Source organism: Podarcis filfolensis, assembly GCF_964270895.1.
Source record: "Podarcis filfolensis genome assembly, chromosome: 2".
Classification (NCBI taxonomy): domain Eukaryota; kingdom Metazoa; phylum Chordata; class Lepidosauria; order Squamata; family Lacertidae; genus Podarcis; species Podarcis filfolensis.
Window position 1 is genome coordinate 87,097,556 of NC_139605.1, and position 63,985 is coordinate 87,161,540.

General features: G+C 43.4%; 2 protein-coding genes across 4 annotated transcripts; both read right to left on the minus strand.

Moving 5' to 3' along the window:
• Window positions 1-31,683: 31,683 nt before the first annotated feature.
• On the minus strand, window positions 31,684-38,530 carry LOC310755324 (urotensin-2 receptor-like). Of its 3 annotated transcripts, none has more exons than XM_083597947.1 (2): window positions 38,305-38,530; window positions 31,684-33,733 (listed from the first exon to the last, which is right to left on the minus strand). In XM_083597947.1, the coding sequence occupies exon 2, from the start codon at window positions 33,563-33,565 to the stop codon at window positions 32,456-32,458; it is 1,110 nt and encodes a 369-aa protein (XP_083454073.1). In that variant the 5' UTR covers window positions 33,566-33,733; window positions 38,305-38,530; the 3' UTR covers window positions 31,684-32,455. The 3 variants fall into 3 exon arrangements, with proteins under 3 accessions (XP_083454073.1, XP_083454072.1, XP_083454074.1); XM_083597946.1 differs by having other exon boundaries at window positions 38,120-38,530; XM_083597948.1 differs by lacking the exon at window positions 38,305-38,530 and adding an exon at window positions 37,934-38,089.
• A 5,895-nt stretch (window positions 38,531-44,425) lies between these two features.
• Window positions 44,426-60,717, minus strand: LOC310755313 (sulfhydryl oxidase 1-like). Its single transcript, XM_083597915.1, has 13 exons — window positions 60,215-60,717; window positions 58,545-58,645; window positions 57,210-57,258; window positions 56,114-56,219; window positions 55,544-55,625; window positions 54,497-54,642; window positions 53,445-53,579; window positions 52,515-52,644; window positions 49,836-49,958; window positions 48,409-48,553; window positions 47,390-47,545; window positions 45,077-45,986; window positions 44,426-44,906 (listed from the first exon to the last, which is right to left on the minus strand). Exons 1-12 carry the CDS (start codon window positions 60,477-60,479, stop codon window positions 45,829-45,831), a joined length of 1,596 nt encoding a protein of 531 aa, XP_083454041.1. The 5' UTR covers window positions 60,480-60,717; the 3' UTR covers window positions 44,426-44,906; window positions 45,077-45,828.
• Window positions 60,718-63,985: the final 3,268 nt, after the last annotated feature.

Consider the following 63,985-nt stretch of genomic DNA (forward strand, 5'->3'; position numbering starts at 1 on the left):
AGGAGAAAATGCAGGCAAATTCCTGGTGGGCACTCTCGCTGCAGCCCCAAATATTCCTATTCCATGCAGTCTGGTGAAACTAGGAGGCCAGTCCAGTTCTTGCGACTTAGTAGCTCCTAGATTAGCTGGTGGGCAACTTGTCACTGAGGGAGGCTACCAGGTTCTTCCACTGTCTTGCCAAACTGCTTTGGCTTGTCCACTGCTCAAGGTATTTACATACCCTTCAGCCGAGCACTTGACACAGCAGAAGATTAAGTTAGCTGGGTTTTTAAAAATTTCTCTGTCTCTTCCAACTTGGAGTTACCCAAGATACATAGCGCATGCTCTTTGTTGGGTTTTTTTTTTTGTCTTTTTTTTTTACAGAGTGCAAATAAAAATGAAAAGGTATAGAAAGATTTTACAGCATTTCCTGCCCCGGTGTCATGTCCTTCCCTGGAGTTGTGCGAGTTGCTTTTATTCGTTCATTGAACCTGCACTCTGTGATGCACAACCAAGCACGTTTCCCCCCAGACCTTGCGTGGCGATCCATTCGTATAAAATATCTCAATGGTCTCCATGGGAACTGTGAGCTGTGCAATGAGAGATGCTCACTGAACAAATACAGAGCACATCTGCCTGGGATCAAGAATGAGAGCTGCCTCCACAATGAACTGTGAAGCACAGCAGGTCAGCAATGAGTATGAATCTTCTTTAGGAGTCAGAGCTGTACAACAGACTTCATACAAAAGTTTCACTCTTTTCTCTCCAGTGGTATTTGTACCAGGTTAGAATGTGACCCTCATTACCCCTCCTTTCTGAAAAGAGACAAATTAGTAAAACTCATTTTATCAAAGTGTCCATAAATTTTCATAATTTCAGGCTGCTTCTTCTGCCATCTCTGTCTGCTTTGGTCTACTAGAGGAGGGCAGAATGTTCCAGATTTTTCTGGCTTTAACACAAAGAATCATATACTTCAGTCAAAGGATTCTGAGGATTCTCCACTCCCCTGCATTTTATTTTTTAGTTAGAAGTAATGAAGAATAGGAAAGTGGCTAACACATACTGATTTATAACTTTTGTTGGCCAGTCTTTTCTCCAGCTGACTTCTGTTGACCTGAGCTGGACTCTAGGACTTCAGAAGTTCTCACTTCACCCCACAATCCTTCATCCAAACCAGTTTTACTGTCCTCTTTTCAATACAAGGAAATCGAAGTATGAGGGCTTTCTAGAAATGTAAATCATCTACATGCCAGGGGCAGACTTTGGTCTTTCAAATTTCAGCATTGCCCTGTGCAAGGCCAAAATTTGGCTTCTCTCCCGCCTCTCGCCTTCCGTTCTGCTCAATTCACTACATAGTTGTGACACCCTGCAGCACCCCCTAGGCTCAGCGCCAGTGTGGCAGAACACTGCCCTAAACCTGCCACTGTACATGCTTCTATAAAATAAATGCAATTTAAAGCTCAGTCCTTTGGAGTGCTGTTTGGGCTAGAACTCCCATAGCAAAACTCCTTTTTCCCTAGGCATCCTCTTGATAGGGGTCATCATTTAAGAGAAAGCAATCAGATTTATTCATTCCAGGGACATTTCTTTGGATCTAAAGCAGAGGTGGGTAACCCCCAGCCTGATCTAGCTGTCTTGGCAATTTTTTCCTGGTCTCCCAAGACCAGGAACTCAGTTCCAGCACCTCTCATTATAAGAGAACAAGGGTGATGTTCATGGTGAGTTCCGGCACCTCATTTTCTAGAAAAACAGCACTGGGAGTTTCTATGATTATCTCCTGAGCCTACCTCTCATGCTATCACTGGCATGAATAATTCAGGGTTCAATTAACCCTGACAAAAATTGTTCAGCAGTTGAACAAAGTTATTTTCGTATTTGGCTGCTTACAGGCCTGATTTTAATTTGACAAATAAGCTAGGCTGATTTGCAGAAAGAAAAGCACACCATGAACTTTACTATTCGGCAAGGGAAGGATTCACCAACTAGGAAGCTTTTACCTATTGATACAAAACTGCTACCCCCTGATGGTTCTTCAACCGAGGTGAAAGAGAGACCATCAAAGAAACATCCGCTCTAGAACTAGAATGAATATTTAGGCAAGCAATGCACTGATGATGAATATAGCTTACAGAGTTTAATCCCGCACCATCCTTGTAGCAGTTCATTGTCAAATAGATATGCACAGAGTGGTGTTATACTTTATATAAATGCTCTTATTTGAAAAGTGACTTGCCCAATTCAACAAAAGGCAGCTTTTCTAGCCAATAGAGCACCAACACAGAATCTGCAGAAGACATTTCTCAAATAATAGAAGAGGTGCGCTTCTCAGGGGTTTGCAGCTATGGATTTCTAATCCTGCTAATTTGTTTGTACTTCCAGTGAGAAGTGGGGAGAAGATGTAACTCAATATTTTAGTTACATAAAAATCTGCCGGTGATCACAGATGTGACAATTCACTGAGATCATGTGTTAGCCATAACTTGGAGCGCCACATTTCACCTGTCCATAAATCAGACTTGATCTTCTTGAAGTCAAATAGGCATACAAGGGCAGTCATGCTGAAATACATTAATTTTTCTCCCTAGTCCAATACTTGACATTTGCCAAGCATACAGAAAGCATGGGAATTATATGCCTCATTCCAGGCAACTTACTAATATTTTCATTTTCCCACAGTTACAGAAACAATAACTGCTTGGCTGTTTTCATACTGCATACAAGCCATTATAGCCTGGATGGATGGAGACCCAAAAAGCCCAGAGACCAGTATGCTTCCCATGTGGTGGTGCTCTCAAAAACATGCTGCAGCAGAGCTTCAATTTTCTGGAATTCTGATCTGTAATGCCCTTAGGTGGTGTACACACTACAACTGCAAAGTACATTCTAAACTCATTCTGTCTTTCAAATAATTCTGGGCACTCAGCTTACCCCTCATTGATTTACCCCTCCCGGCAACGTTTAACAAACTACTGTGCCCAGAATCCTTCAAGTAAAAGAATGCGCTTCAAATGTGCTTTAATGTTATAGTACATGCGTAGCCCGAGTTTAAGATCTGATTGAATGAAAGTGATGATGATGGCTGGTTGCACCAGAGGGTTGGCTGTGGAACGGCACCAAGGATTTCTATTAGAATGATGAGGGGAGGAAGAAAGAGGGAGTACATTCAAATAAACTGCATCTCCTTTGGGGAGAAACCAGGGGTATCAAATATTTGCTGTACAGTATTACTTTTTGTTATCTGCTGCCTAAATGCAATCCCCTCCGTAACTGCTTTATAGGGATACAGCCACGGGTTGGAATTCAACATTTGTGCTATTATAACGGTTTGATCGGCACAAGTATTAATCCCTGCCAGGTGGAATAATCACCAGTCTTCTCTCCCTGAGTGCAGGTAGATTTCATAGCCGGGTGTGCCCTAAAAGCTCATCCATCAACACCTAAAGCCTTCACATGGATGAGCTTTAAGAAACTGTTCATGCCAACCTTTACGCTTGTTTGTTTTTTAAGTGAGGAGCAAACAAAATCCCACTGCACCCATCAACCTTAAGCAGGAGCCTCAAACAACAGCGTGATCTAGCTCTCTTTCACCCATCTAGACTTGATGGGTGGTCACAAAGCCTCTGTGTGGCACTGTCAATCAGAGGTGGCTTCTTCATCTACAAAGCTGTCATCCTCCAGTGTCTTTGCAATCCTCCAGTGCCAATTACAAACCTCCAAGGTAGAAATATCCTGCCCTGTTTTATCCATTAGAACTGTTCTCCAGTGAATTACAAAGTGCAGCTCAGCTGAAAGCAATTATTATCCTATATGTAACCTGAGTGGACCATAATTACACTTGTCACTTAAGAGGCAGTATATAAATTGCTCCTTAACTGCTACTCTTCAGGTTAATAATTACCTAGTTACTCCCCCCCCCTTTGCTCATGCAGGTGCACATTTGCACACACCTTATGTTAGTGGCCTTTCTCTTTCTGATAGAAAAGTTTCGATTTGCCCTCTTTTAGTCCGTGATTACACGTCCTTTAAAATGGTCACAAAAATAATCACAAGGTGCTTTACCAAACTAGATCAGTAGCATCAAAGAAGTTGGCACCAAGGGTGCCACTATAAATTTCAGTGATGGTGAGCAAACAGATTTCAGGGGAGACAACAAGATCCAGGGCTGCTACCAGGCCGCAGAAGTTGCTATAAAGCCCAGGAGCACAGACCAGTAAAATGATGGCAATTCTAGCAAGGTGTTGTTGTTAGATGCACTCATGATGCAATGCATGTGTCTGTGGTACATGAAGGAGTCCCTAAGCTTCCAAATATCCTCACATGGACATTGGCAGATGAAGAACTTCTCTCCAGCTAATATTTCTCTCTACCCGATTCATTAATTCCGCCTAAAAACTAACCTTTGTCAGTTTGGGGCAGTCAACATGAAAAAAGAAGAAAATGAAACTCTCCCGTATCTTCCCTGTCTAGGCAAACCATTTTAGCAGAGATTCTTATGATCAACTTGAGATGGAAGGGGTATGTGGAGAACTGGGGTGCCTGAATTGTTCTAAGTCAAAATGGCAGGAAATTGGTGGTCTCTTTGTCTAGAAGCTGAGGGGGAGGCAAGTGCCACACACTGCTAAGAAGATTAGAGTGCCTGTAAGGAATTCCATAGCAGGTGCCTGGGTGCACTTTTATTTCCTTTGTGTCCCCTTACCTTTCAATTAAACACTTTATGTGAATTTGGCTTGAAGAGGTGATTGCATTACTTGGAAAGTACATTTTAAAAAGGAGTTGGTTAAAATTTATCCCTTCCAAAAATGAATTACGGTAGCTCCAGTTAAAAGTCTGTGCTTTAAGAAAGTTACGGTAACTAGTTCTGCTCAAGGTCATCAAAATGACATTTTGAAAGTTACGGTAACTAGTTCTGCTCAAGGTCATCAAAATGACATTTTTTTCTAGTTCATAGAAAGGTTTATTCTCAGTAATTTCTCCCCAGCATTCAGAATGTTATTAGCTGCTGTATGGGATCCAAAAGTAAATCAGGACCACACACAAGTAATTAAGAATGTCAACAAGTGAGTCTTACCCTGTTTAAATTTTGTCTGCCTCACAGCTGTTAGAGGCATCATTCCCTTTGTTCCAGTACTTGTATTTCTTACTGCAAGCTGCTCCTGTTGGGGAAAAATATGTGTCTTTTCAGCAGGGAAGATACAGGAAATGCCTCACATTTCTTCCTTCTGATTGCTTGGCAACAGTGATTAAGTGACTATGCGACCTTAGCATCGGCAGCACCTGCATATCTGCCTAATAAGCCTTAGAATGTTGCCTCTACTGTTTGCTTTATAACTTTCTTTTTATATGTCCAGCTGACTTACTTTTTAAAGAAAAGAAAGTTAAGCATTCAGGCTCCCTGCTGGGGTGACATGTGTGTGACTATGAAGACGAACTACTAATTGTTCAAAGGTCTATCCCAAAATGAGCTTAATTTACACTTAGTTCCCCTGGCAATTATGGGAACTACTTTCAGGTGCTATTTGGAAATTTTGTGAACTAATTCAATGAACTTTGTTCAAGCACACTAGTTCATTTCGACTACCGGATGATTGGTTAGGGATGAGGAACCAAGATAAGCTATTAACTTTTTAGGGTGTTGCGTTCTTTACAGGAGCAATGCTCCTTTTCTGATTCTCCTCAAACACACCAAGAGACTTGGGAGAAGGGCACCACAGGTACTGCTGTGGTCCCTGAGCAGAGTTTGCTTGCACTTTGAGCACCTGAAGGACAAACAAAATCCATGATCAGATCTGCAGATGAGCAGGAAAGCTGAGTAAATGTTGCTGTTTTCCTGATCTAAATGTCCCCCATAGCTTAGATGTGCTCCACGGATGGGTTATCTGATAGCTATATGGGGTGGGATTCAACTAATGAGTCCCAATAGCAGAGGTCAGTGCAAGATCTTCTGCTAGCACAGTGGGGCTTTGCCCCTCTCCCTTGCTTCCTTGAATTTGGCTTGGGGTCAGAAGAACTTCTAGAACAGTGCATGGGGAAGGAGAGAGGATTGTTCTGACTGGTAAGCTTTAAAAAATGCACTGACAGAACAATTCCCATGGTCTTATGTTGAATCCCTCCCATGGTGTCTTTATGCTTGCTCTTGAAATTATATCGCTTATAGTGTATTTACAGCTGTAGTTGTATTTACTGTTATAAATGTGTTTATATACATACAGTGCAGATGATGAGTTAATAAACAGCAGCTGACCAAGTTCAGTAGCTCCTGGAATGAGTGCCTCTAGCCCAGAGATTTCTTTTACGCTTTTGTATTGACAAGCCAACCAGCTGGTATGATTATCAGTCTGTGCCTCAGAATTCAGATGAGAACCAGATGTGGTAAAAGACAGCATGTTCTTATGTGAGAAATAAATGCAAAGTTTTGTGGATAGTACATAATATGGAGGGATGTGCTACTGTTCACCTCCTACGACAGGCCAGAGGGCCACCTGAGCTCAGTAAAGTGAACAATGGGAGCAGGGGTAGTTGTTTTGTTTTGCATCTCTGTCTCTTGTTTATTTTCAAAAATAGGCACACCCCTTGGCAATGAGACTATGCAGTAATCCTGTTTTTAAATTCTAAGCAAGCCATTTTCGTGCTGGCTTATGTCATCACAGGTGGACAAAGTGTTCTCATCAACAAGGCAAGGTTTTGTGTTGTAGCCAACCTCTGCCTTTACCTTTGCACAATCATGTTCAAGATACGGATGCCAGCATTCTGTGTTTTCCACAGAGATGGGCTTTTCTTTGTCCTGAAAAGGTGGCTTAGGAAGTTGAATCACAGGTGTATAATAACATACGCATGCACGACACTCATGGTGGGTACCAGCACCCTCAAGACAGGGCTGACATTTTGTACACCCAATCTGGCATTAGGGAAGTCTGAAAACGAAGGCCTCCCTGCTTCAAATGAGGCCTGCCTCACAACAGCAGCCAACACTTCAAAGCAAGCCAAAAGACAGATGGCAGAACATTGCACTGCTGTGGGAATTCTGTTTCACCCTTTCCTACACTTGAATTGGCTTGAAATTGGGGACACAGGGATGTTTCAAGTGGCAGCCAGGAATGTAACCATGTGTAGGGAATGCAAACTGAATTTGCTACTCTGCAACTGTTGGCCTGCACACATATGTTTTACATACTGTTACCTAACCATGCATGGGATGTGACAGTATTTAAAGCATGTCGAATGTGGGTGATTCTTGAAATGGAAAAGTGCTAGAGTCCACACCTGCATGAAAATCTTCTCAAATGCATATAAATTATCCTTTGTTTACTTCCCAGAGAGAGATTCTGAATAGGCTCATAAGCACAAACTTCGCATAGTCTTAACACTAAAATATGTCACCAGAGACCAATATTATGAGAAGAGAGAGAAATCTACATTTTTATGATTAACATGATGTTGACAATTTCATGAACCAAAGAAGCATAATCCACATTTTTTTTAAAAAATAGTGTTAGGAGTTTGGGGGTGCCAGACTCCTCTAAATTACCAGATCCAGTAAGTGCTAGAATTTAACCAAGCCTCTTGAACCTCTGGATCCAGCAAGGGTTCAAATATAAGCCAGGACAGTTTCCTGATAAGGTAATCATCTGGGAGATAAGCCATTTAGAAAACAAAGAAAATGTAATTGGCCATTTAAGAAAGCCAAGAAGCGTGGACTCTGTGTCATATGGCAGCTGGGTGGGGCCCCTTCTCCAGCTCAGAGATAGAAGACAAAGTTTGAATTAGAATATTTGGTGTTGGCTGTGAAATGACCTAAATTAAAAAGGTTGCAGGCTGGTGGTGGCAAACTGGATAGAGAGTCAGAGCATGATGGTGGATTTCTGTTTGCATTCAAGGTTGCAGCTATGGGAGAAGCAAGACCCTCATGGGGTGCCAATACTATGAAACCCTCCATCATAGGCTCAGGTTGTATATATGAATAAATAAATCAAATATCATAAAGATACCACAGTCTCTGCTATGCCTCTTTTCCAACAGGAAACATGAACCCTGGGCGAGTACCTGGAATCTTGCAGCACTCAGAGATTGAGGTGGCACACAAGAATAGTATGCTCTAATTCAAACAAAAATGTAGTGTTCAGGAAGTTCAACACACACTTCCACAGCTTAATGAGGAGCAACTCACACAGATGTTGTCATGGACTCAGGTGGAAGATACTACCAAAGGGACAATCGGCTAATACTGAAGCTCATCTATTGCAATGGCTCAAGTCTCTGAGGTGAGGATACACAAGCAATTTGCCCCTTTCCTCCTGGGTACCACAGACAGAAATTGAGGAACTATTTCATGTACAAAAGGGAGCATATTTGCCAGTCATCTTTTTCCTGTTTGTTTGTTTGTTTTAAATCCTAGAAACAGAAGCTTTGAGAACCAGATCAGGACACTGATGGAACATCACTGTTGTCTGCAGTGTTAATTGATGGAAAACCTACATATTTGTAAAGGTTTTGCAGCAAGAGATAACACCACAGACAGCATTTCCCATCTTCCCTGCCATCTTTCTACCCCATTAACATAGTAAATAAAAAAAGCATCTACACACTGACAGAATTTCAATAGAATATGCCTCTTCTAATCAAGTCTTAATGGAAGTGCTGAAATTTCCATGTCAGTAGCACTAACTACCAAGCCGGTTCTATATTTTCCTTCCTCCCTGATTCATCCCATCTCTTATTAGCTCAGGAATGAGGGTTAAAAGGCAAGAGATGCTTGTCTCAGCAATTAAAATAATTATATCCGTTTCTGCTTTGAACTAATTTTGATGAATTTATTTAGAGAAGAACAAATTGGGAGATTAAGGACCATGAGCACCGGTGGGGGGAGGTTTGGGAAAGAGGAGAGGGAGGGTGCATGTGACAGTTTTAATGATCCTATTAAGAAGCCATTCATTCCAACGTCCAAACCGATAGCCCAGCAACCTCATTAAGTTCTCTGGGAAAGGCAGATGTGAACGAAGATACACTAAGAAGAAATTATAATGCGCCAATGGAAGCAACACACTCAGATCTAATGTTTGTATAGATCTATTCGTGCGAATGCAAAAGCCTATTTCAATTAACGCTTTGAAGAGCAATGCAGAGGCTACTAGCTAGAGACATTTATACCACACAGAGTGTGCTCTGTGTGGGTGTTCCATAGCAGTACTGGAAGCATGATGAGATGCTTGCGGTAAGTTCAACGTGTGTTGTTAAGTGACACCGGTTTTTCACAGTCCCATCTGCACCACGATAAGTGGTAGTTTCTTGGGGGTTTTTTGTTTTAAAAATAATTTAGTAGAAAAGATCCGTCTCCATTTATATTCAAAGAAGACAAGAGTCCCAATAGTGGGATGTTTAAAATGCAGTCAAACTAATAATTCATGTTTTGCTGATATGCACGTGATAGGAGATGAAGCTCAGAGTTTCCCTGTAAACTTGCTGGAGAGAACTCTGTGAGAGACACTCCCACTGTCCCTGACAGGAAAAGGGTGCAGCCATATATTCTCCTCCCTACCTAGGAACACCTTCTTCCTCTTTCCATCTCTTTCCGTTCTGCCAGCAATGTGAGAACATCTAAGTCTGAACTCCACGCTCAGACTACATTTTAAACTAGAATTAAGCAGGTCTTCGTAAATGAATTACCATTTTAAGCCTGCCTGAACAAAGCTGCTGTATTTGTTACTCTTCAACAAGTATTCTGAGTGAGTCAATGTTATTTTTGCCTTTTGCAGGACTGTTTGTGTGTGATTGGGTTTTCCTGGTATTTCCCCCTTTTCTCCACCTTAAAATAACAATCTGCCTTAAAACATCCTGGAATACTTAAACCTAAAGGCTAAAGCTAATCTAAGCTTTCTTTTAAGCTGCAAAGGGATGCACTCTGCTGAACTCACAAACATGAGCAAGGAAGGATAATATCTAATAAATATATCCAGTGCTTTTTTCATGGGGGTACGCAGGGGTACACATACCTCTAAACTAAGGTTACCAGATTTTTTTCAATGAATCCAGGGACACTTTAAATACATACATGCATACATACATACTACACTTTCGGGATGTTGATGCTGCAGTGATGGCGGTGGCAGAAGGGCGGCCGCCACCTTGACCTCAACTGCCACGTTTCCCCTTCCTCCGAGGCTTCTATCTCCCTTCTCCATGAGCCTGGGCAGCCCCTGAGTTGTTGGTTCTTCGGTGGTGGTGGTGGGGAAGTGGTGCATGGTGGATCAGGCATGGAAGGTGGAGAAGGAGGGCCAAGTGGAGGCGAGGCTTGGGCAGCACAATGCCTCCCTTCCCATTGGAGCAGCTCCAATCCCATTCCTACTTGCGTGCAAGCAGGGGCGGGGCGGGGATCTCTCAGGTGTGAAGGGAGGCTTCACACTGCCTATCAGAGCTTGCGTGCAAGCAGGAGGGGACAGGGATCTCTCAGGCAATGGGAAGCCTCCCTTCCCAGCTGAGGGATCCCCGCCCCGCTCCTGCTTGCACACAAGTAGGAGTTGGGAGGCTGCTCTGATAGGTGGCATGAAGCCTCCCTTCACAGCTTAGTTGCTGGGGTCAGGGAAGGTGGAGGCAGCCTGGAAGCTGCATCTTAGAGCCCCTGCACCACCATCATATGGGGACGAGCAGCTCTTGAAGCCAGCCAGAGCCAACTGCTCCGGGCTGCTGAGACTACCACTGATGCATTTCCTGGTGACATTAGATGAAATCTGGGGATGGAATTTGTCCAGGGACTTAGTCACAAATCGGGGAATAGTTCCCGGGAAAAGGGGACGTCTGGTAACCCTACCTTAAACAATTTGTGAATCTAAGTTTGGCCTCATTGAGGGGCAATATTTCAATATGAGTAGGAAAATGAGAGTACCCCTAAACATTTTTTTTAGAAAAAAACAACACTTCTCCTAGCATCTATTCACATCCCAACACTAACAGTCCATCTACTCTAGCATCCTGTTTTCCATGGTGGCCAACCAGATTATTTCCAGGAAGCAGCACATAGAGGCACAACTTTCTGCAGCAAGTGGAGATCAGTGGCACGCTGTTTATCTGAAGGATATTCTGTTTAGCTATTGTGGCTAATGGGTATTGAGCCTCTACCAATTGGTCTAACACCTTTTTAAAGCAATCTAATTTAGCAACCATCAACACATCTTGTGGTCATTTATTGTGCTGTGAAGCAGTTAGAAAATGCTGTATCTTCTGGCTGCAGAATGGGCTTTTTAATGAATGTGAAAGGTGAAAAGTAGAAAATAGAAGAAATTCTATTGTTTTTCTACACAATATTTAATCAGTAAGCAGAATCTGAAGCAGCCAAACACTCTCGGAATGGGGATGATATACAGAGGCAATAAAATATTGAGACGTGGCTAGAAACCTTATGCTTTGTAATGAGACACATGGTGCATGAATAAGGCCATGACTATGTATCTTCGAGGATGGGTGGGATCTGTGGATATTAGCCTCCAGTTCAATATCAGATCATTTGTTTGGCCATTGTACAGAGATAGTACTGTATTATCACATCATATAAAAGCTAGGACATTAAAGCAGCAAAACAAGGGCTACACTTTACAGAATGACTTGATAGTTCCAAAGTAGAGATGAGTGAATATGTCGATTTTGATTTACCGTATATTATTATTATTAATTAGATTTGTACAACGCCCTTCATCTGAAGATACCAGAGCCATTCACAATATAAAAAATGCAAAATGAGAATACAAAATACATAATAAAACAAGAACAAACCAATAACCTTCCTCCCATAAGCCGTATTTAAACACATTAAAAAAGCCGTAGAATGTTAATCAGTCAAACACCTGGTTGAAGAGAAATGTTTTCGCCTGGCACTTTAAGATATATAATGAAGACGCCAGGCAAGCCTACCTGGGGAGAGCATTCCACAAACCTCATTTCTCCCTGTTTCTAATATTTCCATTAAAATTCCGTTTTCTACCTTTCCACATCCAGTTTGCAATATTTATCAAAAAGTTCTCATGGAAATCCATCAGCTTCTAAGACCAGATGAGACATGAAGGATGAAGAATGGAGGAAACACAAAGGGCAACTAGAATATGTGAGGTAATGTATGTATAATAGTCCCTCACAGTTGAAGTGATGTGGGTATCAGGCTCTACCTGTAACTAGTTATCTCTTTTTAGGTGATTGCTAGCTAGGTAGACCTCAGTATTTTTTTAATCTATCGTTAGGAAGCTTGGATTAATTTTGCACCCTTTATACTTAGAGCTTCATACCCAGCATTGCTCAGGTATTCTAAGAAGGCCCCACCCTCAAATCAGTGCAGTTTTGAAAGATCTGGTCCACCATATTGATTCAAAAGGGCACCAACTGTGGATAAATATAGACAAAGCTTGCTCATTGACATCAGGAACCAACATGCAAAATTTGGTTATAAAATCTTAAGAGGTGCCCAAATGCACAGTGAAAAAATAAACTATGTAGTAGATAATATTGAAATTAATTTTCCTTCTAGTCAAGTCAGGAGACTTGTACAATCTTTCTAACTTTTTACGTTCTGCTCTAAATAAGTAGGTTTGTGACACGTGCATGGATACAAAAAAAAAACCAAAATCTATTTAGAGGCCAGAGGTGTCTGGAAAACAAACTTTATTGAATCCCTGATGGGAAAACTGTAGAATAAATGAGTCACTAACATTGACTCACCATCTGTAAAGATAATTTAGTTGGTGTATGTCATTTGATGGCAAAGCTATTATTCAGTTGCATTCTCCAGGATACAGTTTCAGCACATATTATTGGCGTATTCGATTTCTGCTGGCTTTCCATGGTGCCTTGAATATTATTCATTGGGTGGCTGTTAGCAAATTGGTAATGTCTCCTTAGAAAATGTAAAAGTAATAATAATAATAATAAAAATCCTGTTCTTTCCTTTCATCAACGGTGCATCTTTGAATGCATAATTAAGATACTGAGGGATGGATTCAAATTACCCATTGTTACATCGGTAAATAGGCAAACCTTCCTCTTTAGGGCTTGACATGTTGAAATGTTCTTCTTGACATGAACACACTCAGTGACCATGGAATGCTGAGCAACTTGGTGTGGGAGGTTGTAAAACTATGTTTGTATGGAATATCCTAGAAGAAGACATGGCTGGCTGAAGCACACATTACTGAAACGTTGAGGGCCAGATTTAACCACCTAGTTCTGTTAGCACAGTAGCGGACCTTGGCATCTTAACTTTCAGTGGTGCCCTGTACAACACCAAAATCCAGCACTTCCCTGCCTCTCTTCTTCCATTGGAGTAATAGTGGCATTGCCCCAGAAGCTCCATGCCTGGTGCAACCACACTGATCGTGTTCCCTTTAGAGCCACCTCTGGTTAGCAGAAGCCAATGCAAAGCCCCCTTTTAGCTCAATAGGACCTTCCACTCTCTCCTCCCCCAGCATGCCTGCCCTGAAACTCCTTTGGATAGTCAGGAGAACCCCCAGAACAGTGTGTGGGGGGAGGAGAATGGAGATCATTTTGTCAGTCAAGCCAAACTGCTTGCTCTGATGGAACGAGCTCCTTAGCACTACACTGAATTTCACCCTCGGTTGCATGCCTCGGTTGCAACTGTCATAATATTGTCGTTATGAAGCTCACTTGTTTTTCAACAAAGTTAAGGATAATTTATTTAATGAGGTTCCACATTAAAGGCTAAACCACCTGGTAAAGTGAGTAAGAATGCCTTCAGGGCAGAGGGGGTTGTGAAACAAGGAGATTTACAAAAATCAGTTGTTGTTTTAGGCCAGTAATTTCTTGCAATGCGACTGTTTTCAGGTAGAGAAGCCACCTTGTATCCCACCTTTCTTTCAGTGTGAATCCCTAGATGGCTTACAATATATAAATATGCAAACAGAGTATCCGATTGGTAAAATTTGGTGGTGGGGCTCGTCAAACAAATACCTGGTGAAATACAAAGAAGTCTGTACTTGTATCTTAAAACTACTTACTGTGGGGACCAATTGTAGTTAATCAGAGAGGGAGTTTCAGAGGTGTGGGGGCAGGGTTTGAGGCTATGGAAATTCCCCGTCCCATGGCGGTGTGATCCATCAAGACATTCACAAGAGCATCTGTTAAATGGCATGCAAAATTGGTTTTGTAAATCAGCTCTCTTTCCTGGACTATGCTGATATTTTACAGCTCTAATCTATGATTTCCAGACCTTGAAGCAAACAAAATTGCCAGCAACAGAAACAAAGCCAATAGCTGCTTGAAGAGAAATGCTACAGACTATCACAGACAACCTGGCCAATGCTTAAAGTTGTAAGCTTCAGGAACTGCTTGCTGGTTTTTCCCTCTGGGGGTCTCTGCTGCAAATTGGAAGACTTTCAACCATGGATGTTGGTGGTAACAACTTAGCTACTTGTTCTGCTGGAGTTAATTATTATTTAGCTCGTATTTCGGCACGGTGTATTTAAGCTGATTTTTACTGTTTAAATGCTGCTAAATTTCTCTTTAACTTTTTCAACAAAAGGGGGCTGTAGGCTGAGTGGTATGGTATCTTGCACGTTAACTTGGAGTATCCCATGGGCATTTGAAGGGCAGAAATGGGAAAACAAGGAAGAGGAACCTGGTGGTTTAGCAAGATGAAAGCTGATGGCTTTGGATGTTGCCATCCTAAATGAATACTCTATTCATTTTTGCAAACAGTTCCTGATACTCTTGGGAAAAAGGGATAGGAGTTGTGGATCTCAATCATTTGTAAAACTTAAGGTGCACAAATTGCTAGAATATTGTAATATGTATGCTGCCTTCCATTCTGAAACATAACAAGCCCATGGCCAGTGACTAACTTTCCTTGGTAAGCATTGGTAGACAAAGAGGCCTGAGGACCAGAGCTTATCAGTATAAGAACTCCATTCTACCTCCCAGGATGGCTTAGCTGTGGTACGGGATCTGATATGTGCATGACTGCACACATGCGCATTGCGTTGAACTTGGAAGCGACCCAGAAACATCACAAAAATGTTACAAAAAGGGGTGGAATGTGGCGGGGGCCGGGTGGAACAGGGTGTTTGCATGCTTTTTCAATGGTGTTTCAAATATACATGATTTCAGTTAAATGCACAGTGTCTTGGAACATAACCCCTGCACAAATTGTGAGTTGCCGGTGGTGGAATTTTAAAATGTCACAACCATAATTAGACTTGACTTTGTATCTCATGTTGAGTTGGGATGAACTAACCAGTCACAAGTTCCAGCATTTAAAAAATGTAGAATGCAGAGATAAAAAGGAGATGGATTGCGACAGATGCCTGGAACAATCCAGAATTCCTGAGAACAAAGAGAACAGGGGAGTAGAAGGTTTGGCCGGCTGCCTGCTTCTCAGGGTAAATTATACACAGACACCAAGTTCTTTCCAGTGCTTACAGACCATGACATAAACCTTTTGGAGTTTGGATGTATGCTCTTTCTTGCTTTCTTTTTGCCATCTGCTTTCTCACTTCAGTCTTCAGAATTCAAAGGCTGCTCCTCTTTCTGTGGTTGATTTGGGGAAATAAGCTGTACCAAACAACCCACTGGAGACTCTGAGTCAGGAAAAATACATGAGTGAGTGTTATGATTTTTTTTAAAAAGCCATCAATGTGCTGCTAATTGCACTGCTTGGCTAATGTACATTCCTGTTGTATCACTCCTGAGATTACAGTATTATTATTTTGACATAGTGGTAACTCTACATATAATGGAGGGTTTTATCCAATGAAGCTGTTCCATTTGCACAAGGATTTCTGTTTGCTCAAAGGAAATTCCCATCTGTCTCCGCTCCCCACAAAATCTGCTCTATGTTAGGAGAACCCCTAGAACAAATTTTAGGAGTTGGGAGGGGAGGAGTGAGAGGGGAAGTTCCATTGCACAAGCAGAAGGCCTTGCATGGACAGAAAGACATTGTTGGATACAACCCAGAATATGTGAAGATCTTCATGAGATGAAGAAGTTATCCCTCACTTCCCAGAATGCATATGCAAGAAGACCAGCAGACAGGGGCAATTGTTATGGCGAATGTGCTCATTTTTTTCTTGGTTTCCTTAAATGAGCTTTAAGCTCTTATTCTGAAAAATTCAGGTTCATCACACTATTGAAGGCTGGGTACTGTATTGGTCTGGGTAGTTGGCTTCGCTCCCCACCTAGTGGAAGAAGCTCCTTTGGTTAAAAGGATGCCTTGCCTGTTTCACCACTTGTTGACTTCTAGGGAACAGAAGTTGTTGTTGTTTTGCATTCCTTTGACAAGTCTAGGTTCTTTCACTGCAGAGTCAAAGGAATCAGTTTTCACCGTCTTTGTGTTTCTGTTGACCTTTTCTTTTAGCTCTCATGATCATATCAAACAACACTCTGCAATTCAGGTGTTGAGGTTTGGGCTGGGATGTTTTTTGATACAATAGTCTGATACTGGGAGATGACTTCTCGAGGTTTAAAAGGGAGTCCTGCAGATTTAAAAGAGACTCTGTCAGCAAGCAATCCTTAATTTCTTCTGCAAAAGCACCATCCCGTCTAAGACACCTAAAGCCAGCAATTGCTAAACCTGTCACATGAGAAAAATTCTGGAATAACTTTTGCCAGCTGGTGATCACTGAACTCATGCAGAAGTAGAAAAGCAGAAGCACATCAAAGTTAATAAATGTATCTTCCACCTGGCAAGAGAATACAAGTATAATCCAGAGACAGGAATGTAAATAAAATGCCCACAGTACTCCTATGAGCATTAGCCATTGTTTATTTGAAATAATTCTATTCCCTCTCCCTTTTCTTGTGCAGTTCAATGTGGATACAAACAGGAATGAAAACAACAAAGGGTGACAAAATATAGGGACAATAAAATATAAGGACAATGAAGCATAAGAATATAAAGGGCAATTTACTGGTTTTAAGTTTCAATTAAAGACTATGCTCCTATTATGATCCAGCCAGACCCTTCTCCTTCCATATGCAAAAGTCTTGCCATTTTGTTAGCATTTCCGCCAATACTGTCATTAATTTCCCTACTGACAATGGAGCCAACACATCAGGTCTCCAAAAGCTCAATTACAGAACACAAACCATTCCAGATGATTATGGTATGCCAGTTTGAATTCTTGACAGAATATAAATATTTATTAATATCAGCAAGAATACCATTTTTAAAATCACCATAAGTGGTTTCTAGCCCAATCTCTTAAGAAGTACTAACCTTTCTGTTGGCCAAAAGGGTGAGCTCACCTGCAGATCTCCACTTAAAAACTGGCCAACTTATCTACCTTACTTTAGATATTTTTTGTCATCTTCACAATTTGTAGTCCAGATTTCTGGGAGGCGGGTATCGTATTTCTTATGGAATGCTGAAAAATTCTCCTCAGGGTAGCAAGTATTTCAGCCAGTAATGTTCCAAGAAGGAATTTCCAAGTGGCTTCTAACCCATTATTTACTGTTCTGAGGTGGAGCTAAAAATGATACACTTGGTTGTCCAAGAAGAATGGTACTCATTTCTCCCCTTATTAAATTTAAATGTGTATCCTCTTTAAACGACTCTTTGCCAGACCCAAAATCACTTGACACAAAACCTTATGGAGAACCTTACTCATCAATGATAATTGATTTGGTGATGGTAATGTCTCCAGACTTCTTCTTTATAATCTACAGTTTAGTATTTGAACACCAAGGAGTCAGAGCTGGATCTTTTTTGATTGTTTGTTTCCAGACAAGTACCGTATTTTTCGCCCTATAAGACGCACTTTTTCCCCTCCAAAAATGAAGGGGAAATGTGTGTGCGTCCTATGGGGCGAATGCAGGCTTTCGCTGAAGCCTGGAGAGCGAGAGGGGTCGGTGTGCACCGACCCCTCTCGCTCTCCAGGCTTCAGGAGAGCCGCAGCGCCAGCCCCACAAGGTCGGGGGACAGCGGGGAGGCGGAACGCCGCCATCCCGCTGTCTCCCGATGTGGTTTGGAGGCTGACGGCGGTGAGACGCGTGCTTCTCCCCGCCGCCAGACCCACAAGCTCCGGGGACAGTGGGGAGGCGCAGCGCGTCTTCCCGCTGTCCGCGGACCTGGTCTGCAGGCGGGCTGCGGGGAGAAGAGCGCTTCTCCCCGCTGCCTGCCCCGCAAGCTCCGGGGACAGCTGGGAGGCGCAGCGCGTCTTCCCGCTGTCCCTGGACCTTGTCTGCAGGCGGGCGGTGGGGAGAAGAGCGCTTCTCCCCACTGCCTGCCCCACAAGCTCCGGGGACAGCCGGCCCCACAAGCGCCTGGGGGGGGAAATAATTTTTTTTTTCTTTATTTCCCCCCCAAAAAACTTGGTGCGTCCTATGGGCCGGTGCGTCCTATGGGGCGAAAAATACGGTATCTGTTTATCTTTCTCACATGCCTCTAAATTAACTTCTAGGTAGGTTATTTCATAGTAAAGTAGGGAAGTCATCTCTCTATCAGGAGATTATGCTCACTAGGTTACATTTTTTCATAAAATATGTGCAATTTCAAAACTTGTGAAGTGAAGGAACTACTTTCCTTTTGAAAATCTTGATAATGAATTCATGCAACAGAAACTATTACAATGAGATGGAAATCCTAAAGACTGATAATTTAAAGAAATGTGGTTTTTCTGAGAATAAATTGTTATTGAGGGTTTGTTTTTTAAAAGCTTATACAGAGGCAAGCCAACAGTCAAGGGCCAAATATATCCCTGTATTATTTCTCTCCAATAGACTGCAGGACCTCTTAAGAATGAAAGTGCCATGGTGTAATGTTTTGTTTTTATCATAGTTATCTTTTATGCAAGTGCCAAATCACTCTTTATTTGTAGGAACTTCTATACCGCTTGACATATAAGACACCAGAGCAGTAGACTTTTTAAGACGTGTAAGTGTATGCAAAATAAAATATAGAAAAATAGTGAAGCATCTTCAGTAGTATGGACAACATGGCTGGGTCACACTGCAGGGAAGGCCTAGGTGAATAAGATAGCATTAACCAATTTTTGTGTCTGAGTCTTGATGGCAACTACCCTCATGTTCAACAGTTGTCTCCTCCACAGACAAGATGGTCAATGTGATTCTCTGCTGCACTGGCAGGTGGTTAATTATCTGTAGGACAGTCTAGGAGAAGATCCAACTGGTGTAAAATAAGAGCAAATCCACAAGTAGATTTTGAAGGTGGGCAGTGAAGAGTTAACTGAATCTTCAGATCCTGGAGGCTAGGGATCTGGTCAAGAAAACATTGTTTCAAATGAGAGCTGGTTTAATTAACTCTTTTAATGAGCAACCAATTATTTAACTTCACCTTTACCTGAACAGCCTGAATATCAAGGTACTGTAAGATCACATTGTGAAAGAAGAGTTTCTAAAGAACTGCAAATAATGGCTTTATTTGATAGCAGTGTAGCTGCTTCTCTACAGAGGATTCAATTCCTCCTCCTTCTTCCACTGAATTTCTATCTTTAGCCAGGAACAGCTCATTCCAAGCATCTAGCAGTTTTACTAGTTATATACCTTCATTAGATGGTAAAATATAAAAACGGGTCACAAGATCAATTTCCTCTAAATGCCAAGTTCTCTTCCAGAAAATGGCACACTTGTTTCCTTTGTATTTTCAAGAATGCTAAATCAGTACCACAATAATTTAGCACGGATATATTCCTATGAAAGCATCCGTGGGCCTTGGCAGTTATCTCAGAGAGGCTCAGGAGTTTCTTCCTGATTCCAGGGCATTTTTTTCCTAGGTCAGGACAACACGAAAATCTGTTCTAAAAGTTCTCTTTTCTCCTAGGTCATTCTGACAAATCCCAAGAATTGTTGCATAATGGATGAAATTGAAGATAATTTTGAGATAATCGTTTTCAGTGTTTTTCCCCTTCGTGAAGCTACTGTAGAAATGTATCCAGAGGCAATGTGTTGACAACATTTACCTTCCCCCATTTCTTGAGACTGATTCTTTGTTTTTAGTCTGGGCATATGCTCCTGCAAGTTGCTGGCAGGTCCGGAGGGGTGGTGGTGATCGCTCTGCTTGCCTGTGATGACCTTTCTTCTCCTCTTCCAGCTGATTCCTCCTGTTTAACTTTTCTGACCTTTTTACCTGCCGAGCCTCAAGCTATTCGTCATCCAGCCACACAAGTAAAAGGTTGCACCACACAGCCTTTGACTGCCTTGCAAAAGCAGCAGTTGCCTACAATATCTCTGCTTCCTGCAGAGGGTTTCCAAATGTTTTCCTGGGGCAGTGCATAATCTGGGAAGGAGTGCCAAGAATTTGAGATGCCAATGAGGGAACACATAGATGTAGGGGAGCACATTTGCGCTCAGTGAAATTTCTTTGGGCTGGAGGCCGTTGCATTTGTCAGCTGTTCACTTTTCTGGTTGTCCAAGTACAGTGGTACCTCAGGTTAAGTACTTAATTTGTTCTGGAGGTCCGTTCTTAACCTGAAACTGTTCTTAACCTGAGGTACCACTTTAGCTAATGGGGCCTCCTGCTGCTGCCACGCCGCTGGAGCACAATTTCTGTTCTCATCCTGAAGCAAAGTTCTTAACCTGAAGCACTATTTCTGGGTTAGCGGAGTCTGTAGCCTGAAGCATCTGTAACCTGAGGTACCACTGCATCTGCAAAGATTTAATTGTGGGAGTGAGCAAAAGACATCAATTTCAGCACTCTTTTTGGAGGTGTGTGTGTGTGTGGGGGGGATTCACAATACCCACCATTATATAAACTAGTTGTATCTGCATCTTAAACTGCATGTATCTCTCCTTCCCAGTCCTGCAAAAAAGAAAAAAAAAAAGAAAAGAAAAAAAGGGGGGCAGGAATTAGCTGAAGCCCACACCAGGCCATATCCAAGGGTGCGTGTGCTGCATTGAAGCAGCAAGTAGGACTATGTATCTACTAACTCTATCTGCGCAACAAAACCATTGAACAGCTAGTTGTTGTTGTTGTTTAGTCGTTTAGTCGTGTCTGACTCTTCGTGACCCCATGGACCAGAGCACGCCAGGCACTTCTGTCTTCCACTGCCTCCCGCAGTTTAGTCAGACTCATGTTTGTAGCTTCGAAGACACTATCCAACCATCTCGTCCTCTGTCGTCCCCTTCTCCTTGTGCCCTCCATCTTTCCCAACATCAGGGTCTTTTCCAGGGAGTCTTCTCTTCTCATGAGGTGGCCAAAGTATTGGAGCCTCAGCTTCACGATCTGTCCTTCCAGTGAGCACTCAGGGCTGATTTCCTTAAGAATGGATAGGTTTGATCTTCTTGCAGTCCATGGGACTCTCAAGAGTCTCCTCCAGCACCATAATTCAAAAGCATCCATTCTTCGGCTATCAGCCTTCTTTATGGTCCAGCTCTCACTTCCATACATCACTACTGGGAAAACCATAGCTTTTACTATACGGACCTTTGTCGGCAAGGTGATGTCTCTACTTTTTAAGATGCTGTCTAGAGTGAACAGCTAGAGTGCCTGGCAAATGGCAAATGCTAGAGCCTGCGGTGAAGTGGTTCCTTTCCCCAAGCTGCTTTCTCATATGCACTAAACTTGTTAAGGGGGTTGGGAGCTGTGCTTGCTAACCCCACCCCCAATATCTATGAGATTAGCATTTGGAAAGGGGAGCATATCCAGCTGTATATGTTGGCTCCCCATTGGGGGCAGGCCATCTGACATGATGTCACAAGCAAAGCCATAATAATGTATGGTCCTGCACTCCCCATATTTACCGTATGTGTAGAGGCAGATTGTGGAAAGGATTGTAGAAGCAATTTATATGTCAATAATTTGGGGGGAAAGTTACTAGGGTACAAATGCTTAACTGTATTAAGGCACTTAGTAAGCTGAGCAGAAGGATTCACTGTTTGTTCAGCTGAGGGTGCTTCAGGAAGATTCGCTCCTCACAAGATTCATTGCTGGAATAACAGGAATGCATTCAGAAAGTCCAAGAATGAATGACATGAATATGCATAACTATTTGTTAAAACAGGCCCCATATCAATAAATCAAATGGTTTCTAAAGGCCACAGCTTTCCATGTTCTTGACTGGGCATTGTAGGGCATTACTGGGGATGAGGGAAGTGTATCAGCTGTGCAGCCTAGACCACCTGACTTAGACCAACCTGGAAAGCTCAGTTGGTTAGAGCATGGTGCTGATGATAATGCCAAGGTTGCAGGTTTGATCCCCGAATGGGACAGCTACATATTCCTGCACTGCAGGGGATTGGACTAGATGATCCTCAGGGTCCCTTCCAACTCTACAGTTCTATGATTCTCTCTCTGCCCCATCATTTCATGTAGGAGAAGAAGCCATAACACTTTCTGCTTTACTAAAAAGGGAGAAAGACACACAAATATGTTACCAAACCATTCAGAGACACAAATTAATCAGTCTTCCAGATATAGTTGCAGAAAGAACTTTATTCTTACAAATACGTTTCTAAGAAAAAGTTTGGCTAAGTGCCTCTAGCTGTGAAAGAGATGGGATTAATGAGCACGACTTGGCTTCCCCATGCATCTCTAACGTTCCAACTCCACATACAACCCTGTTATCTGGTAATTAGTTAATGGGAGCTTATGCTAAATGTCTTTGCCCGTGCAGACAGACCTTCCCACCCACCATCAGATGAATTTTATGTACTTTCTCCCCCAATAAGAAATGCACAGAAGACAATAAGAGCAATAAACTCTTTCTTTGCCATCTCCAATTCACTTTGGTCACATCCACACCATACATTTCAAGGACATGGCTACCCTCAAGGAATCCTGGGAACTGTAGTATACTTCTCACAGAGCTACAGTTCCCAAGATTCTTTGAGAGAAGTTATGTGCTTTAAGTGGATTGTTTGGTTGTGGCCTTTGTTTCTACATTGTCTGGTGTGGGCAGCTCTTAATTTTTCAGCTGAGGCTGCCTATACACCATACCACCCCCTGGGCACTGTAGTTTACCGTGTGACATCATGTACATGGTGCAGTGAGATGCCACACCACAGGAGGCCTGACAGGGCTTCCTGCAGCTGTGGGAAGGCCCAGCAAGGCCCACCACTGCAGCAGGTAGATCCATTGGTGCCCATCGTAGCCATGGAAAGGCCCGATGGGGCCTGTCGCAGCCATGGGAAGGCCCAGCAGGTGCCACTACAGGCTTGCAATATTGGGGTCCCAGTCCCCTCCTTGAAAATTTGGGGGTCTCAGCCTCCCACCCCACAGGTGGGTGCCTCTGGTGTGAGCCTGAGTTGGCAGGTGTCATTTGTGTTTCACTTATGTCATACAGAACATAGGGAAGGACTTAGGCTGCAGTTTACACACCACTTCACACCTGAGTACTTGGATCAAATCTGATGTAATCCCTTGATGTCAAGGGACTACTGCACTGAATTTTGCATTACAAATTTTCTTGGAAGTAAATCCATTTTAAATCACTGGGGCTTAATGCCAGGTAAATTTGTTTAGGATTGGTGCATAAATCTCAAATCCAAGCATTCTAGACTGTGGGTAGTGTACGTACTATATAAAAAACCATATTGGAGCAATGCTTGCTGGATGCACAGATGGAAGCGGCAAGAAGAATGGGCAACTGTATTCAGCTGGGCTTTGTACTTGAGTGCCAGTCTCCTCTCACTCTCACAGACAGGTCTTTCAACCTTGCTCTTGCTGGAGGCGTAAGCCAAAGGGCACAAGGCTCTCAGTTGGAGGCAACCCAGGGAAAGATGATCGTCCTTTGCATTCCGGATAAGAGGTGGATGACGAGGATCATCTGAAGTGCTAAGGAGGAGTGTAGAACCATTGGTGTGTTGCAAGGACTGAACTCATGGTCATGGTGATATTGATGCTTGTTTTGTGTCTTCTGCCCTATCTGTGTGTTTTGTGGTCCCCCTACTGGTGTTGTTTATTTGACATGAGGTAGGGCTGCTCCATACTACATGTGGTATGATCCTGTGTACACAATAGTTGAGCTCTACCCATCAGCAAGTGCATACTCTTTCACACGAAAACTTGTACCTATGTAGAGACAGCTTGTGCCTGCGTTCAGTGTAGTTTGTGAATAAGCCTACTGGCAGTCCTATATTGGTAATGTGACTCCATGATAATGGGATTTACTTCTGGGGTTCAACTACTTTCTCCTGCTTTCCATCTTTTAAAAGTTCAGCTATCTTCATCAGCTAATGGCAATGATGGCAACGTCCCAGAACAATCTAATGAGCACCTCACTGCATCTACTCCCAAAGCGGCAGAAAGTGGAAGAACCTGCGTTTACAAAAATGGTTTGGAGTCTATCAAAGAGCAAAAAGCATTTGGCCATCGTAATTCGGCTTCCCAAAATCTTCACTCTCCCTATAATGGATTTCTATGGTCACTGCTTCCTTGTAAATTAAAAACAGAGAACGATGTTTCAAATGCAGTCTTGCAGAAACGTTGCAGTGCCCAGCTCAGCAAGTGCAGTGAATAAAGTCCTTTTAAATGCCTTCCAAATTCAGAGATAAATGGGTTGAGCAAGTAGAACTGAGAAGCTTTCAGATCAGCTCCAGATCAGAAATTCAGGCTATTATATATAGTAAACATAAATGTGAGAGACAAGACTTACTTAATTCAGAGTCAATCTGCCAGCTTCAGCCTGGGCTGTAGCTAGCCTCACTGTATGATAGTTTGGCTACCAGAGCTATAGGAAGGAAGTACAGTAGTTGTTTTAATAATATGGTTTCACTGTTGATTTTGTTGGTTTATAAAATAGTGAATGAGATGCAGCACACATGGACTTTGGGCCTAGAAAAGCACATTTCACACAGTTGTTTCTGAGAATGACTATTGCTTTTCAGTTGTTCAGTGTAGGCTCTGCTTTCTCTGACCCTTAGTGAGACGGACACTGCTCTTACATTAAGTGGGGCTTCTCTCAAAAGCTGCAGAGGAGACACAGAATGCACAACGATCTACCTAGAATCAGCTTAAGGTTTCAGGACTGGAAACTGTCTTGGTCTGGTGCAGTCAGAAACATTGTTTTGCATTATCCTATGTACATAAACATGGAATGTTGCAACATCTATTCTAGAGTTGTCAGCTGAAACCACAAAAACCATATATGCAGGAAGAAAGAACTTGCCAAGAATTAATCACATCTCGCGAAGTCCTGTTCTGTGTTCTCTGCTTCACTTCAGAAAAAGGAAGTAGCTGTCAAGTAACTTAGCCTGTGTGTATTTTTCTTTCACTGAAAAGAGCACGCTTATAAATATCCCTTCGGCACCTGAGAGTGATGCCAAAGATAATTGCATGCTCCTTTGCGCCTGACGCATGCAAGTGGAGTGTGCACCTCATCCATCTCTTATCATCACAGCAACACAAGAGGCTGTTCCATATTCACAGAGTGATGAACATAATAAAACTTTTCAGGCCTTTGAGGCATTTTCTAGCGTGCCACGGAGATGATGGAAAGGGACCAGGGATTACCTTAATATAATAACGTTCTTCAGCAAATGCCATCACTATAATGACCTTTGTGGTATCTCCTGGTCTGTGCTAGCCAGCGAAGTGTTACTTTCCTGAGTGAGGTCCATATGCAATCCACATGAGCTGAAAAAAATCTTAGTTTTTAGCCCAAAACCCTTGCTGACTCTTGGACATTATTTCCTAGTCATTTCCTGTGTGCAAATGCAAACCCTTAAAAATGACCCCCAAAATTGTGTGTGTGCATGTGCACACATTCACACAAATGCACACATGCAGCTCCTATTCATTTCAGTGGAGTTCCCTGTTGGAGTCTGACTCGCATTTATGGCAGAGATCAGGGTGGTTGGGATTCCATTTGGATGTTCTGCTGTGGGTACCAAAATTACCCGAGCAAACCTTGTTTATGAAATGACCCCCTGTCGCTTGCAGATGGATGCTGGTAGAACCAGTTTCCAGGATGTTGCAGTGGTTATTGTAGCTGAAGGTAGGGATGGTGTCAGTGGGGCCCACAATGATGCATGCAAAGTCGGACTGGGTGAATGGCTATTTCAGCATTCTATCATTACAAAGCATGTAAATTCTATTCCTGATCATATGGTGACAGTCCGTCCCATCAGTAGAAAATTTGGCATGGGAAAATTACTTTTCCGCTGGAGAAGCAACGGTTTCTCTGGAGACTTCTCATTTTGCTGTTGTGTTATTTTAAGATGCCAAAGAGCTCCAATGGGAAATGCCAGCAAATTGATCTCTGCTCCGTTTTGTTATTTGTTAATTTTAGTTCCGGGCAGGCTGTGTCCCTGATCCAAGCACTGGAGCATTAATCTAGCCTTATTAAGGTTTATTGTTGAACAAAGTGGGCTGAACACAGCTACCCTGCTTCATGTTTAGTAAGGGCCAAAATAGATGTATGCTTAAAAGATAGGCAGTTATAGATCTTATTTCTCTTTAATTCAGGGGTGGGGAACCTCAGGCCAAGGGCCAAATGCAGGCCTCTTTATCTGACCCTTGGGATCCTGCTCAGACCACACCTACTTTCTTCAGGCCACACCTCTCGTTGGCTTTGCATTGTAGCCTCTGTTAAGTGCTTTTTCCTGGCTGGAACTCTAGCTTCTCTGGACAGACAATAGAGAGGGGTGTGTGGAATGGCAGTCCCTTCCAAATCTATACAGTAGCTCTGTGATTCTATGAAATTGTTGTGGAGCTCAGTGGTGACAAGTTCCTCCCCCCTCCCTATTATAGAGAAAAGAAAACTATCTACATTTGTTTTTGCAGATGACATTTTTTTGTATTCCCTTATACTCAGGTGGGTTTATGTAGTAGGCTGCTAGCAACTCTGTTTTGCAAAAAGAATTCACTGTATACTAATTATTCTAAAACTGAGGTGAGTGCTTTTGAATGCAACGAAGGAGGATTTTACTCATTCAGTGTTTTGGGAATAAATAAAAAATCACTGATATGATTTTACTCATCTAGTGTTTTGGGAATGAATATTCCCAAAACACTAGATGCGTAAAATCATGTCAGCATCTTATTTGCCAGCTCAGGGAATTGTAAAAATTATCGCAGTGCTGCTAAACAGAAGGTTCAGTTGTCTGTATAACATCCAGTCTGAGGTTCTGGAGCATCAGTGGATTGCAATATAAACTTAAATAAGATCTAAACTTTAACAATTTTTCACAAAATCTGAAAACAACATTAGGCACATCAGAACTCTGTTTCTAGAAATGATAATCCAATTAAACTTTTTAATGACTTGACTAACAGCACAATCCAAAGCATATTTACTCAGGAGTAAGTTCCATTTCTCTCAAGAGAACATTACTCACTGATAAGGGTGCTTAGAACTGCAGCCTGCATTAACATCCCAGGTACCAGAAATATTGACTTAACAGAGCAATTTATTTTTCCAATAATGTTATTGTTAAACAATATTGTGGGGATATTGTTTTTGTTTGTTACTATGCTATGTATTTTTGTGTTTTTATATTGTAAACCTTCCTGTGATCCTTGGATGAAGGGCGGTATAGAAATTTAATAAATAATAATAACATTTGCCCCCAGCAAAAACTGGAACATGGTGTCCCACACAGTACAGAAATAGCATTAAATGGAAACTTACAAACCGAACTAAATTCAACCCTGACTTACAGTGTGAAAACCCATGCAACATAACAGAGCAATGCTTGCAAGGGGTCAGGCCAATCCAAGCAGCAAAGCCATTGCTGCATCCAGAGCCCTGGCTGCTTCTGTTTGTCAGGGTGCAAGTTTGGGGTGTGGCTTTTTTGCTGCGCAAGCTCCTGGCTGGTGCGGCAGAAGGGCCTCAGATGGATCCATCCTGGAACAGCTTTGGATCCAGCATGCCTAATTCCAACCACTATGCCACAGTTGGTCAAAGGTATCCCTTCGTTTGCTAATATGAAGGAGTACAATACGAAAGGGAGCAAATTCTCTAAACAGCCTTGGTTGCTGCCGTAGACTTTGGACCTCTCTCCCACTGCATTTTTGCAAGACATGTGAATTTCCTCCCACACTCTGACAGCACTTACTGCTGTGAAAACTGTACACAGTACACAGAACAAATACAGTTGTGCCTCTTTAGTTGCTCTTTAGTTTTGTCACCGGCACTTATTTATTAGTGTTACTGTTTGGTAACCAGGTCATCATTCGATTTTAAAAAGATAGCTTTTAAATGAGCTCATGTTGAGGCATGGTAGATGGATGAGTATTTTACAAATAAGCATTTTAACTATTAACTAAAGTGCTAAAGGTGGGGTGGTCGAGGGTTGCTGGCAGAGAGAAGTGCAGCTGCTGTGACCTCTGCTGTAGCAGAAGCCCCAGCTCTGTCCACAGCAGCCATTACAAAGGCCCCCCACATAAGGCATTTAAAGGTTTTTTTTACACTGTTTTTAATATTGTGCAGTATTGCATTTTTATATTACTGTTGTGTTTTAATTGTTGTAACATTGTTGACATTAGGGTGAAGGGAGGCTATTATTACAGTTGTGCCTTGGTTCTCGAACACCTTGGTACTCGAACGCCGCAAACCCGAAAGTAAGTGTTGTGGTTTGTGAACATTTTTTGGAAGCCGAACATCCGACGTGGCTTCCGCTTGACTGCAGGAAGCTCCTGCAGCCAATTGGAAGCCGTGCCTTGGTTTTCGAATGGTTTCAGGAGTCAAACGGACTTCCGAAATGGATTAAGTTCGAGAACCAAGGTACCACTGTATTATTATTATTATTATTATTATTATTATTATTATTATTAGGCAGAATGGGACACCTAGAGATTTACAATCCTAAGTCCCATGGTTCCCTGGCGGGGGCCAATCATCAGGAGCCTCAGTTAGGCCAGCCTGAAACTGGAGTAATGAAAACATTCCCAGAAGCCAGCAGAACTTCAGAGATAGGCGAGGAGAAAGTGGGTAGTGCTCAGCTGCTCTCGTAACGTTTACAGTATTTCTTCTAGTCTATGGACCTACTTATACTTGGATGGTTCTTCTCTCCTTGTTGGCAGTGGGATAACTCAGAAATGCATTGTTCCAAATTCGACAAAGTGAAACACCTGGTGAAAATACCTAGTGACCAGTTTTAAGACTGAACAATTCTTCATCTGTTATCCTCTCTTGCCTGCAATCGCTGTAAGTGCTTAGACATCCTTTGCATTGCTATCTGCAGTTCTAATCATGGAGCAAAACAAATCCCTTACTCGAGAACAGAGTACCAGTGACTCTAAAGAAATCCTAGATGCAGCAATTAGGTTTGGAAAATACTGCCTGTTCTTGATTTATTGGTCTCAACAACTCTTTGGCACAGGAAGCTGAACAAAAAAAAATTGAGGGCATAACAGTGTATTTTGGCATAAACAAAGCTCAGAAAATATGGGCTGAGATCACTTGAAGCTAAACTGTGGAAGTAATGTGATCAAGCCAGATGGCTATCCACCCTTTTCGTCATTTTGAAGCCTGCACACTCAGTGTCTAAATGAGATAGGTGAGCTCCCCAGCCTGATTGAGACTACGCATTCTGTGCCTAGAAGTTGCTCCTTCTGTTAATTCCAAGTGTGTGGGTTCTGGTAGGGTTTATCATTATTATTATTATTATTATTATTATTATTATTATTATTATTAATTATTATTATTATATTTCTACCCTGCCCATCTGGCTGGGTTTCCAGCAAAAGATTAAAAATACATTAAAACACCAGTCATTAAAAACTTCCCTAAACAGGGCTGCCTTCAGATGTCTTCTAAATGTCATATAGTTGTTTATATCCTTGACATCTGATGGGAGGACGTTCCACAGGGCGGGCACCATTACTGAGAAGGCCCTCTGCCTGGTTCCCTATAACTTCGCTTCTCGCAGTGAAGGAACGGCCAGAAGGCCCTTGGTGCTGGACCTCAGTGTCTGGGTTGAACAATGGTGGAGACGCTCCTTCAGGTATAGTGGGCCGAGGCCGTTTAGGGCTTTAAAGGTCAGCACCAACACTTTGAATTGTGCTTGGAAACATACTGGGAGCCAATGTAGGTCTTTTAAGACCGGTGTTATGTGGTCTTAGTGGGAAACATAACCTGTGGGAAACATATTCTTTGAATACTTAAGGAGAGTTTCTTATTATTTCAGTATTCAAGGCCTAAAACATGGAGCTTCAGCTTAGTAAACCCAGTAGTATGGGGTTTGCAATGTTAAGCAATATGCGTTGAGGAACTCATGTTATGCTGTTAAAGAGCATGTAGCATCTAGACAGATTGTTTGAAAATTCTTTTGGATCTCTTTTCTCATTTACTTAAAAAAAGACCCCACACTATAAGAAATGCAGTCCTTCATTCTTGATATTCTTAACTTGACCTTCACTACTGTTCCTTGGCATTCCTCCACAGGACTATGGACAAGGATGTGAGACTCAAATGCCTGATCACAGAGGAAAGAGGTGTGCATTGAAACCAATGTGACAGTGGCTCCCAAACCTTTCACCCCATGAGCCACTTGAAAATTGCTGAGGGTCTTGGCAGACAGCTTAAATGACCTTTCTGCCCATTGCAGGATTTGTAATGCGGTGTGCTAGATCTACATTAATAGTATCTCCACTGCTTCTTCCCCCCCGTCCCCTCCTTAGATTGCATTTTATGGTATCGCAATCTGAATTCCTCAGAATTGGCCCTTCTGAATGAAGCTCATGGACCCCAGTTTTGAATCCCCTGTTATAAGGAGTTCTTGTAATAGGGAGGTTGTGATGCTTCTCCAAGTTAGTGTTTTTACTACAACCTTGCTGCATTTGTTGACTTTGGAACATGCTGGGAATGTTCCCCCTGCTGTTCATAATCCAAAGCAGTCTTATTCATGGGGGGCGGGCGGTATCATTTGCAAGAGATCATTTGTGTGGAGAAGACGTATAGAGAGAAATGATGAACGATACTGCAATTCTGCTCCTAAGTGTCTACTCAGAAGTAAGCCCTATTGAGTTTGGTGGGACTTACTCCCAAAGAAGTGTATATAGGGTCGCTGTCCAACACTCTTATTCCTGGTTAAACACACATAAACATACATACATTCACCTGCACACACTGTGTGAATACAACGGAGCACCCTTCTTCATTCTGTCCCACAAAGAACTGAAAAGCAGAGGTGACATGCTGACTTTCCTGCCTTTTATATTCTGGGGGAAAGCATGAGAAAGTAAAGGCACAGTCTTAGATGTTTGAAAGTAGATTCATTTTACCAGAAATAACCAACTGATAAGGTGCAATAATTATTTTGCAATGCCTTTATCCAAGCTATTCATCTCCGCAGACAAGGAGGCAGGCATCTCTTTTGTCAGGCTCCAGTGACTGTGCAGTGAACATTTCACCGACTGGGACTGCAGTTCATATTTTCAGTTCTTTAAAGTGAGTTATGGCGAAGAAACCATTTTCAGCTCATACATTCTACATCCCCCTGAGCTAGCCCATAAAAGAGAAATACCAGGAGTGGGGGGGGGGCAGGGAGGTGGTGGCGGCAGTGTAGTTTGTGACTGACAGCTGTAGCTTCAGGCCAGAAAATTATTTTACCAGGTTTCTGCTATTCTTTAACTTCAAATATGGCTTTGTGTGACTGATTAACCATGTTTACATGGATACTTAGTACTGACAGCTAGCTATGGAAGCTGAGGAACCTCTTTGGGTGTGTGGGTGAGGTAGTAGCAGGGCAGCTAAACAGAGTAAGAGAAGTATCATGTATCCAAACCTGAAACTAGCCTCAATGTACTCAATACCATTTTCCTCAAACTCAACTGCTCTGTTGGTTCTCAACCGCAACAAGACACACATGATCACAAACTGAAGTCTTAGTTCTTTATTGATTTCACTTATTTCCCCAAACAACTGCTTGGGTGATATACTTCAAAAAAACAACAGTAATAAAAAAAAACTTTTGACAAACATTGGTTCAATAATTTAAGTTGACACGTCATGGGATAGTTGGGGTGTATTACACGTTTTTTGTGATTGAGTGAGTTCACCCAAAGTTACATCTAAGGCAAAAAGCAGTGGATTGGGAACTCTAGGAGACATAAGAGGCAACTCCTAGGGGCTAAGGTCTCATTGGCTCCTCCAATAAAATATTTGAGCCCCTCCCCCAAGTTGATGGGCATTGCCATTCAAATGGTGCACACACACTGTGTCTTGTGATTGATTGTGAGGGGCAGGGTTTACCTGGGCACCTCCAATATTTTTTTGAAGTTGACACCCCTGCTAGAAGATCATACCCTTAAGTCAGGACATGTCTATTTTATGATATCCATTTGATACTTTGCATTGCATTCAATGGAGCACTAAGTGAATCTTCTGTCAGCACAAGGATTTTTTTTTAGTGTTTTCCTCCTCCCCATGCACACCCCCTAGATCTGTTCTAGGGGTTCCACCAAACCTCTGGGGGAGGAGAAGTGGGAAAGACCTACTATGCAAGCAGTGATCCTTGTGCTGATGGAACATTTTAGTTGAATGCCACCTTTGGTGGTTCCCTGCTTCTCTGCTTTTGCCATTTGACAACACAGCAGCCTCTCAGTCCAGGCTCCCATGAGGATAGCCAGTGCTTGGAGGTGTCCCCCCCTTCAGGGACTGCTGTTTCCCCCAGGAATGGGAGGGAGCACAAAGGTCTCCGTGTAGTGCTGGCTGCTTGTGGACCACGATCTCCCAGAGATCCTCTGGAACCTGCTTCTCCTCTGGAAGTAGCTGCCGCTGCTGTTAAAGGATCGCTGCCTGTTCCTCAAGTACTCTTTGTAGTTTTTGGTCAGCAAGGTGTAGAGGAAAGGGTTGATGCAGCTGTTGCTGTAAGTCAGGCACGTGGTCAGGTAGTTGATGTTCCTGGTGGCATTGTGAGACACTGGGAGGGGGTCGATGTATTGGGAGAGGAGGTGCCATATCCAGAAAGGCAGGAAGCAGGCCCAGAAGACCAGCACAATAGTGAAGATCAAGTACAGCACTTTTTGGTTGGGCAGCCTCTTGGTCTCTTTCAAAGAAGTCGTTTGGGACACCCAGTAAGTCCTTGCCAGCCGGATGTAAAGATACCCGATGACAACCCCGGGACCCACAATGCTGGTACAGAAGAGGATGGTGATGTAGATCTTGTAGGACAATTTGCTCCAGGTAGGGAGGCAGATGTTCTTGTCCTCTCTTACAAGCTGGATCATGATGAGCATCGGGAGGGTGAGGAGCAGAGACACAACCCAGATGATGATGGCAATGGCTTTCCGGTAGCTCTTGGACCTTTTCACGGTGTCCAGGGGCTTCAGCACTGCCAGGTATCTCTCTGTGCTCATCACCATCAAGGTGAAAATACTGGTGTGCATGGTGAGGAAATCCAAGCTGAAAAGGATCCGGCACCCAGCTTCTCCAAAGTACCATCCCCTGGTGAAATATGTCCCGACAATGAAAGGGATGGTGAGAAGGTAGAGTAGGTCCGCTAGGGCAAGGTTGATGATGTAGATGTACATAGAGGCAGAGTATCTCAGATAATGGCACATCACCACCAAGGTGTAGATGTTGCCTGTCACTCCAATAACGCACATGATGGAGAGGATAGTCCCGATGGTGCAGGTGGCTATGAAGTCCTCTGTGGAGGCCCCGTCCCAGGTTGTATTGTAGGAAATGTTGGGGTTGCTTCTGAGTAGGTTGCCCTTATCTGTGCCCACCCTCACTGTCGAGGAGACTGTGTCCTCCATCCTCTTAAATGATCTAACTCAGCAGCCCATGAACAGTGCAAAGTGAGTTCTTCTCAGCTGGGTATTCCAGACACCATAAGGAGGGCAAAGCAGGCTTCATTTTTCAGCTGTTATTGCTTGTGCCGAAGCAGAGGCAGCTTCCCCAAAGTTTACACCAAGTGGTTTATTCTAGAGAAAGGACATGAAGAAACAGTGTTAGGGTAGGGAGAATCATAGAACGGGAGGGCTGCAAAGGTGGAAGTTTCAACTGCAGTCTAGACTGTGAGTCTGGATAAGTGACAGGGTTACAAACTGGCAGGCAGCCTGAGTTTTGTTAGCTACTTGGGAATTTGGCCCCTTCTCATTCTGATTTTCTGAACAGCAAGTCCAACTCTCTGCATTCGTAGAACGAGAGATTTGCTACCTTAGATGCCTTTGGTGCCACCAGCAGAGTACAGACATGTGCACTGTCCAAGGTGCCAAAGGTGCCCTATAGCAGGGGTGGCTCCCCCTGGGCAAATGTTTCTGGTCCTCCAAGACCCAAGCAACTTTATGGTGATGGCAAGAGGGAAAACATTATAATAAACATGGCTCACTGTGCTCTCCTGGAGATAAAAACCACCCACCCTCTGCTCATCAGACCCTCATCAATTGTATTTATATGTTGTGATCTTTGGATGAAGAGTGGTATACAAACTTTAATAATAATAGTAATTCTACTACTAATAATGGGATGTGGGTGGTGCTGTGGGTTAAACCACAGAGCCTAGGACTTGCCGATCAGAAGGCTGGCGATTCAAATCCCCGCGACGGGGTGAGCTCCCGTTGCTCAGTCCCTGCTCCTGCCAACCTAGCAGTTTGAAAGCACGTCAAAGTGCAAGTAAATGAATAGGTTCCGCTCCGGCGGGAAGGTAAACGGCATTTCCATGCGCTGCTCTGGTTCACCAGAAGCAGCTTAGTCATGCTGGCCACATGACCTGGAAGCTGTATGCCGGCTCCCTCAGCCAGGAAAGCGAGATGAGAGCCACAACCCCAGAGTTGTCCAAGACTGGACCTAATGGTCAGGGGTCCTTTTACCTTTACCTTACTACTATTAATGTTGTATAATGTATAATGTAATCAGCAGGGAGGGGGATTTGTGTCCCCATCAGTTGAAAGGAGGGGGCTTATTGTCTCCTCCCCAGACGACAAATGATTGATCTGATGAGCTGGTAGGGGATGATTTGCATCCCCATTAGACTGCTGTGCTAGGCAGAGAGATTTAAACCTCTCCACTCTCCCCAGGATTATTAATATTTTTTCCTGCTTAGCCCAGCACTGCGATGGGGATGTAAACCAACCCACTGGTCATCAGGCCAGTCATTTGATGAGGCAGGTGAGAACCCTTTCTTCTGTCAATCTGCACAGATCAGCTGAGGAGGGGGAACTTGTGTGTGTGTGTGCGTGTGCGTGTCTTTTGTCAAACAGGTATACATGTGCACATGCAAGAATGTGGGATAGTCACACCTACTGCTGGCATTCAGACTCCAGAGTGTTGGCCAAGGATGAATGCAACTCTTGCAAAAAACCAGCAACAACATAAGGCAACCACCCAGGCTCTATAGACGAAGAATACATTTTACTAAATTGAACCCCAACAGCCTTTGGTAAACTGTTCACACTCTTCAATAATGAATCACCAATAATGAATTGTATTTCTATGTGGCTAAAGAAATGGCCACATGACTCAGCCTCCATTTTCAATGAGCCCAGGCTAACTTCCAGGCTTGTCATCAGTGTGGGATGAGGTGGCAATCGCGGGCATGCTGCTTCTCAGTGGTTCATCTCAGCACAACATTCTCATGTTGAACCATCATTTCCGAAACCTATGTGTACTGATTTGTTTTCTATCTTTTTTAAAAAATAGGAAACATTGGATGGGACCCAGTCAAGAGTTTCTGATGCTTTGGCTGGTAATGGTGCACTGGCAGAAGTGTGCACCTGGGGTTCTCTTACAACTCAACCTCCACAGTCTTCTCTTAAAGCCCTCTCAGCAAGAGTCCCTCATCTCACCTTGTGGCAAAGAATTTCACCAATTTGTTGCCCACTGTATGAAGTTGATTTGTGGGACTGGCTACTGCCACAAGGTTGGGTGATGGTTTCAGAAGGGTGTCAAAGTGACAAACGCTAGAAAAGAAGTCTTGTCAGCCTCCAGAATTAGACGGGCTGCTCAGAAGAGCAACAGGGGAGGGCCATTGCCATGTGGCCATCAGGTTTGGCATGGTGGGAAGCAGGATGTTAGATGACAATATACCAGTGATCTTGTACAGCGAAAGTGATTTCCATGTTCACCCCAAACAGCAGGGGTCTTCTGTGGGCACATTTGGAATTTTGAGATGGTGTAAGGTAGACTCACAAAATGAATGCTGCGGGACATGGTATAACACAAAAATGGATGCCATGTGGGGCAGGATACAACATCAGATGGCTGCTGCGGGACGGCATTAATGGCTGTCACACCTGAAAGAGCAGGAAAATAAAAAATGACCTGCCTCATCACCTGCCCCCTATCTGTAGGCAGCAGGGAAAGGCACCTATACCAGCCATCACCACTCACAGAGAGAAGCTCTTTGCACCTTGCTTCTTTTGAGAGATGAGCTGTTTGGTGCCCAATCCTGGCAACCTACGAAATGTGAGCGTGTTTAAGGGTGGAGGGGTGTTTGATGTCGGAGATGCTTAGCCAGTGCAAACAGGCAATGAGCAGGAAGAGGAAAAAGGCTGCTGTGCATTGTGGATTTCTGAAGGCATGTTTATTGAGCCCTTTCACATAGGAATTACCAGTAGAAACATACCGTGCACAATTGACACCAAGTCATTTCTGCAACCACATAATTGGATTTTTGTGGGGAGCCACTGCGACCACAGCAATTTAGCACAGAGAGAACACGTCACCAGTGCAAACCATGTTTCCCCTCATGATCTTGTACATCAGGGGTGGAGAACCTGTGGCCCTCCAGATGTTGTTCGATTCCAACTCCCACGATCCCTGACCATTGGCCATCATCAATGGAGTCCAACCACATCTGGAGAGACACAGGTTCCCCATCCTGGTTGTACATAAATGGGACAAGCTTGCTTGGAGAAAGAAAGGATTTTAAAATTTTTGAACTCACCCCAAGTTCACATTTAGATCCAGTTCACATAAATGTAGGCAATAATAAGTGATTTTTTGAAATGGTCTGTACTGCCCAATGTTTGTTTTTGCGCTTCTTAACAATGTTTCCTGAGAAAGCTGAAAGCAGGTCACAAAAATATAGGATCATGCATGAAGTTTTGACAGACCTCCAAGACAAATTCGCTCCTCCTCACACTCTCTACTGATTTGGAGGGGAGGGGAACCATTAATATATTTTGTTAATATTTCTGAGGAACAAATGATAACAAAGTCCTTTCAGGCTTTTGCCATGAAGGAAAATATCTGTGCTGGAGACAGCAGGTGTTGAAAGTGTCACCAGCCTGGCTTGAGCACAGATCTGTCGCCCAGCGCCCAGCACAATTCCTTATGTTACAAAGCAATGCAACACAGCAGGGGGCATTTTTGTCCAGACTTGGTAAAGGGTAACATTTTAAACTGAGGCTTGCTTCTTAACAGATGTGGAAGGAGGGATTCAAATTATCTTGTTTGCCTCTCTTGGGGACCACACACTTCTAAAGTTCCTCTATCCTTAACACAAGCAGTTCAGACTTCATCAAAGAACAGGTCTGTGAGGCACTTCAGGCAAATTAGATCAATGCATTCATAGACAAAAAGACTGAGACAGCCCGTTTGCTTTGATTCATATAGTACTACTCCAAGGATTCAGGCAGCCTAGTCCTATGCCTTTTACCTGTAATGTAGCCCTACTTTGCATTCAACTTGCAGCTTTGACAAAATGCAAATAGCATTAGCTGGGGAGCTATTATCAGTATCATAGCAGGTATGGAAGGGGGATGTAACTGTTTCCTCCCCTGCTGCAGTGCTGAGGAAAATCCTTCTTCTGAAACTGGTATTTGTTTTGATGGTGAAATATCCCATTGGAGTCAAATTCCTCTTCCACGCGCGCGCGCACACACACACACACACACACGAATGAAAAAGCTGCACATTCAATCCAGTGACATATAATAATAACACTTCTAAATTGACCCAAGATATCAGCCCTAGTTGCACAAAGATGCTACTTCTAAAGTACATCTTGATGTGTGCTCAGTTTGGAAACAGGCTAAAAACACCCAGACGATAACATACCTTCCTAACAATGAGAAAACACAAAAGATCCTCCTGAGCTGAGGGTAAGAAGAAGAGAAAAAGACTCGATTTTCATCAGCATGTCAAAAATCAGGCACAGGCACACACAAACACATACATACCATGTTTGCATTTTGATATCAACTGCCAATGCATAATGCAGCCCTCGGAGGCATTAAGAAATAAGAACTATCCTTCCTGACCTTCAGTTACATCTTTCATCTCAGGTGACCAGCACACACATTTCAAGGAGTTGCCCCAGAAAGATAAATAAATCCCATCCAGAAATGGAAATTCCAGATCCAAACCTGACTTCTGTGAAATTCCAGCTGATGAAGTTTCTTCTTGCGTGAGTGGAGTAAATAAATAATGGGTGGCTTGGTGAAAATGTCTCCAGAGGATCTTCCTAGACACGAGGAAACGGTGCAAAACCCAGTGCTCAGAGCATCTGGGATGACTGTGTGAAAGAGAGTGAGAGAGCGAGAAACCTCACTAAGTATGTTTGAAATGTGTGCCCTCCCAATCCTTGCATTCACTTATGCCTGCTATTTATGCTGCTCCCCGTGACGCTCAACATTGTTGGACTGCAACTGCAGCAGGCGAGCTAGCCGGGATCCTCTCTCATTATTTTTTTTTTTAAAGAAGCAGCATTTCAAAAACCAAAGCTGGTTGCTAGCCCAAGAGACTGCAAGCCATGCACTGCACATCAGGACTGTTTCATCCTGACTGAGAGGGCTACTTATATACTCCTTGAAACATTCTTAGCCTTTCCCCAAACAGATCTCTGTGTAGGGAGGGGAGGGGATCCAATATTCTTTGCAGAAGCTTGGGAATAAAAAAACAGGTCTGGGGTTTGTGTAAGAAAGGGTTAAATCCTTCTGGGGAAGGTGCCAGCGGGAGACTTGGCATTGAGATTTAATTCCAAAAGGGAGCTGTGAATTTGTTTGGGTTGGAGGATTTATTGACAGCTGATCTACTACTCGGGTATCATAAGTGACACCTTTAAGACATGCTGTCCTGATGATAATAAACAGCTGTCCAACTTGTTTAGGGCTCTCTGCTAATTTCCCTTTCGACTTGGGATGACTGTGGCAAACTAAAGGGAAAAAGATGAGCGGACTGCTTTGAAAATGAAAACTTTTTAGGACTGGGAGAAGCTGCTTAATGAAGATGAAAGAAAAAGGAGCTGAACGCAGGTAGGGGCTGCAGATGCCGGGCCAAATCACTTGCTCCCCTTCCTCTCCTTCAAGAAGCATTCATTGTTGACAGAATCATTCTCTGCTGGACCCTTTACTGGAAGGTGGAACCTCTCCTTATACTGCCTTATTTTAATTATTAAGCTTAAGCTTTGGAGCCTCTTGGAGTGCAGAGCTCAAATTTTCACAATAGTGCACTTGTCCACAAAACTTATTTGCGGACTGATTAATAATGATCATGTTCAGATGTGGAGGCATGTTATACTGGTGTGAGGATACACATGGCACGACATAACAGTGACCGATATAAGAATGGTGCTCTTTTTTCACAAAGCATCAAATTTATACTATATTATTGACTAATGCAAAATGATAATTTTCAAATATTGCAGAATGTGTGGTATTGCAAATCTGTACACACAGATATGCAGCCAATTTAAATAATTCTTTTCTTTGAGCATGGTATAGCAAGCAGTTGGTAATATACGACACAAGATATGAAGGCAATTCATAAAACTCTTCGGAACACCAAGATAGTTTTGAAAAACCCTACAGTTGTACTTTATAGAAATGTTCAACAATATACACATCTGCACAAATATTTGAAATTGTATGTCTCTTAGCTACATTTAATATTTCACACGTTTGTAGAAATGAAGTGGAACTTTGGGCACATGTTAAAAAGCTGCAAGGAAGCAGTTCATGGCAAGTATGGGGAGCATCTGCGAGGATTGTTGACAGGGGCTTGTATAGTCCATCACCTTTCTGAATTCAGCCCCAGCTTGCTCTGAAAGGAAGGGCAGGCTTGGACTCTTGTGTCTCTTCACTGCACTAAGAGCTCTTGGGCAAAGTCAGTTGGTTCGGCTAAGAAATTGGTTGATTTGTGGCTTAGCACAACAAACTGCTGAGCCAGTCTCTTGGTTGCATCCACGTTGCCTCACTTCAGTCATATTGTTAACACATCTTCATAATCCAGGGCTGCCATATTTCAAACAGTGAAAATCCGGACAGAAATGTTGAGCTTTTTGGGCAAAATCACTAAAAAAAGAATGCTGTTTTTGAGCTATTTTTATGGGAAAATGGCAAAAATGACATTGCCGACACTGCCAAGTCATAATCTAAATTATCAACCTATGTGCGTCAGTATTAATACAGTGTGGTGTGAAGCAGAGTGGTAACTTAAGCTTTATGCTTTGTATTGTATATAGTAAATAACCCCTGTTAAAGTGCAACTTGGTATTTCCTTTATTGCCCACCTGAGTCCCCAAAAGAGCCCCATGGCAAGACCATCCCTGAAATTGGAGTTGCCTCAATGAGCCCTGACTTTCTTCCATGTTCTGCTCAGTTCCTAGGTTCTCTTTTTCATTTTCATCTCACTGCCTCCAATTGGGAACACTGCACAGGTCTTCTATTCACTCATTTTGATCTGGTCTGTTGGTTTCAGTGCTTAAGGCCTTTTCATTTTAACTTACCCTTGAATCTGTTGGGGTACATTAATTAGAGAACTAGACTAAAGTAGTAGTATATGTGAGAGGGGGGATTTAAACTTAGCACAGCCATTAATTTATAGAGCAGCCTGAAGACATCTGTAAGAGGGAGTGTTAGCACTGGCTTATGACTACAGTATTGATGTGTCACAAGAATTTAGTTCTTAGGAAAAGTACTGAATATTATTATACAAGTGTTATAATTTGTGGCAGGGGGAGGAAAGCTGACAGAAAGTACATTTAAAAGCACCGGGCATCACCAGCAAAGGCTAGAGTAGCCAGGAAATATGGCTGATCTTTTCAAATATATACATACTTTTAAAAGCCAAATAGAGTTAACTGCATTCTGAGTGGGTAACTGAGATGTAATAAGAATACAGGCTTAAACTGGTGGGAGGAAGAGCTAGTTTAAATATGGGAAATAGTTTGCTAACAAATCTGGACTAGAAGAAGTATTTTATGGTTTATTTTGTGGCTTTCTAACATTTGCTACAGACAGCAAAGCCAAAAAAAATCAATTAGCAATGAAATATCAGTAGTTGAAGTACTTCCACCAGTATAGCCATCCAAGAGGGATAGCTTTGGGATAGATAGCCTTGAATTTGTGCAATGGTCATAGACTGGCCTTTTAATCTCCCTCATCCCTCTTGCTACAGCATCATCATTTTGCCTTGGCCATGTCATTCTGCTTCCTCAACACCTTTTTCCTTCCTGTACATGCTTGGATCTTGATTAACATTGGGCACGGTTGTCATGATGGTGCAAGAGCTGCTCGCTCATTAATGTGTGAGATTTACCTGGGAAGAGAGATAATCCCTCACCTGCTTAGCTCTGATCCGAGGCTTAAGCCAGCATTTGCAAACCACTCATAGATTGCTTCACTGTGCTTCAGGAGAACCAAATTAGACCATGCTAATAAGTCTTTTCATCAAAGCTCTCCTGTAGTCTTTGCAGCAGAAGCAAACTTGTCATTGCTGCTGTTGGCATTTGGAAGATGGTTGTAGACAGATTTTCTCGGGGACCAGGTGGCTTCTGGTGTCAGTCAAACTAAATTAGGACTCTGCATTGTTTTCCTCATTCACATGCCATTGTAAAGCCATTTCCGACCTGGGAGGAGAGGGGGTTGCGGGCTAATCCCTCCCACACACTCGCGGGGGCTGGCCTTTGCCCCCGCGTGGACAGGGAATCCCCGGGCGTGTCTTCAACCCGGCCCGCCAATCAGCGGGCTGGGGAGGTGGGGCCTAGCCTATTTAAGGCCAGGCACGCCCGGGGACCGCCCTCTTTCCCCCTTTCCAGCCGAGAGGTTTTCCCATCCCACCCACCCTTAGGCTTAGCTAGCTATGACCTTGCTATGGACTTCGGTTGGTCGCCGCAAGGGGCCTGGTAGGAATTTTTCCAATTTGGCGCACTTCTAGCCTTTTGGTTTTTTCACCTACCTTGTAGCAAATATCACAACTTCTGCGGTATTGGCGGTTAGGCATTGGCAGGGGTTAAATTGTTATGCAAATGAATGGGGGGAAGGAAGTGCCATCACCTTCCCCCCAATGAAAAGGGGTAGTCCAGTAGAGGACTCCGGGGGGCGTTGCCTTGTCCGAAACCTAGGGAGATAAGGGCCTCCGGCACGCCCCCGAGCGGTGACACCCGTGGGATCCTAGTTGGCGTACTTCAACAGGACTCCCACGGCTTGTGGACAACCCTTCCCGGTCCCCATGCCGGGTAGTCGATAGGAGCCAATGCCTAAAGCCAATACCTTTCAATTCTGTAATCAATAAAGTTGTGGCCTTTTTATGCCCATTAACCTTAAATAATGTGTCCAGTGTCTTCATTTCACATGGGGGAGGGGACTTGCCACGCAATGACTATCAAGGGGAAGGGGAAAGGAATGCGACATCAGGATTGCTACACTGCCCTCTTTTGAGCTGAATGCATCTCACCTGCTCTTATGTTCTGGATGTAATAAACTGTGGAGTGTTGCTAAAAAGAGGAAAAGGGGGTCTCCAAGCACCTTCCTTGCCTAACCACTACAAACCATTCTCAGACCTGTTAGGATTTCTGAGTCCTTAGCACATAGCAGAGACATTTTTTTTAGTATTAGGAGGGGTAAAACGTGTTTCTGTGTCCACATGTGTGTTTCAAACTATAGTGGAACCTCTGGTTAAGTACTTAATTCATTCTGGAGGTCCATTCTTAACCTGAAACTGTTCTTAACCTGAAGCACCACTTTAGCTAATAGGGCCTCCTGCTGCCGCCGTGCTGCCGGAGCACGATTTCTGTTCTTATCCTGAAGCAAAGTTCTTAACCTGAAGCACTATTTCTGGGTTAGCGGAGTCTGTAACCTGAAGCGTATGTAACCTGAAGCATATGTAACCCGAGGTACCACTGTATATGAAACTGATATTGTGAAATAGAAGATCGGTTTTATGTGTTAGCAGAAATTGCAGTGGTTGGATCTAGTTACTTGGTTTCCTTCCTTCCTTGCTTAAAAATCACCCTACAGCTCCATTCCCATTGTTTCAGAGTAATATAGCAACAAGGGAAGATGCCTTATTCAAAGCCAGGCAATTGGTCAATCTCGCTCAATATAATCTACACAGGCTGCTGCTAGTTTTCTCCAGGATTTCACATAGCGTTACCTCTCAGTCCTACCTAGAGATGCCAGGGATTGAACCACGCAGATGTTCTACCACTAAGCTATGTCAGGAACCCCTTTGCAGAAGATATGATGGCAAGACAACCAGAAGATGGCAGCTTCAATGATACAGAAAGGCATCAGCTTAAATGCCAGTGTCAGATGTATCAGCAGCACTTGGCCAGCCTACATTGGACAGGCTGATGCTTCAATTGCATAGCAACCACGAATCAGTTCTAAAACAACAACAACATGGGGAGGACAGTACCAAAACCACAGACGTTTGAGGAACTGGGTTCTCCATTAAGAGTGAGTGAAGGATGACAGTGCTGCAGAGACGGGACAGCATGGAAGCAGACTTTTGAAAAGCCCCCTTTCTCAGGATATAGTGATCTATACATTATCTCAATCTTCTCTTCATGGCTAACAAAATGCTAGAGGGCACCTAAGGTTGTATCCAACTTTGGTCCTATTCAGATTAGACTCAATAGAAATTAATGGCTAACTTAATGGACTTAATTTCAGTGGGTCCACTGCAGGTAGGATTTCGTTGGATACAAAACCTGTTAGCCCAAAACGGTCCGTTGTCCATTGTAGTTGTTTCAATGGCTGAAAGCCCAATTTATGAAAATTTGCCATCATGGATTAAAAGGCCACCATGGATTTAAAACACCCTCCCCAATCAATATACTTAATTTTTTTGTTTATTGTGCTATTGATTATGCAATACAGCACTACTATGGAAACAAGAATTTGGAGAGGGAATTCTTTCTTGAAGCAGTGAGTATTTTTGCACAGAATATTTTTACACTATCCTGACCAGAGCTTGTAGTAGAAATATCATCATTAAAGAGGCTTTTTTGGCTCCAAGCAGAGTGTCTTTCTGATTTGTCCCGTGCCAAAGGATACGAACTTTCCTGCTTATTAACAATGCTCCCCTAATGCTGAGATTTACTTGTAAAGGGGAACACAGAGTCTGTCTACTTTTCAAATATTTGACATCATGCCTTCTTTTCAGATCTCAAGAGTCTATGCAGATCACAAGAGTCTATGCAGAAGCTTCCCAATATCCCACTCACACAAGCACATTTTTTTTCTATTTACAGCAACTATCAGGATCCTTCTTGAGCTCTTTTAGTCTGTAACCCCCCACCCCCAAAAGCCTCTTGAATCCTTGGATAATGGGAACTGAACAATTCATTGGAGAGTGTATGCTGACTGCCCTTGGCAGACAGGGGTCATTGGTTGGCTGTGAATACAAAACCCTAGTTTCAGATTTAAAAGCACAAAGGATACTGCAGATGTGTTGATGCTCTTTTTAATGAATTCTATTGTCAAGTGCCTTTTCAGTAAGTTATAGAAAAATAGCCATGGAAGAAAAAAATGTTGGGTGTGTGGGTCTGTAAAATAATATTTAATTTTTATAGGGCTGGTCGTGGTCTTTTCAGAGGGAAAAAAAACAAACTAACAGAGGCAAGAAAGTGACAGGATGCAACTCTTTTAAAAAACAACTTTTCCCCAGTTACAGTGTTCTCTGTCCAATTAATATTTCAAAAGTACCATTTTGCTCCTGCTCCCAAATTGGCCACAATAACATACATAGAAAAACTACATATACAAAAACTAGGCAGAGGGCCTTCTTGGTAGTGGCACCTACCCTGTAGAATAGCCCTCCATCAGATGCCAAGGAAATAAACAACTATCTGACTTTTAGAAGACACCTGAAAGCAGCCTTGTTTAAGAAAGGTTTTAATGTTTGATATTTTATTGTGTTTTTAATATTCTGTTGGGAGCCGCCAGTGGCGTAGCGTGGGTTGTCAGCACCCGGGGCAAGGCAAGTAATTTGCGCCCCCTAACCCGTGGATTTGCGCCCCCTAACCCATGGATTTGCCCTAACCCCAGATGTTGCACCCGGTGCGGCTGGCCCCCCCTGCACCCCCCACGCTACGCCACTGGGAGCCGCCCAGAGTGGCTGGAGCAACCCAGTCAGATGGGCAGCATACAAATAAAAAAAATACTATTACTGTTGTTGTTATATTTTGCCGTCTGATTCTTGGAGGAGGACTGTAAAATGTCTCCATATGTGATCAGAATGCTTCCAGCTAACTGCTCCCAAGGAGAGACTATAAAATTTAAGAACTCTCTCTAGCCTGTGGTGTCAGCATAACTAAAAAGGCTGTTTCCTTGATCACCAGAACCTAATGGATCTCAGATGACAGAGATGCCCATCAATTAACGTCAGAATATTTTATTCACCATTGGGCAGGTTCATGTGGAAGTAAGTGGCCAACTTCTCACTTGACAATTTATACTTTTGTATAGATGTGCAAAGGCTAAGCACACACATGCTTACATGTTGTGAAGGTCTGTCCTAGATGGACACAGGGAGGTCACAACCTGAGGCTACTGAACTGCTTATGCAAATATTGCAGCATGCAGTTTAGTTGCTCACCAGCCACACAAGGTAGCTGCACACCAACTCAAAAGCCTCAGCAGCTCTTGATGATCTTCTGTGAAGGTCTGCTTATTTTTGCTGCCTTGCTCAGGTAAAAGCAGCAGTCCAAAAGTGCAGTAGTCAGTGCCTTCTATCATTTAGGGAATCAAGCAATATGTATCCTGTTTCTTTGGATGGTTTATGTGTGAGTAAATTTGTTTATGTGTGGTTTTGGTTTGAAGGTAGCATTGAGGAGTTGGTTTGGGAAGCCCTAGGAAATGTTGTCCATTGAGAAATATTTCTTGAGGAAGTTCAAAACAGCTGCCTTTTTCCACATAATTTTCTCATTCGCGATTTCACTGCATGATGGACACAAGTCTTGGGGAGGCCACAGGGTCCTGGGAATTTCGTCGTCCTTGCTTTCAGCACCTATGCAATGTAAAGCAAAAGTGAAGTTCAATATGTTACCACCACAAAGCACAAAAGGACATTCTTCTGTAGTTGAAACTGCTTGAAACTGAATTGTTTGTAAAACTATGTTTGGTATGTTTAAAGTCTGGCCTGGGGGCGTAATCTGCTCCGTCAAATCCCAAAAAAAAGCTCAACAACAACAACAACTTCAATCAAATCTTGCCCTCTTTGAAAAAAGTTTGGACACCCCTGTACTATGTGGATGAGTGGCACTCTTTAAATGAAAGAGTTTGCTTTCCTTTTAAAAAAAATAGGGATGGGAAACCTGTGGCCCTCCACATGTTGTTGGATTCCACTTCCCATCAGCCCTGGCGTGCACAGACAATAGCCAGGGATGATGCAAGTTCTAGTCCACATCTGATGGGCCACAAGTCAGAGACATAGTTTACAAAGTTTGAAGAAATTTGATTTTGAAGAGAGAGAGAATGATGTAAATAAAATGATAGCTGCCAACACTCAGATTTTAACTGGTTTGCAGTGCAGTTCTGTACAGTGTGTACAAAACTCTAGTCAGGTTTTGATACTGTAAAAACAAGGCAAAAATTAAACCTATTAAATTCTGAGAGAAATTTAAGTAGGGTATTCTTGGATAACCCTTCTATCTAAAGAATATATACATAGCAAGTTGTTGCAAACATAAAGGACATCAATGATATGCAAAAGTACCTGAATAAATTACAGGAGAGATAAAGTCTTAAAGGAAAATCTGAAAGAGTTGCTATAAGAGAAGACAGGAAACCAGGAAGAATAGACATGGGCAAAGACTTTTGCTGCAAACGTACACATTTTTCAGTCAGATTTTGTAACTGTTTCAAACCGAGAGAGTCAATAATGATTAATTATCAAGATGACTCTGTTGTTAAGAACATTTAATATCTTTAAACACATCTTAACTATGGAAAGTTCATGTTTCTATGAAAAGCTGCATTGGTGTAGGTTCATATTTTCAGCAATTCTTTATACGTCTCCTTTCTAGTTTATCTTTCCAAGATCTCAGTTTCTCCAGAGGCTACAGATGCTGACAGCAGCAATAAAACCTGTGACTCAATATCTTGCCCTTCTTTTACTTTCTCCCTCCTTTATTCAAGGACATGATTAACTTAGGTCCATTAATTTCAATGGTCTACTCTGAGTAGAATTAACATTGGCTACAACCTCTAGAGACTAATTTTTGTCATTAAGTAAGTCCAATATGTAATTATATTAAAAACAAAGCAACAGAGGCAGATGGAGGCAACTAAAAAAGATAAACAAAGGGGAATGTTGTAAACAGTCACTAAAAAGAAAACCCCAAAGCCTGAGTTCAAGAGGTATATCTTCAACTGCTGCTGAAATGAAAACAACAGAGGTGCTTGACGTACCTGTAAAGGTTGACCACAGCTGAAAAATAGCCTCATCTTGGTCCTTCACTTCGGTGATGAATTCTGCTGGCAAACTTGCAAAGCGCTTTGCGGCCGGTGAGTAAAAATAGAAGTTTGTCATGAATTCTCTTGCTGCAGGAAAGACTTCTGATGATGCTAAGGGAAGGCAGAACAGAGAGAAAGGGCAAGGATGTCACCATGAGAACCACAGCTCAGTAAGGAGGTGGTGGAGGAAATTGGCTTGACCACACATACAAAACATCTTAGGCCTCGCAAGGTGAATTCAGAAACAGGCTCTTTACTTTCCTCAAGGACAAATACTTTGCAGCCACTGCAGATAAGAAGAGCAACAAGATGTGTGGTGAGTGCTTTTCCACCTCTACTCTTGAACAGCAATGGTTGACTTCAGCAGTTACGTACTTCATTTCTGTATCAATTCACTTCTGCATTGTCCACACCACACTGCCAAACACTATTTTTTGTAGCTGAGGGAAGCACAAGGGAAATGGCTGCAGAACCTTTTCCCTGCCTGCCATTCTGGACAATATTTCTGTTAGGCTGAAGGGAAAAGAGGCAGAGCCATGCACCTGGCCTCCCTTCAGCCATGAGCTTACCTGGAGGGACAAGGCAATGGGAGCCTGGTGCAGTAGGAGTACAGCAGCAGAAGCCCATTGGACGCTCCCTCTGCTGTGCCCACACCACACTGACCTCTCTGCCACCTCCTTCCTCCCCCTCTGGGTAAGCAATAATAGGGCTGAGGGGAGGCCATGTGTCTGGCAGATCCCCTTCCCCCCTTGTTGTAATGGCACAGTACCAGAGGCCCTTTTTCAAGATAAGAAGAGGGCTTTCCTCTTCCCCAATTTTGGTAAAGGGTTGGTGGGCCACTAGGAGTGGTTCTGTGAGTCTGATCTACCCTACAGGCTGCAGGTTTGCCACTCTCTGCTGCCACAGCTCAAACAGTACCTGGAGGTTAGCTAGAGCTTCAATATGGAAAACCAAACAGAAGGAACTTTGCTTACGGTTTGCCCCATCACTTTTCAGTGCTTCCTGCACTGCCAGCAGGTGGAAGATAATCCGGAGAGAGCATAAATAACTTTCGAACCCGGGTATGTTTCCTTGACATCCCACGCAGTCTGGAGTCTCTGGAAAGCTGGCATTCAGACCCTGAAAAGCATGAGGAAGCTCTTTTAATGTAATAGCATAGTGGAGGGTGAGCTTTGTCATCACTCCTCATATTCCCCCCCCCCTCTCTCTCTCTGTGTGTGTCACTTGGCACATTGTTTTTTTCTTGCTTTTATTGTTGAGTCAAGAAATCTGATGCAAAAAAGAAAAATATCCTGAAGAGAACAGAAAGAAGAGTGAAAGAATATGCATAACATTAGCCCTTTCTTCTGCCTTCCAATATATTATGTCGACTGAGCAGTTCTTGTTGAAGCATCAAAACGAAAAGGAAAGAAATTATAAATGCCACTGTTGATCACTTAACTTGTGGTTCGTGGGCATAATGCTGTGTGTGTGTGTGTGTGTGTGTGTGTGTGTGTTCTTTAAAGTGAAAAATCTCATTTATAATATTTGTAGCTAAATTGTATCTATATTCCTTCTTTTTAATTTACAAGGTAACCTGTGGGAGGGGAAAAGACTATGTACACAACCAAAAGCAACAATTCAACTACAGGAATAGGTATGAGAAAGTAGCTATTTTCACTGCCTTATTTTGTATTATTGTTCTTTTTCTTGTCATTTCCACATTTTTGCAGCTGTCGAAGACGTGATGGGGCGGGGCACAGAATGCATATCATTCTAATTCAGATAAAATCTCCTAGTTTCTCTATTTCTCTCATTCATCAAATTTTGTGTGTAATTATTTTAGCCTCTGCAATTTCCCACACATCCCACAGGATATAATTTCCATCCTTTAAATTTTGACACCACAACAATTTTCTCTGGTTTTTCTTTTTGTTTGTGTCTATAAGTAAGATGAATTAAAAAAAATAAGAAGATTGAACAGCTCTCCACATATTTCTCAACTAGAATAAGCTAAGTCTATGAAGATATTCTTTGGGTACAATCTATGTTTCTCTCAGTCCAGGCAGTGATGGTCTCAGTGATGGTCAGGACCTGACACACATGAACGTGAAGCCAATTTGGTGCCTTCAACTACAACTCCCATCATCCCTAACGATTGACTATGCTGGCTGAGATGGGAGATGTGTCCAAAACAGGCTTCTGCTGCCATTGAACACTCCCCCAAGAACCCCTGTACCTTGCAGAGGACATTCCACAGCAAAGATATAGAAGTTTCTTGGCACATGGTGGTGTGGGGAAAGTTCTCTGAAGATAAACGTTTAAAAGCTACTCAGTTAGAAATTCTGGAAAATGGGGTTGGGGGAAGAGATGGCATAGACACAACTTGGCTGGAAAGAATCTCCTTGTTTAGTTCATGTACCTCTTTTGCAGCCTTTAAAGCTTCTATCCATTCATCCCGCGAAATATTTATTGACAAGTTGGACTCCTGCCACACTTCCAGTTTGTGAAGGTAGTTGTGGACTGCAGAGTGCTCAGGAAAATACTGAAACAAAGCAATAGGAAACAAGATTAATAAGAGGAGCCCAGTAAACTTCTACCTGTGAAGGAACTGAATGAAAAGTGATGTGTGTGTGTGTGTGTGTGTGAGAGAGAGAGAGAGAGAGAGAGAGAGAAGCTCTGTTGGCTGTTCGCTGAGCTGTGTACATACTGCAGGGCTATGTAAAAACAAAGTACTGTGTTGTACACCACCAAGTCATCCCCAAAGAGCAAGGATGTCAACCTGCATAATTTGACTTCCTCTCTTTGCCCCCTGCCCCTACAATGTGCCCTCGGGGTTCTACCAACCCACTTGGGCAGACAGGGGAGGGGCATGAGAGAGCAAATTGGAAGTTTCAATGCACTTGCACTCAAGGGAGAATTTGGCTGGACACAGAGTTCAGGTACTTGAGAATCTTAGTTTTTCTTTCTTTCTTTCCAAACCCCAAACTCCCCTTGTACCCAGGTAGGTGTATGTACTAGGAGATCAAAGGCACAATTTAACTTTAAATTAATGTCAGCTTGACACATTGTATGAACCAGGAATCCTGTTCCCGCTACAAAGGAGCCAAGGTTAAGCAATCAGCCGTCTTGAGCTGCTATTATCAGAAAGCTGATTAAGTCCTTGGATTTAACTATTCCATCAATACCACCTTTTGGAATCTACCTTCCAGGTAGAAACACAAGGCACCTGAGGTAACCTGAGGTAACCCAGGATGATACAGTGGTCCATGGTGCTGAAAGTGTCATGCCCCCACCATTATTAATTAAATAAATAAATGTTGCTGGGGATTGAACCTGGCGCCTTTTGCATGCAAAGCAGATGCTCTAGCGCTAAGCTATGGCCCTTCCTCACTCCTGTTAAGACTCTCCTGGCACCAAAAGTTGGATATCTCCAACACGAGGTCCAAGAGCACCTCTGTCTGCTCAGGCAAAGCAAGGTAGACAATACAACCAGAGATTCAGTCCTTTCTTCCATGCTTTACCCAAATACTTGGTTCATACATTGCAAGGGGTTATTCTCACCAACCCTGTTGGTTTTTTTTTAATCAGGCACCTTGCCATGCAACCCACACACCAGAAGCATAGCATCAACCATATGTTTAATTCATCACATTAAGCAAAGAAGAATTACGTTAGAGCAGTAGGGACCCTTTCTTTCCCTCCAGGTGTCTCTGGCGCTTGTTTCTTGCAAGTGAGCAGCTGCAGTAATTCAGGCAGTTGCTCAGTAGCCTGGATGCTCAAAGCTTCTAAGTAGATCAATCAATCTGAAACATGGCTTGCCATCACAGCATGGGGATACCATACAGAGTGTTAAAACCACTCCAGTATCACGATGCAGCTTTCTCTTCAGTAGTTCAGCAGACAGACACCTCCACCTGAGCTATTCTTCCTCTGTTCTCTCTCCTTCTCTCTGCAGGTTAATTTGCTCAGATTTGCAAGCTCAGCGTGCTCAAGATGGATTAGGAGCTCACGGAGCCTTCTCTGAAGAGCAGCAATCCATTTCTTTGCCTAGTGATTTTTTTCCAGGCAACTCAGTCAATAGCTCTGTGATCTCAGCCCACAACCAGGAACAGGCTCACAATCCCTTCTAAAGTTCCCAACAACTCTTCCCTTTAATCAAACCACGTTGTTTCAGAGGAGGTAGTTTAAGGCCTTCCCTCTAGAATGCTGACTCACATTTCAAACAGTCTAAGTAGCATACCAAGTAGGAAACTGTTCTCTAGTCTAGCCCAAACTTCTTTTGTATTCTCTTCCTAGTATTAACTTTTTTGTGGGGGGGGGGAAAGAACCCCACTGCTAGATTGTATGCAGGAACCATTCTACTATTCACACTATGTCTTCCTTCAAAGCCTTACATCCAACTTCAGGTACAAACTCTCAAAATTGGATTTTTTTCCAAGTAGGAAACTCTGAGTCTGAGATGGAACTCTGATAGATTTATGATGTTTATATTCTGCATGTGGTTGCTGACAGGCAGACAGAAAGACAGACAGAGAGAGAGAGAGAGAGAGAGAGAGAGAGAGAGAGAGGGAAAGGTAACTGGAGAAATGACAGGTTGACCAGGGGATGGACTGAGTGGGACAACAGATGGAGAGGAAACGGGGAAATTGGCTTGTTTTAATTGTGTGTAGAGCAACACTAGGAAAAGTTTGCTTGCTGATACCGTCCACTGCAGAGTTTCAAACATAAACGCCACTTCCCCTCTCAAACAAATCTGCCTTTAGCTAAGGGAATATCACAAGGCTAGGCCAAAATTATGCAGGAATGCAAAAGAACAATCTTACACAGTTAAGTTTTAAACTTGACCATGTCTAAAAGCCACCACCAGCCTACTTCAGGAACTGTTTTCCTCCTCAAAACATAGCTTAAAAATAAAATAAAATGTGAGAAGCATAGTTTTTATTTACTGCCCCAAAGGACCAAGTAATCGCTCACAGAGAACTTTTGAAAATGAGAGAGTCCAAAAGAAAATTAAAAGATCTCGCAAAACGTTCAAAAACAGAGTCGCTACTATACCAACAATAGAGAAGCCTGGATATACTGTATGTAGAAAACTTACCTTGGTCAGTATATGCACATACTGCTTCAATGCAGAGAGCCTCTCTTCAGTGAAGTTGGCTAAACTTACTTCAATTCTGTGCAGGCTGCAAAGCACCGCATACTCCAGGTCAGCCATGCACAGCTGTGTCCTGTGACAGATAAGAGGGTGGAAAGATAACCTCATCATTGAAGCAGCCACATCATCTATATCACAAAAGGGCAGACTTCAGGGGTCAACTGTGTTTTTACCAGAGATGAACCAACTGGAGCCTAGTGCAAAAGACACCCTAAGGAACTTTTAGGCCTGGAATTTTGTTTTTTGAGCACCAGAGCCAGAGGCGTACCTAGGGGTTGACTAGGTTGGCCCCTGCCAAGGGCACAGGCCTAGGGAGATGCAAAAATTGCACCTTTCCACTCTGTCTTGGCTCCTTTGGCAAGGGCGCAAGGGACAGGGGGTGGGGCGCCAATGCAGCTCCTTGCCAAGGACACAAGGGAGCCTAGTATGCCTCTGACCAGAGCAGAATGGAGTTCACATCCCTTCCACAGAACAATCCGTTCCTGGTTTCTTTAAGCTTTTTTTCTATTTCCGTAGCATCATTTATGGTAAAGAGAGCATTTGGGTTTTGCTGCTGGGAGTCAGAAGTCCTTGCCCATCTATTGGAAGTTACCTAGAAATCTATACCACTCCTGATCTACCCTGCAGGAATCAGGAACTGGCTTCTGAAGAACCAAATCAGGGCCCACTTTGGCACCACCTGGACCACAACTCAGGTTGCTGCTCAGGGACTAACAGAGTCATCTTCAGTAGAAGGCCTTCTTCCCTTCTGCTCCCAAATCTGTGCCTGATCAGCTACTGAATGCTCACCAAGTGTCAAGGATGACCAGTGTTACATAAATGCAGTGAGAACAGAAGAAAGGGGAGGCTACTAAAATGACTCTTGCTTCTTACCTGTCTGCTACCTCCCAGGAGTCAGGGGTAGCCTTTGTTTCTGCTATTGGTGGCTTAGAAGTGCCAATGATTTCTCTCTGGACCCCAGGTAGTGTCCGCAGGAAGTCTGTGTAGAAGGATCTTGAATTGTTTGCCCTGTGAAGGAAGTAAAATATGAGAGGAGACTCTACTCTAAGATGGCAGGCAATTCTGACCTTCTGATGCAGGAGGTCTCCCTTTGCTACAACGCCATGGGCCATGCTGGCTGAGGCTGTTGGGGGTTTGACTCCAGTTGCAACTGCAGGTCACCATGTGGGCATCCTTGTTCTAACCCATTTCATGCAGCCTCTTCAGTTCAGCTGCCATAAAACCTGTTCAACCCCATTCAAGGTATGCAAGAGAGAAACAGTGCAGGGCACTCCATTGTGTAGCATCAACATGCACCTATGCACACAGCTACACATCTCCAGCACCACTGCCAAAAATGTTTCGGATTTTGTCTTAAGGAAGCCCAAATCTGCTCCCAGAATGAGGTATACCACCCATTATCTAAAAACTGAATTGTGCAGAATTATAGGGCTAGAGCAGATCCTGTCAGGTTGCAATTTGACATGCAATTCAGCATATGCAGTATGATATGGACCATGTATTGCCCCTGCAAAAATTCCTGATGCACATCATTGATTTTAGTGGCTGAACTTTAGTGGCCACTGAATTCCTTCAGATGATGGAATTTAGGTTCTTTTAGTTTAGAACTCAAGACACACAGGCCCCTTCTGCACTATGCATTTAAAACAGTATTATACCATTTAAAACTGCCATGGCTTCCCCCCGAAAGAATCCTGGGAGCTGTAGTTTGTGAATGGTGCAGAGAGTCATTGGAGACCCCTATTCCCTTCACAAATCAACAATTCCCAGAGTTCACAGGCTGTGTAATAGGAAGACATAAGTAATTGCTCAATGGGGGTTTGAAGGAATGTAGCTTATAAATCATATACACAAGCACCACGAACACTGTTATGCAAAAGCAGCTCATATATGTATGTTGATTATGGATACCAGCAGCAACTCACAGAGGGATGGGTGTGCAAGAGCCTTTGCTTGAATACAGGAAGCCAGAAGGGAAGGTGGTGACCTTGCATCTAGCCACTAGCTCCGCATTGCTCTTCAATACTCTCCTCACAACAATGTTTTCATACTGGGCCATGTCCAATATGACCTAAGATCAGAAGTGCACATTGCATTACAAATGGAGTTGCTCTTTTAGATTCACAAGCAAACCGTCTCCCTTTCCTCCTCTTAATGCTTGTCTACCAAGTGATCAGATCATCTCTGCTGCACCTCAACAGAGTCTTAGTACCTACTTCATTGAAGATGGTGCTGCTCTGGATAACGCGCATGCCTCAGATGGTTCCTTTACAAACAGCTGAGGGTGTGGAAGGGCAGAAACAGCAGAAGACAGTGTCTATGCCCTTTTCTCCCAGAGAAAGCCCAAGATGGACCAGTTAACCTTTCCTCACACAGAACTATAAAAAGTATTAACTGCTTACACTGTGTAGAAGTTTAGGCAAGAACCTTAATCTACAGCTGCCCTTTTTGTGTGTGTGCGTGCCACCCAAGTGGCCTTTGTAAAGTAAATCTGCAAGTTTCTTAACTTCTCATTGAAACTGAAGGCATTTTAGTCCTATAACAATCCTACAATGTGAGTAAAAGTTGCTTGTCTCTAGCTGGTGACTTATTTACAGAGTTATGCAACATGCAAGTCTAACATATTTACAAGCCTAGTATCAGGCTTGTATCCAGGGTACACAGACTTCAGGCAAAAGGGGGTTTACTTTGTTTTTCACAAAACCCTTGAGATCCACCAACTGGAGATAAATTTTGGACTCATAATTCTTTTATTTTGAGTATCAGAACTTAAAAAACCTCATGGTCATAATTCCATAATTCATTCCCAGTTACCCTAATCTTTCTTCATCCAGCAGTATAATTTGGGGTCATCTTGTTGCTGATATTGTTGAACTACCCAGAGTCCAAAAACTTTGCTGATCTACTGTGAATCACACAGATCTAGATCTGCTCTATCCAACCCTGTTTTTAATCAACCAATTAAAATTCACCTCTCTGCCCAAAAAGGAGTCCTCCCCCTCGAATATCAGGGCCACCTTCCTTCCCTGAATGGAGTCAACAAATTCTGTTGTACTGTAAAATAACAAAGAGAATAGCATGTTAAACAAAATTTGGAGAAAGTCCCACATGAACATTCTTTTCATGCAAATACTGGTCCTCCCAATAGCTCAACAGTTATTCATGGGCATAAATCACGCACTGATCCCTTGACGTAACTGGATTTGGCATATTGACATGTGACACTGTGGGAGATTAGAAAATTAAAATGTGTTTTTTAAATTTATGTATAAAGGCATTTATATACTGCCAACCTGTGTAAAATATCAAGGCAATGTACCAAATATTCAATAAAACATAACACATCACCAATGATTGGCTAATCAAGAAATGTAAACAACTGTCTGCATAAAAGATCTGCCAAGCCTGAAAGTCAATAGTAAATATGCTTGCCCAATTTCTGCTGGAAGAGTATTCCATAGCATGGGACTGATGACAATAAATACCTGACTTCTTAACATATTTTGTGAAGAAATGGATTTAAAGATGCCTAAAATAGTTACCTGAGTGGAGCCAACAGTGGGGCGTCAGGGGACCACCAACTAGCTAGATGACTCTCTGCAAAGGTGATTATGTCTTCCCTCAGGCTCTGAGGGTCATCCTTAATTTCTATGAGGGGAGGGAAAGGCTGGTCATAACTCTGAGGACAGTCATTGTGCATTCTCCAACCCAAACACCACTCACAAACAGATGCCATGTGCCAGCAAAGGCTGCTTGCAAGCCAGATCCAATTTCTCACACATTTTGAATGTGAGCTTCCCTTTGGCCTTTAAACTTTATTTATAAATATTTATATCCTAATCTTCATCTCAAAATCTCAGGGCAAGGAACATTTTTAAACAAACCCATTAAACAATAAAATCACTATTCACACCAAGTAAAAAAACAAAGCTGCACAGCAGCATCTTTAAAAATCCCAAGCTGAACACTAAGAATTTCCAAAAGCTTGAGTACACAGCCATACTTTGGAACAGAAACTCTGAGAAAAATAGTGCTGGATTTTTTAAAAAAACCAAACCATCCCTAAAATATAGTCTGGAAACCACTCTGACCTTACCTTCTTTATGGGTATTGGGTTGTAGGCAGTGTGTGCCTATTTTGGTTCTAAAACACGTATCAGGAAGTCAAGTTACATCTTGCCTTCAGGACCAGAACATATATTCCCGTGACTCATCTTAACATATTTAAATATTTGTGCAGCGTGTGTGAATTTCCAATTTGCTAATATATTCCCATACAAGAGTGTGAACTCCAAGCTGCTGATTGTCAGAAGAGTGTCAGGCTATTCTTTTAATTGCTCACTAAATGTGAAACATCACAAAAAGAGAAAAACTGGGTAAGGCCAGAGAGATTGTGTCTGTCCTAGCCATTTGCACTGATAACCACCCTCCACCATGGACAGCTATGGCTCTATAAGGCTTCCATATGACCATCTGTTTCATCTGGGTGGAGAATGAGGAGGAGGGAGCAAGAAGCTCAGTTCTCCCTCCAGCTAGTCGCAGCCTAGCAAATTAACCTCTGACCCTCACCTCAGCAGTGAGAGCTCTAGATTCAAATAAATAATTATGTGAGGTTTAGAATCAATTTCAGGATACATACCTTCAAGCTTTATGCCATCGCCAGCATATGTAGAGGATGGCTTTAAAAACTGGAAGGAAACAAACCAGAGAGTTAGGTTTTGCTTTGGGCATCATATGTTCCAAGTCTGCTACAGTACGTAGGGTAGGCACCATACTGCCTAAGCACAAGGTTGCAAGTTGGGGATTGCACCCATCTGTTTAGAAGATCTGGCAAGGAGGATGAAGTCATTTTTGGACATTTTGGTGCTGCTGGATTCTTCTGGTGGTGATTGACTGGATTGCTCTGGCGGCCTCATCTTCTTCCTCTCTTCTTTCCTTATATTGCTTTTTATTTGTTATTGCTGCATATTGCAATACGTACATAGCAGTTGTGAATGCTGCGCATCCATAAGGAATGTACAGGGCCAGGGTCAGGGAATGGTAGTGTCAAGGACCCTAGGAACCCAAGAAGAGCAGTGACACCACTTTCTCCTTGATCAACTGCTACCTGTTCTCTCTTTCATATGGCAAGCATAGGGACAGTGGGACCCGGTGCTACTGCTGCCAGTAAATAAGTTAGACCTCTGGTCTTCAGAGTGCAGCAGAAGGTTATCTGCAATAAATGAATGACCCAGGAAGGTGTGGATGTATAAATGAATACATCTGCATTTTGTAAAATGTTACGGGGGAAAAAGAAAATCAATCAAAAGGCATCCTTACAGTGTTGGCAGAACTTCACCATAGGCTGAAACAGAGCTAACATTATGAAAATCACAAAGTGATTAACTTTTGTTACAATTTAAGACTATTGCTCATATAAAGATTTCAACAGCTTTTGAAGGAAATACAGAGATATGAAAAAGGAGGAAGCCAGTACAGTAACACTGGAGTTGTGATTATGGTGTTGTAAACTACATTTAGGGACATGGGTGGCACTGTGGATTAAACCAAAGAGCCTAGGGCTTGCTGATGGGAAGATTGGCAGTTCGAATCTCCGCAATGGGGTGAGCTCCTGTTGCTCGGTCCCTGCTCCTGCCAACCTAGCAGTTCAAAAGGATGTCAAAGTGCAAGTAGATAAATAGGTACCGCTCCGGCGGGAAGGTAAACAGCATTTCCGTGCACTGCTCTGGTTCGCCAGAAGCGGCTTAGTCATGCTGGCCACATGACCCGGAAGCTGTACACCGGCTCCCTCGGCCAATAAAGCAAGATGAGCGCCGCAACCTCAGAGACGGCCACGACTGGACCTAATGGTCAGGGGTCCCTTTACCTTTATACTACATTTAAAACAGAAGAATGCCTGCCCACCCTCAAAACAAAACAAAAATCAGGTGGATCTCATCAAACTACGTCATCCAAATTTTCACATTATCATTACCTTCACAGTTGGGTATGCGGTGACTTCAAAGTCTGAACACATTTTCTCGTTGCACATCTTGCCACAATCTATCACGCCCAGCTTCAAAGTAGGTCTCCAGTCTGAAAAGGCAGATAAAGCCATATGGGATGGGGAAAAGATTTAATAGGGGATGGCTGCTTAATCTATCATAGAACGCAAAGTTAAGAGCACTCAATGAACGTATCAGCTTTTAAACATAAATGTGTCAACAGCACACACACACACAACAGTCAAAAAAAGAAGATTGGAAAGAGTGAGTGTTCCAAAGAACAAGGGGATGAAAGGGCCAGAGGGTGGAATGTGAAAGAGAAAGAACATAGAAACATAAGAATCTGCCTTCTACTCAGTCAGACCGTTGGGCCACCTAGCTCAGTATCGCCTACTCAGACTGGTAGCAGCTGTCCAGGATTTCAGACTGGGGTCTCTCCCTTGATACCTGGAGTTTCTGGGGATTGAACTAGGCCCTTCTGCATGCCAAGGCCTCAGCTGCTGAGCTACAGTTCTTCCCCTAAAAAAGAAGGCCTTGGAGACAGGACGAGTAAAGAAGGGGTGCATGCACTTGCAGAGATGAAGGCTGACATCTACATCAAGGGTGCTGCCAATTTGAATTAAAAATGGGAGGTGAGATAAGCCCCACTCTGCGTATCAAACCTAAGACATGGTGCACACATACCATTTGAATGACCATCAACTTGGGGGTGTAGCACCCTCAAATATTTTATTTGGGGTGGCAAAGACCCCTCGGCCCCTAGGAGTTGTCTCCAATGCCTTACAAGGTGATGTACAGTGCAAAATAAGAGGCATTAGCTGGGGTAAAGGTAAAGGTAAAGGGACCCCTGACCATTAGGTCCAGTCGTGGCCGACTCTGGGGTCGTGGCGCTCATCTCGCTTTATTGGCCGAGGGAGCTGGTGTACAGCTTCCGGGTCATGTGGCCAGCATGTCTAAGCCGCTTCTGGCGAACCAAAGCAGTGCACGGAAACGCCGTTTACCTTCCCGCCAGAGCGGTACCTATTTATCTACTTGCACTTTGACGTGCTTTCGAACTGCTAGGTTGGCAGGAGCAGGGACTGAGCAACGGGAGCTCACCCTGTTGCGGGGATTCGAACCGCCGACCTTCTGATCAGCAAGTCTTAGGCTCTGTGGTTTAACCCACAGTGCCACCCGCGCCCCATTAGCTGGGGTATCTAACCTTTTTTGCCTCAAGGGCCTCACCGACCCATGTTCTATGGGGCAGGGGGTTGTCAAAGTGGGCATGGCCACTGTCTGCTGGCATTCAGAGACCACCTACTCAAATGGAAGAAGCAAGAGAAAGGGTGGTTCAAGCGGGAAATACCATGGGAGCGTTAGGGAGCTTAAACTAAAGGCAGAGAGCTGGCTGGTGTCTCGAGGGTTGAGGAGAGAAGGGGGAATGCACGGGCTCCTGTCCCTTAAGATGCAGCAGTAGCCGCTCTCTCTGAGCATGGGCTTTCTCTAAATAAGTTGGAGGGGCAGCCTCGCGCAATGCGACTGTTCAAGAGCAAGAAAATCTCTGAGCATGCACAGAGGGTCCTTCCGTCACATTCCCCAGCCACCAACGCCAAATCTGACGGTGAAGGGTGTGTGTGAGAGACAGGTGTCCCGGCAGCACAATTAACCCGGCTTGTCCTACCCTTAATATCCTGGGCGAGCGCTCGCCACGTGGGGGCGAAGGCGGCGGAGGCAGCGGACCAGCGCGCGTAAAACTGGACAACCCAGGCGCTGCGAGAAAAGAAGAGGCTTTGCAGCGTGTCCGGCTGCAGCTCCACCAAGGGGTCGTGGGGCCCGTAGCGAGAGACGCCGCAGGCCTGCGACGGCGGGGAGAAGAGGCAGGCGGCGGCCAGGAGGACCAGGCAAGCAGGCAGCCCTGGCCCGACTCGGGGGAGACGCCTCGGCATGACGAGCAGCAAGATCTGGAGCGTTGGGAGGGAGAGAGGCGCGCACACTGCTGGGTGTGCAGCGGGGGAGAGCGAGGGGCTTTTAATGGAATCCAGCAGGCCCGCCCCCAGACCCCCCCTCCATCATGCCCACCCTCCAGACTTTGGAGGGCGCACGATGGGGCGGGACCCTCTGCGACTCCATCCAGTCCCGGAATTGGAGGTCTTCTGTGCCAGTGTCCCCGACGTTGTTTGCCCAGGGCGTCGAAAGCAAACTCGGCGCGACGCCGCTTCCCGCTTAAAGGGAGGGAGAGGAGGAGAAACTAAGTAAAGTTGTTCTATTACCTTATTGGAGACAAAGGGCAAGAAGCATGGACATAGCTGGGGGGGGCAGGGAGGGACAGCTGCTCCCCCATCAATAAAAATACATAGCAAACTGAGTTCTGCCCCCCCTAACAAAAGGCCTCCCCCCTCCCCAACAAAAATCCTGGCTATGCCCATGGCAAGAAGTATGCAATTCTGTTGGCCTAAGCAACACAAGAGACACAGGTGCATGCTGTTCAACAGTCAGGACATTGCAATAAACAGAATGTGCAACCTAATGAAGGAGCTCCCAGGATACAACACCTGTATTGTGGGAAACAGCATGTAAAGAGAAAAGAAAAATGCCCAGGATATGGACAGCGTGTGGCAAGCTGTGCATTTGTATCAACCCTAACCTTTGAACAGAGTACTATAACACATTCATTACCCACTACCAACCATTGATGATGTGACCTATTCTGAACCAATGTTCTCTCATGGTTTCCCATAAAAAAGAATGGATTCTGGCACATGCAACTTGACACAGAGTCAAGGTATCTGACCGCTTTTGCAACTCCTGTTGGCAGATAACGTTGGCTTCAGTCCAGCCCCTGAAGTATTTCAGCAATGGTTGAATCAGGAGCTAGAGACCAGGACAGTCAGAGAGAGTTAGGAGTTAAAGAAAGCTTGTTGGATTACAGTGGTACCTCCGGTTAAGAACTTAATTTGTTCTGGAGGTCTGTTCTTAACCTAAAACTGTTCTTAACCTGAGGTACCACTTTAGCTAATGGGGCCTCCTGCTGCCGCCGTGCCGCCAGAGCACGATTTCTGTTCTCATCCTGAAGCAAAGTTCTTAACCCGAAGTACTATTTCTGGGTTAGCGAAGTCTGTAACCTGAAGCGTCTGTAACCTGAAGCATCTGTAACCCGAGGTACCACTGTATAGTTCTTTGTTTTACTATACTCCTGCCCGATCCTTAATAACAATTAACACCTCCACCAGAAACATTGCCCACTTGTTGATTCCCATAAGCATTCTGATGATTACTGCCTCCAACACTAGGTACAACATAGCTATCATGGCAAGCAACCACTGATAGCCTTGTCCCCTATGCCGACTCTTATTTCTCCCCATAGGGATTGGCCTCATATTATAATATTTCAAATTCATGAGAACTTTCATCTTCTGAAGGATCTGGGGGTTGGGTTAAATCAGCATCCCTATGAATCTGAAACCTCTCTCACACACAAAGCCTTCCTTTTTCTTCCAAATCTGTGACTGGTGTGGAAACGGAGCAACTGAACATCTGAACTGCAGCAGAGCAACTTAACATCTTGGGAGATTGTATGGGTATGGCATCACTGGGGACCTCAGTGGGGCAGCTTTGGGGCTGTCCTGCTGTATGCCTGCTTGTGGCTCTGACAAGGGAGAGTTGCTCCATCAGCCTTCATGTTGCTTTTATCTTATCAGATTCCCATTACAAATGACGGCTTTCAACACTACAGTGGTACCTCGGGTTACATACGCTTCAGGTTACATACTCCGCTAACCCAGAAATAGTGCTTCAGGTTAAGAACTTTGCTTCAGGATGAGAACAGAAATTGTGCTCTGGCGGCGCAGCAGCAGCAGGAGGCCCCATTAGCTAAAGTAGTGCTTCAGGTTAAGAACAGTTTCAGGTTAAGAACGAACCTCCGGAATGAATTAAGTACTTAATCCGAGGTACCACTGTATAGTAATTCCTATTCCTCCATCCTTGCTTAATAAAAACTTTATAAGCAGTGCATTAAATGTTATGCCTAATAATCACTTATCATAATATAAAACAGAATGGGATACTAATAAAACACATGAGCAATGTATTTTCCTGAAACTGGACAGGAAGTTGAAATTACATTTATTTCAGGGAAATCATGGGTGCTTGATCTTTGTCACCAATGGGCAAGGTACAGCAGACCAGGATGAACCAGGTTACGTGGTTGGCGCAAGGCAGAAGTTAGGACAGAAGAGGAAGGATCAACCCAGAACTGAAGTCCAACCAACAGATACAGGAATGGAAAGCTCTTGTTGTTCAAACAAGATTTCACTGGAAGAGGAAGGCCTCTGAAAGTTCTTTCTGTCCCAGAGAATCCAATAGCCTGCCTAGATGGACAGAGCCAGGTCACAGCTTAAGGCTACTGAACTGCTTGTGCAAATATTGCAACATGCAGTTTAGTTGCTCACCAGGTACACAGGGTAGCTGCACACAAACTCAAAAGCCTTCCAGTTCAAGCCCCAGCAGCTCTTGACAATCTTTCGTGAAGATTTGCTCATTTGTGCTGCCTTGCTCAGGTAAATGCAGCAGTCAGAAAATCTTTGTCATCCCCCCCCAAAAAATGTTTGTTGTTTACTGTTTCACTGGATAACATGGATGAGGAGGTCACAGTTATACACCTGATTGACAGCAGCAAAAGAGCACACCATGGCTTAGCTGAAATGTCAGCAGCAATTCCAGTCCTTTAAAAAATGGTTTGTTCATTCTTATCTTTCATGCCAATGAATTTTAATTTTGCTGTAAATGAAGATCCTGCACTATTGTCCCAAAGGTCACTAGGGTTACAAGTAAGCAGGAGATTCATCATCATCAAGCCTTTTATTGGCATCACATACAAACACCCCCAAAAAATCAATACAGAATGACCACTTCCCCTGTGGCACAAAACATTTGCTAAAAGAAAGGAGGCAGAGCAGTCTATCGTCACATCTCTTGGTCTTTCAGGGAGATCAGACGTCTGCAGTGTATTTCGACGACAAAAAACCAAATAGAGATATTTAGCCACTAACCTGGTGAGCTCCTGATCATTCCCCAGTAATAGAAAATGTATGACCTCCAACTCTGGTTTCCATTTGGGGATACAGAGTTGATCTAGAAATTGCTGGTGGAGATCAGCATATAGTTTACAATTAAGAACCATATGTGTATGGGTTTCCACCAGGTGGTCTTTACATGGGCAAGTTCTTTCTCCTTCCACCCTGCCTGAGAACCTTCCCCAAAGGAGGTTTGATGGATTTGAATGAAACCTGGCCAGCGAAAATGCCCTTCCTTCTTGAGGGTTAAGCAGAACTTCAAGGTAATTGTGGTTAGTTTCATGTGCCCAAGAAAGTTGAAAATAAAGAGGGGGACATGTTTTCTCTGCTGCTACTGTTAGTTCTTGGCATGCAATATCCCACAACCTAGTTTATTATAG

Coding starts and splice junctions, on each gene's coding strand:
- LOC310755324 (XM_083597947.1), bottom strand. CDS start 33,565: ATGGAGGACACAGTCTCCTCGACAGTGAGGGTGGGCACAGATAAGGGC.
- LOC310755313 (XM_083597915.1), bottom strand. CDS start 60,479: ATGCCGAGGCGTCTCCCCCGAGTCGGGCCAGGGCTGCCTGCTTGCCTG. Junction 52,645..53,444: donor TCCTGGGAGGTAGCAGACAG/GTAAGAAGCAAG, acceptor TATCTGTCACAG/GACACAGCTGTGCATGGCTG. Junction 47,546..48,408: donor GAAAAGTGATGGGGCAAACC/GTAAGCAAAGTT, acceptor GCCTTCCCTTAG/CATCATCAGAAGTCTTTCCT.